At 45.8% G+C, this 71,724-nt stretch overlaps 1 protein-coding gene and 1 pseudogene across 1 annotated transcript; both read right to left on the bottom strand.

Moving 5' to 3' along the window:
- Positions 1-4,526: 4,526 nt before the first annotated feature.
- On the bottom strand, positions 4,527-51,643 carry ONECUT2 (one cut homeobox 2). Its single transcript, XM_032882424.1, has 2 exons — positions 50,365-51,643; positions 4,527-6,829 (listed from the first exon to the last, which is right to left on the bottom strand). The coding sequence occupies exons 1-2, from the start codon at positions 51,590-51,592 to the stop codon at positions 6,543-6,545; spliced, it is 1,515 nt and encodes a 504-aa protein (XP_032738315.1). The 5' UTR covers positions 51,593-51,643; the 3' UTR covers positions 4,527-6,542.
- Positions 23,441-23,535, bottom strand: LOC116882279 (annotated as a pseudogene).
- Positions 51,644-71,724: the final 20,081 nt, after the last annotated feature.

Below are 71,724 nucleotides of genomic sequence, written 5' to 3' on the forward strand. Positions count from 1 at the left end.
CCACACCAGATCCCATTGTCTCAACCCTGGAAACCAGAGCCCACTTTTCTCCTATGAGTTTGCACTTTGCTATTTTTTTTTTCTTTTTTTCCCTTTTTTTTTTTCTTTTTTCTATCTTGTCCTTTTCCAGGTCTTTGGATTTAGCTGTCGTTATGAGAGATCCAGAATAAAGCTATTCAACCGTAGTCCTCAAGCAGATGTGTCATTTTCACACAGATGATTAAACAATATCCAAGGTTTCTTGAAAGTTGAGTTTATCTTGGATGTGCCCAAATGAAAGTAATTTCAAGTGTACACCATGAAGATGCTGGGATACTTTTCTTTCCTGCACTTTAGTCTTCAACGATAAAGTAAAGAAAGCAACGTACATTGTAGAAGTCTCGCATACATATACAGTGTTGAGGGATCACTTGAATTTATTAGTTGCAACAGGGGACAGTATCTATGTATGGCGATGTCTGTTCACAGTCTTGACACCCACAGGAAATGTGGGTTGCTTGTAAGGACGGCTGTGAGAATACCTGTCGAGAGATGTCTCTAAATCCATGTTCATCCACGCTGACAGACTAGAGAAGCTTCCGACAAACTTATCTCCCGAGGTTTACACTCTGTGAAACGTCTGCTGCTGGAGATGGAGCAGAGTGGAAGGCTTCCATGGAACGAACAGACCTGTAGCGATGTATTTTTTTCCTATACACATTTTGTCCGCTAAAAAGGTCTCAGCTGGTTGATCCCAGTCAACCAAACTCAAAAACCTATAAGGACAGCTTGGGCTCTAGCTTTAACATGTCTCAGACTGTCAGAGTCCTTTTGGTATCTGAGAACAATGAGCATTTCTGGTCCCTGTGGGATTCATGCAAACTAGCCCATCGGCCTCAATGATAGGCTTTGTGTTAACCTATCAATGTAAGGCCTTATATTATTTTAATAATTATTTTGGTATTTAATAACAAATTCTGAAATTTCTAAAACAAACCCCCCTCCCCGCCCCCTTGGGAAGAAATAAATCCTGGGCAGAAAATGGGCATCGGGACAGCCATATCTAAAGCCAACGTCATTAATTTATGAGACTTATATAATGAACCATCCCTTCTTCCTTTAGTAAGGATTTTGGGGCCTTATTTGAAAACTAGAATCTCCTGTTGTTTTAGAGGTGACTTGGTCTTAGCTAAATGTACAAAAGTATTAAGCTATCCAGTCTTGCATGTGAATATTCAAAAGTTATGGACGCACCAGCCCTATCCCTTCCTTCTCCATCATTTCCTACTCACTCCTCCTGGTTAGGCTAACGAGTCCAAATCACCCAGCAGCAGCAGCAGCAACAAAAACAACAAAAAATCTCTGATCGGTTAAGAACCATGTTAGTTATTTCCATAGGATTTGTCTTTGGGCTTTGGGGTCAAACCTTAACCACACATATTACCTCTTTTTCTCAACTTCTTAATATAGTCCATTCTTCTTCAACAACACTGGGACTCAGGCTGTTCTTTTTATATTTTTTAAAAATTCCTGCTATACAACCTGTGGAAAATCTGAGTTCACCATAAAGTTATATTGTCAGGACCTTGCGGTAATGGTAATTGGACACTTTAGAAATTCTACCAGCATTTTAAAAGTGGGAACATGTCCCCACCTGTACCAAGTGGTCATGATTTTTTGTTTAATTTGTTCAACTTTAATTTACTGACATTAATAGGCTAGTGCCCAGCACAGGTAAGAAGAAATGACGGATCATCTAAAAAGTACGTATATTTAGCTTTCAAATACACTGAATTATAAAAATGCATATATATATATGTGTGTGTGTGTGTGTGTGTGTGTGTGTGAGAGAGAGATTTACCTTCTTAATTTTGATTTCACTTTAGTTAGAGATGAAAATTAGCTTAAATTTCTTATGCCCACAGTTGCCAGGAGCCTGTAGGCAAAGCTGTGGAGGAGACGCTCTGATCTCTCCAGAGAAAGCGTCCTGCTGAGTCCTTCATTTCTTTCTCTCTCCTGTACCTTTAAGGGGTACAACCTATCATTTTACATTTTGTAAAAGCCTTTACATATCAGAGTGGAGTTTTTATTGTTGTCACTGTTTTCCTTTAAAAATGAAATAGACTGGCTCTTTTAAAAATGTTCCCGGAATGAAAGGATTATGTCCCCAGTACCAAAATCACGTTGAAAACAAAAGTAAAGCGAGCCTATTTCCCTCCAGGAATAGAGAAACATTATTTTCCCACTCAATAGCCTTTAGCTTTCTGCCACCTCGAGAGTGTGAATTTTGGTTCAGAAGTGTCCCGAACTTCATGGTGTCCCCTTCGTTCCTAATGGCTGAGGGTGCACCTGGAATTTTTCTTGGATTGAAGAAACAGATCCTCACCTATAACTAAGTCCAAATGGTTATTTTCTCTGAAATTATTAACTTAAGTAAATTTTAGAAATGCTTGAAGAAACCCACTGGGTCAAATTTCATCACCTTTTAATTGGTAGGGTTTTTTTCTTTTTCAGATTTTTCATAAATTGGAATTCTGTAGGGCTGACCATTTTGATATGTACATATATGAATACACATGTGTACACGCATGTATTCATACATGTCTGTGAATAATTGTCTAAAAGCAAGCACCTCTCTCTGGCATGACATTATCCAGTAAGAGACATTTACATCTGGAGGGAAGTTCTTGTCTTTTGTACATTAGGACGTCCTCCTCGGGTCACCGGGACCACTAAGGGGGCGGATGTGGCTACAAGAGCTTTTATTGGTATTGAAATCTCAGGCCACAAAGGCAGGCTCTTTGGGTTTTGACATCTTCAGGGGTGCCCGAACCCAAGTGGTGAGGTTAGTGTGCCGAAGGATTACTAACCAAACCCGGCAGGTCTGTTCCCTCAATCCAATCTCCAGAATATTGGCCGCAAGTCACAAGGATTTTATGTAGAAATCACCGACTGGGAGCATTCCCCGGCAGAAGTACACTCTTTTCTCCGTCGTTTGACAAAGGAAACATGGGATACGAGAAGAGACAAAAGGATACAGGGCAAAGTCCTGGGACATCCCAAAGTAGGATGGAATACAAGAGCCACAGAGAGTCGCATTCCTTCCCAGCTCTGCGGCTGCTGTCCCTGCAAAGGGAGACCCCCATCTCCCTCGCTGGTGGGGAGCGAGAAGGTGGCACCACGGATGATTGGGTTCTGGGGAGCAGGACGCTGGGCTTCTCCCCAAATCCTGCTTTGCATTTTCCCTCCAGGATGGAGACAAGCCCCCGGTCGGTACCGCTGCCTCACTCCAGTGCCAGCCGTGGTTGCACACAGGCTGGTCAAAACACCAGGGAACGGCCGCCCTGAGGAAACCCGATCAGCCATTCCAACAGGAGCTGGACTTCCCCTACGAGAAGTCCCTTTGGTGGACCTGCTCCCTGAGGAGATCAGCAAACCCTGATGGGACAGGGTGGCTCCTGGAGAGATTTCTGGGCTGGCCTCATCTCCACAGCTAGTGGGACTGGACCCCCCGAGGCTTCCCAGCAGTTACAGAAGACAAGCTCCCCCCTGGCCCACGGGTGGGCCAGGTCTCATGGACAGACCTCACTCGACACCTTGATGGTGGTTGAGGCATTCGTCTAGAGCTGACTCCAAATACAAATAAAGCTCATTTGTGCCACGAGTCCATTTATCAACAGGTTAAACGCTGAAATGCTTGACTTTCAACTTTCCTGGGAATTTTCACAGAAATAGGAGTACCCCAAATCACCCACAGTGGAAAACGGACTCTGGGATGGCATGAGAAACGAGCAAAACTCGGAACTAAGGCCTAATAAATGAAGCAGTTGATCAAACCAGACATGGACTTGGACAGCAAGAATCTGGGGTCATCACCAATGTCAAGTTGAATCTATATATGTATTCATATATTATATATATATCTCTTTCTTTAGAAATGCAACTTTACAGCTGAATTTTAAAAAGCTAATAGAAAAGTAGAAACTGGCAATTATTTTTACGTTCCCCCCCCCCCACCTGCAAATGAAGCCATTAGGATGTAGCAATCACAGGAAAATGAGGCTGTTGATTCCTCTATAAATTCTTTGGTTCTGTGGTTCAGGAGAGCATGTGTCACCAAGACCCCTAACCCTGACCCTCACTCCCCTTCCCTCCCCTGATGCTGAGACTCTGAACATAGAAGGAACCAAGTCTAAGGGATAAGCAAAGAACATTCAAGTGACATCATTCCCCTTGCTCCGAGGAGTAGAGGAAACAGATCAGTATCCCAACATCTGAAACTTGGAGTCCATGGAACCTTCTGGGAGACTCCAGGTTGGGGCAGAAAGCCAGAAAACAAAATTAAAGGGAAACAATAAAATCAAATCAATGGCCCTTGCCTTTTGTTGCTCAGAAACAAAATTGATTACCTTTACACAGATCAATGACGCTATTAGTATTTTAGCCAGACAAGAGGAGATACTGAACTGAAACAAAAGATGTGAGAAATCCTCGTCTTTGGTATTGTAGCTGTTGAGGTTTCTGTTGTTCTGTTCCATGTTCTTTTGAAAAACTGCATAGGCACAAATTAAAGACAATCTTCAACTTTACGATTACCGATGAGTTGTCAAATGAAGCAGGAGCCACCGAGGCTGTTCCTTATATCTATTCCTGCCTCAACCCTTTCTTTAAAATCTGCTTCCAAAAAATGTCCCAAGAGGTCTGTTTACACACAGTGTGTCTCGCTGTTTTTTTGTTTTTTTGTTTTTTGTTTTTTTTCTGGCGTGCTTCCTTCTTGGTGATGGTGATGTTCACTGATTTACGTATTTATTTATCTATTCATTTTAATGGAACAGTTTTGTTTGTTGCAGAAGTAGGTGCAGAAAAAGTTTCTTTGGTTTCGATTAAGTAATTCATAAAAAAGTCAGTCTCAAGTGTCTGTAAAGAATCATTGCAGCGTTTGGCTTGCTTCGAACACCCCATGGGGCCCACCTGGGGCCATTCACTGGTAAATACGCACATCGTGACCTTCGCATCTCCCAGAGTTCTGCGGGCGCTCTTCCACGTGCTGTGGGAAGGTGGCAGCCAGGAACCAGAGCTGGCGTGGCTAAGCCACTCCCTGGGTGGCTGGGCTAGCCGGTCTGCTCAGCCCGATGGTGAGCCAAATGCAAGAGCTGGATGCCATTTGGAGTTGCAGAGGTTTTCTGATTTCTAAAAGTAATCACAGTATTTTTAGGCTAGAAAATGGCAAGTAAGAAATGTCTTTGGTTTGCAGTATTCTGCTTCTTTGGTGTGCTGTGTTTTCTCCAGATTTACTCTGCGGTTTTGCAAGGGTGATTGGACCATGGAAGAGATTTGGGACTAGATGACCCTCATGAGTAACATGTATGGTGGTTTGAATTACTTTTTTTTTTTTTTAATTTCCTAGCTAGAAAACACTGAAAAACGGCCCTACCAATGGGATGGATGAGGAAACAACCGAAATGCGAAAGAGCGAGAATGATTTGTGTTAATGCACAGTGAGAGGAACCAGGTGACTCTACTAACCAAGAAGGACACATCGATGACCTAAAACAATCTAGATCTTTGAAAATGCTGCATTTGCTCCATGTACCGTAACAGTTAAATTGGCCTCCTGAGTGTGCGTCTGCATTGTGTACAAACAGAATTTGTAGCAAACTGCAAAATGTGCTTGAAGCCATATTCCTAACGATTCCCTAATGACTTCACAATCAGCGTCTTGAAAACCCAGATGCGGTGAATCCAGAACCTTCCTTACTTCTCTGTTTATCTATGTTGTGCTTGATATGTTGAGCTCAAGAGAACTGATTTTTTTTTTTTTTTTGATGGATCCAAGACCACATGAGATTTCCAGGAGGTAAGGAAAAGAAAATCGTAAACTGGATCAACTTAAAGCTTTCCAAACCATTCAATGGAATGATGCCTGAGTTGGAAAAACAGGTCCTCGGATTTTTTTTTTTTTAATTTCCGTATTTAAAAGTTGTGCTCAGGAATTATCATTCTGATGTTTTTTATGTTATGGCTGTGAACTTTGGTATACTGTGGCATGATGAGGCTAAGCACTGGGAAAGCAAATGAGGTCATTCTTGTTGCTAGAAGAATCTCTCATGGTAGCATCTTGGGAGCCCAAACTCAGAATCCTTACATGGGCCAAATTCCCACGTGACACGTGGGAACTCGGACTGCAACAGGGCCCCAAGTGGGACTGTTGACACCTGAAGAGATCCTGGGCTTGGCTAACACCATGCTGAAATCAACCAGCTCCAGGAAGGCCCCCCCTTTGGATCTCTGGGATGCTTAGCATGCTCAGAGGACAATGTCCGGTTCAAAGAGATTCATTTTCAGCTTGCACTTGGACTCCGTAGCCATGAAAAACAAAACAAGAAAAGAACACCTGGCCTATGATTACAGCTAGAATAGAAGTTTCTTTTCAAGAGAATTGTGCTTTCAAATCACCAGTGAAGGGCCCCAGCTAAGAATCCGGTGTCTTTTTCCTTTGTGTTTTCTTTTGTGTCGGTTGTCCTCACCTGGAGGGGACCTTTGCCCACCCGAGAGTCCTTCCATCACGCTTTGGTACAAGTGCTGGAGGTGGACGAGGAGCCCCCTGTGCTCAGATCGTCCTGCCACTTCTCCAGGCTGCGGCGGCGGGCGTTCATGAAGAAGTTGCTGACCGTCGTAAGCTCCAGGCCCAGCTGCTGGGAAATGGTGATCTGCATCTCTTTGGACGGGCGTTTGTTCTCCTTGAAGATGGCAAAGAGTGTTCGGCGTTGGAGGTCGGTGAACACCAGGCGGGATTTCTTCTGGGAATTGTTCCTGTCTTTGTTTGGTTCTTGCTCTTTGCGTTTGCACGCTTGAAGGGAAAAGAGAAGAAGGAGGGAGTCAGTACGAGTGTGAGAACCAGCCCCTGAGAAGGTGAGCCATTGAAAACATTGACAGAGTCGTACAAGGGGATGTAAACCGTTAAACTTTATCGTGCGCGTTGCCCAGCTGTCAATAACCAGCCTTCCCCGTTCGCCTCCGGGTGATGGAAGGCACCAGGGAACGGAGGAGGGAGGAAGGGGAGAACGACGGGGCGGCTCTCGGCGGTCTGCTTTTAAACCAGTGGCAGCCCCCTGCCTCCCAGAACACCCTTAAAAAATTCTTCATCTCTGAAATCAGGCACTGCGAAAAGAGTGAGGACTCCAGGTCCCCAGCGGGAGCCTGGGCAGGCAGTTCCTCTTTCATATTCAGCTTCTAGAAGTGTGCACGACTGAGCTGAAAGGACTTTTTGGAGTCAAAACTTCAAAGTCCCTTATTTTTTCAAAATCAAAGCTTCTACGCATGTGATTCCAAAAATTGTTAACAGAACGAAGGTAGAAATGACAGAACGATGGTATCATCCCAACCCAAATCCCCTTCTTCCAGACTTTTGAAAAACTATGGAAAAACGAAACAAAAACAAAACAAGGAGGGAAAGACCCAAAGAAATTGGTTGAGCCCACTTCACTCCGGGTAGTTTGAGGTGAAGCCGGTACAAGAGGACAGGGCTGGGGGCGGCAGAAGCAGCCCGACTAAAGGGGACATTAATTAACCGATGTGTCGCTATCTCTGCCTTAGCCTACAAGTGCCTGGAAGGCAGGGAGCAGGTCTGCGGAATGTTCACAACTGGCCCGTTTGGGAGCCATCGACCTCATGGAATGCCTGGGATGCCGAGGTCACGTGATGCCTGGACTCTTTCAGGGGGTCTGTGTACTTCACCGACCGATCTGGGTCTCAGAAAACAGCCTCAGACAGGCGAAATAACATGGGGCTTGCCCGTCAAGAATGTGAACATGACTTTTTTTAGAAAAGATTTTATTTATTTATTTTATTTATTTGACAAGATTGAGAGAGAGATCACAAGTAGACAGGCAGGCAGAGAGAGAGGGGGAAGCAGGCTCCCTGCTGAGCAGAGAGCCCAATGCGGGGCTCGATCCCAGGACCCTGGGATCATGACCTGAGCTGAAAGCAGAGGCCTAACCCACTGAGCCACGCAGGCGCCCCAAAAATGTGAACATGAGAACACCTGCTCAAGTCGCTGGAAAGAAAGCCCAGCTCACCCAGGGGCGTCGGGCAGCATCGACAGAGCTAACCCGGGAAAGGCAAGGAGGGAACAGAGACGCTCCTTCTTGCATCAAACCCTACTGGACATTCCTTTGTGCTGCACTGATACCCCCCACCCCAGAGTGAGCACTCTGGGTGCTGCCTGGATGTCTTCCCACACCTTGTAGCCCTGGTTTGCCAGTTTGACATCTGAGCCCCGGGTCAGGGCGTGACCTTTGGCAGGGAGTAGCTTGTGTGGGTGGGCGGTGGGGGGAGCTGCTGTTGGAGTAGGTGGGGGGCGTGGGGGTGGGATAGCCTTCCCATGGATGGGTTTACAATTTAACTTGAGGACCAGCATGTAGAGAGAAGATCTTGTGGACGCCAAACATCCCCTCGCCCAACTGGCCCTCCTTCCCAGGGGCGCTCCCTGCCGTAAAGGAGTCACTCCCAATACAGGAAAAGTGAGGACACATTGCTTTGCTAAATGCTTTCTCTCTGATTTTTTCCTTCTTCTTCTTCCTCTTCTTCTTCTTCCTCTTCTTCTTCTTCTTCTTCTTCTTTTTTTTTTAAGATTTTATTTATTTATTTGACAGAGAGAGATCACAAGTAGGCAGAGAGAGTGGGGAAGCAGGCTCCCCGCTGAGCAGAGATGCGGGGCTCGATCCCAGGACCCTAAGACCATGACCCGAGCCGAAGGCAGAGGCTTAACCCACTGAGCCATCTAGGCGCCCCCCCCCTTTTTTTTAAGATTTTATTTATTGATTTGAGAGAGCACAAGCAGGGAGAGAAGCAGAGGGAGAGGGAGAAGCAGGTTCCCCAATGAGCTGGGAACCCAACATGGGGCTCCATCCCAGGACTTGGAGATCACGACCTGAGCCGAAGGCAGATGCTTAACCGACTGAGCCACCCAGACGCCCCTCTTTCTTTCTTTTTAAAAATAAAAGAAAATATAGTACCTTTGAAAATGAAATATACTCCCTTCCCGCACACAGAAACCAATGAAAGCAATTTGTTTCCACATGAAAACTCTTTCTCTTGGAAGGTCGGACTTCCTCAGAGAAGGCGAGCTTCCCGGGCAACGGAAGCAAAAAGGCCAAGATGCTGCGCACCTGTTGTCTCCTCACAGGTGCATCGCACTAAAGGCGACCTCCTCGCTCATCCCTGCCAGGATCTTCCGTTTGGGCTGGATTCTGTATGTTTATCACACCCTTATCTTCAGACTCACGCTCTCTGGTCCAATCTCCAAGCCTCCTCAACACGGCTTCTCAACCTTAAAGACGCCCAGGGGTCACTGGAGACTCTGGGCAGGCGGCCGGGGGCGGGGCCCCAGAAGCTGCATCTCTAATGAGCTCACAGGTGATGCCAGTCCTGCTGGTCCACGTGCCACAGCTGACTCCCAAGCACACACCTGACTTCTAAATTCCCAGAGGAGCACCCTGATGGCAAGGAAAGCTCTGGAGCCAGGGGAGCCTGGATTCACAGCGGGACTCCTCCTCCAGGGCCTTGGGACCCCAGTAAACTGCTTCACCCCTCAGAGCCTGTGTTCCTCATCCAACAGAAGGAACGACGCTGACCGCAGAGGTCCAAGAGGGCGTGACAAGTGCTCCCTCCTCACCGTCCCTCTTACTGCATTTCCCCAGGAATCCTGAGGAAGCCGGCAGAGTTGTTCTCATTTTAAATTATTTTTTTATTTTTTATTTTATTTTTAAAAGATTTTATTTATTTATTTACCAGAGAGAAAGCACAGGCAGGCAGAGTGGCAGGCAGAGGCAGAGGGAGAAACAGGCTCCCTGCAGAGCAAGGAGCTGGATGTGGGGCTCCATCCCGAGACTCTGGGATCATGACCTGAGCTGAAGGCGGCCGCTTCAGTGACTGAGCCACCCAGGCGTCCCGAATTGTTTTCATTTTAAAATGAAATCAGTAGAGACCTAGATTGGGTAAGTCATTGACCTGAGGTCCCATATCAAGTCTGATGCAGACCCAGGGTAAGAATCCAGTCCTTCCCTCTCTCCAACTTTCTTTCCTTCCTTCCTTCTGTTCTCTTTCTTTCTAAGATTTATTTATTTGAGTGAGAGAGCGAGCGAGCATAAGCAGGGGGCAGGGAGCCCGATGGGGGACTTGATCCCAGGACCCCGGTACCATGACCTGAGCCGAAGGCAGACGCTTAACTGACTGAGCCACCCAGGCGCCCCTCTCTCCGTCTTTCTCATCTACAGAAATAGCACCCACGCCGCTGTCACATTAGAGGGGATCTGTTCGCAGGGCAGCCTCTGGGGCTCCGCCCCCAGACATTCTGGTTTTCACCCATGTGGGGCAGGGTTCTGGAATCTGTGCTTTTACAAACCTCCCTGGGCCCTCCTGAGACATGGGAACCAGCATGCCAGGTCACAGACTTCCCACCCCAGTCTCCTGGGACACCTGGTGCCAAGCCTTCCTCGGGAGGATTCTGCATCAAAGGTGGTGCACGGTAATCTCCTGATAACCAGATCTGAGCAAGTATCCTCTACAAACATAGGCTTGCCTCCTGCCTTGTCCTCTCTTTGGTCTTTCCTGAGAAGGCCCGGTATCCCAGGTGGGTGACCTCAGCGGTGAGTATGTGGGGGGGTGTAGAGAGGAAGAGGGGCAGGAACAAGTTGGTTCTGTCAGGCAGATACAGGCTGCGGTCATCCTGGAACCTGCTGTCATCCCTTGACACCTGGCCCCACGGGTGCATTGTCTTTAGCCCTTCAAGGCACCTGCCCATCCCACACCACAACTGGGTCCTCATCCCTGAGTCGTAGAACTCAAGGGCTGTTGGCTGGCCTGGGGCTGTCACTGTTCACGTGGGGGGCTGGAGGCCCAGCAAGGTGAGCCTGAGCGGAAGCCGAAGGGTGGACCCTTGCGGAACCTCCTTCCCATGATATCTTGGAGCGGAATGTGGGGGTAGAGAAGGAGGTTCTCATCTTGGAGTGGGTGAAGGCTCAGGGACTTGCTTAGGGGACACAACTGGCGCTGGCGTGAGGACACAGGCCCAGAGACCCCTTCCCAGCCTCCCTAGTGCTCCAGGAACCCGTGAAGTAAGAGGAAGCCGACAGGGGTCCGACTCCTCGGCACCCCCTGCTCTGGCCCTGAAGCTCCTCACACTGTGGGGTTTTGTCCTATGAATTCAGGCACCTGTTGGACAACCTCTTCTGTCTGGGCTGGATCACGCCCACTTGTTTTTGGAGAATTCAGCCCTGACCGTGTGCTGCAGAATTAGTGCCGGAAGGTCGCTCGGGCTCCTGCATAACGGCCTCAATTGACGGGAAAGGAAAATATCTCATAGAAGTGAGCTCTACTCCCAAGACTTGAAATGAAAGACTTTGTAGTTTTACTTTTCTTGGGCAACTGACAGAGGGCAAGGCCAAAATGGGCGAGGGCCTGGCAGTTCCTACGGACCCAAGTGCAGAGCCCAGTTGTGTTACCCTGTGCCTTCCTTTCCCAAGAGCTCACCGACCCCGACACGGCTACCCAGGACCTTCCCACCTTGGTGATGGATTTGACTTCATGGGCCTCTCCCTCTGTCTAGTACCGTGACTCTTACTGTCCCAAACCGAAGGTAGATGCTCTTTTTCTCAGTGACACCTGTTCCTCTCTCCTCTGGCAGGAAGAATTATGGAAATATCGGCTGTTACCCGTAAGCTTAATATACACACCTGTGTTAATATACACAACCCGTTCTGCCTGCAAAGTCCCACACCGGGCAGGTGCCTCTTTTGAGGACACCTATCCCACCTACCTAGTGGAGAGTGGAATCAGGAGTTTCTTTTCCCTCCCAGACAAGACGCTTTGGGGTTGGAGCTCTGTGACCACCACCTCACAAGGATCCTAGGGGGCGCTCCTGAGTTACGCGCTGGTGGAAGGTGGCACGGGGCAGGCAGGACCTGATTTGGTCTCCAGGGGGTGCAAACGTCCGCCTCCCCTGGCTTGTCCTTTTATCTCTGATCTTTCAAATTGGATGTGTAAACCCCTGTCTCTCAAGTTTCTTCCCAGCGTGTTGCTTCTCTTTTCATGAGTTTTCAGTCCTGTCCCTGTCCTCCAGGCACAAAGCAGCTCTTCCCACCTCTGCCCTAGCCCTCCCTTACCCTCCTCTGCTCCACCCCACTCAGCACCTCCGTGCCCCTCCAGCTTCCTGTGTGGGCCAGCTTGGCCCTGGAGTTCTGCGGAAATGGCCTTGGCCTTGCAACACTCCTCCCTGGAAACCACAAGCACATAGGACAGAGAGGTCTTTGCAGAGGCAGGTGGGAAGGTGAGCTGCTGAGCCCCTGGAGAGGAGCGAGTCCTGGCTCTGACAGCAAAACAGGACGCTTGGGGCTGGGCAAGGGGGCGCCAACTCCAGAGGGGACTCGGCAAGGAGCAGCAGTCTCCGGTGTAGGCAGAGAAGGATCTATCTGCCTCTGGAAGGCCTGCTGCCCCCAGCTCCCCAGACTCCCCTCTGCCTGCTGGCTCATGCTGAGGACGCCTGCTTTAGCTCAATCAGAGGGGGTGGAACCCCTGCCAGACTGACTGCCCTCCTTCCTCTTGGGAAAGGAGTCATTTTAATTCTCTGCAGCAGGGGTGCCTGGGTGGCTCAGTGGGTTAAAGCCTCTGCCTTCGGCTCAGGTCATGATCCCAGGGTCCTGGACCGAGCCTCACATTGGGCTCTCTGCTCAGTGGGGAGCCTGCTTCCCCCTCTCTGTCTCTGCCTGCCTCTCTGCTTATTTGTGATCTCTTCAAATAAATAAATAAAATCTTAAAAAAAAAATAAATTCTCCGTGCAGCTGTCCTGCCCCTTAGTGTAAATGAGGAGAGGCTCCTAGAGCAGGCTTTGCAGGGTGGGGGGAGCAGAGGCTTACAGTAAGCAGGTGCCCCCAAGGGGGCAGAGCTGCCCCACAATGGGAACTGAGGCAGACTAATGGCAAAATTGGCCTCAATTCTTCCCTTCCCAATATTTACACCCCCTGCAATGTGACTCAAATGCCCACCCCCATCCCCCAGCATGAGATGGCGTTTGCTTGTCTTTGCTGGGGATCCGGACTGACCAGATGGTTTGCTTTAGCCGAAAGAATGTGTCCGAAGTGACAGGGTGGCAGTTCTGAGCCCAGGCCTCAAGAAGCCATGTGCTTTGCTCATGCTCTTGGAACTCTGCCTGGTGGCCACGCAACGAGCCCAGACCCACCCGGGTCAGCAGACTGCAGGTGCAGGAGGGAGTGTGGCTTGAGACCACCCCAAATCGGGAGCAGCCGAACCGCCCAGCTGACCCACAGACCGCAGCAAAAATAAACATTGATGGCTTTGTGCTACTGGTTTTGTGGTCTCGCATTATGTAGCCCTGTTGTGGTGATGGATACGGAAGCCAAAACCTTCCCATTCCTGCCCAGGGAAAGTCAAATGTCGGAGAAGAAGTCTCCGCTTGAAATGGAGACCTGGTTCTCGGCTGCATGACCTTGAGTCTCCGTTTCCTCATCTCCCTCATGTCTAAAATGGGGGTAGGAATGCCCACCACTCCGGACATCAGGAGGCCAGCTGTAGCACTTGGAACACAGTAGGTGCTTAGTAAATGTAAATATTCTTTCTCCCTTCATAGAAAAGGAAGAAAAAAGGTGTATAAGAAGGTAAGGTTAGGGGCATCTGGATAGCACGGTCAGTTAAGTGTCTGACTCTTGATTCCGGCTCCGGTCATGATCTCAGGGTCGTGAGCTTGAGCCCTGAGCCAGGCTCTGCGCTCAGTGCAGAATCTGCTTAAGATTCTCTCACCCTCTGCCCCTCCCCACCCATGCTCGCTCTCTCTCAGAAAGGAATAAATCTTTAAAAAATTAGCAGTTAAGTTTAGGAATTTATAATTTCAAATGGTTTTCCAAGACTTACTTAATGGTAGATGTACTGCCCAGAGAGCTAATGGTAAATAAAAGGTTAAAGATATTTGTTTTCTTTGTGAAGTTGTCTCATGGTCAATTCCCAGCCTCACAGGAAAGGTAAGACCATGATGTGTGGGGCGCCTGGGTGGCTCAGTGGGTTAAGCCTCTGCCTTCGGCTCAGGTCATGATCTCGGGGTCCTGGGATCAAGCCCCGCATCAGGCTGTCTGCTCAGCAAGGAGCCTGCTTCCCCATCTCTCTCTGCCTGCCTCTCTGCCTACTTGTGATCTCTGTCAAATAGATAAATAAAATCTTAAAAAAAAAAAAGACCATGATGTGTTTTCATGTATGTGTCAGAGATCCTAATAGGCTTGGGACCACTGCTGTTTCCTAACATCACGAATTTATTTTCAAATACATTTTACATATGATGGGTATTGTTAGCCCCTAATAAATAATGCAGGAGGGTCATGTTCTCCTTGCATTCAGTAAAAACTTTCCCTGAATAGTTCAATGTGATCTTGCCAGGGTGGGGGTGTGGGAGGAAGTCATGGGGGTGTGCACTTGTCAACGGTCACTTGACCTCCAAGTATACGGGTTTGGAAAATCTGCTAAGGAGAATCAATGTCCTCTTTCAGATGGAGAGCCTGAAGCTGCCCACTTAGGAGGGCTTGTGCAAAGTTGGAGAGCGACTCTCTCTAGCAAGGAGGGAACACACGCACCAGGGCTGGAGCTCTGCTGGAAAAATCACCTGGGTTGTACAGGAAAAACCAATGACAAACGTAAGTTCATATACATAGCTCCAACCTTGTTCCAAGAAACCTATGGGTTTTCCTTTTTAAGTTTTTATTTGAACTCCAGTGAGTTAACATACAGTGTGATATTAGTTTCAGGTATACAATATATTGATTCAACACTTCCACATATGACCCCGTGCTCATCACGACCACAGCACCCCTGCATCCCCATAACCTCTATAGCCCATCCTCCTACCCACCTTCCCCTGGTAACCATTTCTGTAGTTAAGAGTCTATTTCTTGGTTTGCCTCTCTCTTTCTTTTTTCCCTTTGCTCCTTTGTTTTGTTTCTTAAATTCCACATATGAGTGAAATGAGATGCATGAAAAGATGCTCAACATCACTGATCCTCATGGAAATGCAAATCAAAACCACGATGAGATACCACCTCACACCTGTCAGGAGGGCTAAGATCGACAACACAAGGAACAACAAGTGTTGGCGAGGATGCGGAGAAAGGGGGACCCTCCTGCACTGTTGGCCAGAAGGCAAACTGGTGCAGCCAGGTGGGGAAACAGTATGGAGGTTCCTCAAAAAGTTGAAAATATTACTACCTTACGAGCTACCAACTGCACTACTAGGTATTTAACCAAAGGATACAAAAATACTGCTTCGAAAGGATGCTCACACCCCGGTGTTTACAGCAGCATTATCCACAACAGACAAATGGAAACAGCCCAAGTGTCTACTGACCGATGAACGGATAAAGAAGATGTGGTGGATATACACAATGGAATATTACTCTGCCATAAAAAAGAATGAAATTTTGCCATTTGCAGTGACATGGATGGCACTAGAGAGTATTATCCTAAGTGAAATAAGTCAGAGAGACCTATGGGGTGCAGGTAAGAAGGAGGTAAACTCCATTTACCTCCTTGCTCTGAGGAGGTCCAGGAGGGTCCCCTGTCTTTGGAACTAAGGATACGCAGATATCCAAGAGCTTTGAAAACAGTAACAGGATCCCCCACATTCAAATAGGGAAGCAAGAATAGAGATGCTACATACTCTGATGGTACATATTTAATGTTCTAAAAGCCATCAATGCTGATAAGTCTTAGCAATGCAGACTTCTCAGACCGCAAAGACTATGAGCTGGCACATTGCTGCAGGGACAGGGAGAAGAGGGGTCTGACACACAAGACTGAGGGCTCCAGCTCTACACATTGGCCCCTGAGGGCCAGGGTGGCACAGACCTGTGAGATGGGAGGGCTTGATGGGGGGGAGGGGCTGCAAGGGACACGAGTTCCTCAAATCACTGAATTATTGGGCGCCGTCTAAAATTTGGAAACTATAAACAGTTTGCACTTAAATGCTTTGCAGTTTTCCCTGCCTCCCTCTGATTCCTGACCTTGGTCTTGATCACTACAGAGCCAGTAAGGTGAACTTGGCCCCTGAGAGCTAAACTCTAACTTCACTCTGGTTTCTGCAAATGTCCCAGGCCTGAATCAGACGAGAAACTTAATGGCTTTATCTCCAGGTTGGGAGCTGGCTTTCCTCACGGATCAGATGCCAGTCCACTCAGACCGTGAAGCCAGGGACATCCAGACTCCCATCCATCTGAGAGGCCAAGAGCAGAGACAGGGAGGACCCGCCGCACAGATGGACTCGGAGTCACTCTTGGCTGTTGCGTTCCAGCCTTCCATCATTCCCTTTGAACTGGGAGTGCAGACAAAACCCTGGCGAGAAAACCCTCTGAACCATTTGGCAGACTTTCCTGGACAGGCCTGGCAGTCCAGGTTGAAGGACTACACAGCAGGAAGAAAGCTGTTCCCTGGCTTCTTAGAGCAAATATGAGCTGGGGATGGGGTAGTGGGGGCTGGGGAAGGGTAGAGAGAGAGAGAGGGAGAAGGGTGAGAAGCATCCACAGAGCATGGGGGCCGTGCCCACGTGAGCACACACAGACACCCCTCATTCAGGAGACCCCTTCGGAAGGGGTTATGTCCAAAATGCAGACATGCCAGCAGTCCCAGGAGGTTTGGGGTCACCCCCGAGTGCCTGAGCCACCCCTGAGGCTTCACTCCAGACATGGGGCAAATTTCTGTCCACCTGGGTATTCCTGCAGTACCCTCTTCCCGTCTGGAAATGTGGATGATACATGATAAATCTCTGGGGTGCCTGGGTGGCTCAGTGGGTTAAGCCTCTGCTTTCGGCTCAGATGTTCTGGGATCGAGCCCCGCATCGGGCTCTCTGCTCGGCGGGGAGCCTGCTTCCCTTTCTCTCGGCGTGTCTCTCTGCCTACTTGTGATCTTTCTCTCTGTCAAATAAATAAAATCTTCAAAAAAAAAAAAGAAAGAAAGGAAAGTCTCTGCTTCTCCTCTATCCTTGCCCCTGCCTTGGCTTGGGTGTTGGGAGGGTTATCATGACAAGTGTTAGAGCAACTCCCTGATGTCCATTTATTGTCAAATGAAAGGCAGTCAGCCAGCCGCCGTTCTTTTCCTGCACCTCAAAGACATTCTCTGAAGGAAACAGGTTTTATTTCCTGTCTTTACTTTTACCTTCAATACAAAGGCACTGGAGGGGACTCAGGAAACGGAGGTCCTTGGTCCTGACGACTTTTGTAGGTAGCACGAGAGCCAGAAAAAGACCTAGGTGGCCCCAGAAGGTGAATCTTGGAAGGAGGGCACCAGCCCTCGGCCCGTCCCGCAGTCCAGCGCTCCCCCAGCTGCTCCTAACAGCAGGTTCTGCGCCCCCAGAGCTCAGGTGTGCGCACCCGACGTGCCTTAAGCTTCTGCTTCCCTTTCAGCAGAAGCCCAGAGTGCAGAAGGGACCAAGTTTCCAATAGCGGATATTTCAGGACAGCTGGGAAAACCACCGAGGGCCAGAACGGCAAGGCTTTAGAGACCACAAGGTCCCATCCTTTATCCTGGATGGGGCAGGGTGAGGCTCTCAGACGGGCCACGCGTAGCCCAAGACTGAGCACAGCTAGTCCTTGCGGAGCCCCGAGAAGCCAGATTCTCTCACTTCTACTCCAGTAGGACTTTCCTTTCCCAGCTGGCTATTAGAATAAGTCTTTTGGGGGCACTTGGACTTTGAAATGATAATTTCTGGTGATTAATTCTGCTGATGACAAAGGAAGAGCTTTCCTTCTGCAGCACGGCTGCATTCCTGCAGGCTATCTAGGAAGACGTGAGTTGCTCAAACGAACACTTCATTCTGGGTAGAAACCTCTGGCTGAAAATGGCTAAGGGAGCCAGTGAAGCGGCTCCCAACTTCCCACTAAAATCATCTCAAACAACCGAGAGCAGGAGGTAAAACTCGCCCAACTGAAAGCCAGGCCTGTAGTCGACCTGTATGAGGCCATCTCTGAGGAACGTTCAACTCAACACGAGGCCAGTGCACCTAGGTTGAAAAACAAGATCTGAATTGGAAAAACAAAACAAAACACAAAAAACCCCAAAACCTGTTTCCCCCGATTGTTCAGAAATTCAAATCAAGCAGCCAGCACTTGTCTCGGTAGGTCTGTCCCGAAACAGCCGAAGTGCTTTCCACTCCCCTCACCTACCCACTGAGAACTGGAACTCTCAGGAGATAATCAGGAGAGACAACCTGGGGGCAGGGGACGGAAGAGAAGCGCCAGCAGTGGTAGGTCACAGCGTGGAAGGCTGAGTTTCCGAAGGCGCTCTAGGCGAGCGAGGACAAGAGGCGCGGTGCGGGATATGGGGGCACGGGGACTGGGGTGCGGGGCGTGGGGCTGGATGCACGGACGGTCTTCAGCAAGCAGAGCTGAATCCAAGGCGGTCCAGCAGAGCCAAACGAGAAGAAGGCGGGGCGGATGTTGGGAGCTGGGTGGGTGTGTCCATTGGCCCTTCCGTGCCGGTCTCAGAGGGTGAGTCCACGGACCTCCAGGAAGGACGTCGTCAGGAAAACACACACCGTTTCTGTTAACCACATCGGGCCTGATGGGGTTTTTCTCATTTGAGAATGAATCAGAGGAAATTGTTCTGATAATATAGAAACTTAAAGAGTATTTTAGAGTATCATGTGGTATCTCAATATGATGTAAAAGGAGATGGTTTCTATGAAACAAACAGAAAACGGTTAAGAAAACAGAACTCTCTAAGTAACAGTATGTAATTAAAAAAAAAAAAACCAAAACAGTATGATGAGGTGAGAAAGATAAAAACGTGCAGGAGAATGAGAAATACACAGCACTAGGGGAAGCACAGAGCAACACTGACGGCGTAGTCGCAATGCTAGAATTTCTGTCAGTCCGTGGTCTTGCCTGCAGGGAGACATTCTCAGGGACATGCTGACTCAGAAAAGTGTGTCTACAGACTTGATGAAAAGAAAAATAACTGAAGACACATTCTAGCTTATTTGGTATACGCTCAGAATTAAAAGCTCAAGAATGTTCTATTGCCCTCAAAAAAGAACTGGCTAACAGCCCCATGTGGCTATGAAGACCCCTGAACTCAACCCAAACATCCAAAGGAATATTCTTACATGAACAAACGTCGCCTCGGGAAAGCCTACAGCAATGAATCTGTCTCCTTTTCCAACAGGATCTCAGTAATGTTTACAAACAAATAATTTCCTTATTAATGTTTTTCATTATTTGAAGTATATAGTTTGAATAAAAAAAAATCCTCTGGAGAAGTAGTTCCCTCTTTCAGAGTGAAACACCAGATTCATAAGTCCAGTTAAAAATGATTTTGTGGGGGGGCGTGCCTGGGTGGCTCAGTGGGTTAAAGCCTCTGCCTTCGGCTCGGGTCATGGTCCCAGGGTCCTGGGATCGAGCCCTGCATCTGGCTCTCTGCTCAGCGGGGAGTCGGCTTCCTCCTCTCTCTCTCTCTCTCTGCCTTCCTCTCTGCCTACTTGTGATCTCTGTCTGTCAAATAAATAAATAAAATCTTAAAAAAAATATTTCATGTATGTCAAATAGACAAAACAGAAAACAACAATGCCTACAATAAGAAGAAAAAAACTAGAAGGAAATGCCTCCAAGTGTTCAGGTGAGGCCTGAAAGCACCACTACTATCCAGTATTGTGCTGAGAATGTGATCAATGCAGTGAGAATAAGAAAAAAACAGATAAGGGAAAATTTAGACAGGAATGAAACTAATTAATGACAGATGTCTACATAATTTGAGTGCTCGTTATTTGATAGACATTATTTGGAAGGTATTAACTCATTTAATTTTTACAATCAACCTATGAGGTACTTTGCAGTGAATGATACTGAGTCACAGAAGATTAAGCAAATTACTGAAGGTTACAGAGTGAGTAAAGGAGCTGGGTGCAAAGTCAGGTGGTCAGATTCCAGACTCCTTGTACCTAACAGCTACCTACACTGCTTCTCCAGGCAGAAACAGAACACTAGTTATAAGTTAATACAATTTTTTTAAAACCCAGAGACCCCAAGAGCCTCAATACTGAAATTACTAGTAAACAGATAAACTATTAAAATTAATATGAAAATTTAGCAAGGTTCATGGACTCAGTATCAGTAGACAAAAATCCTCTATAACACAACAAATAGAAAATGAAAAAGATACCACTTATAATAGGATCAAAACATCAAGTATATAGCACTAAATCTAACAATAGGTGTGCAAAATTTTGACAGAGAAAACTATAAGCTTTGTTGGAGAAATTAAAGAATATCTAAATAATATTATACTCAATATCCCATTGCTCAATATTATAGAGTTTAATTCTCTCCATGGGGAGCTATAGATTCAATCAAATCTCTAAGGAAAGTCTCAGCAGTTGGCTCTCCATTCCTCCTTTTCTCCTTTCTTGACTTTCAGTTTTGGGGATTTGACAAGCTGATTCTGAAATCTTTACGAGAATGCAAAAAATCAAAGGATGGTCAAGCTAGTCTTGCTAAAAAGAAAAAGATAGGAAGACTTGCTGTATCAACCATCAAGACAAGACCTTTAATAAGTCTATCATGGTGTGGTACTGGGATAAGGACAAATAACTAGACCAGTGGAACAGAAGACAAAGCCCACAAACAGATCCATGCACATATAGACACTTGATTTAACAACGAGATTTAATGACACTCGATTTAATGACAAGTGCTGTTTAATGACAATGTCGCTGCAGAATATAAGAAGAGTGTGTTCTTTCCAATAATGGAGCTGGGATAACTGGATAGGCATTCGGGCAGGGCTTAATTCTTAACCCTACCTTCACATAGGGGTTAAGAATAAGTTCTTAACACAGATCACAGACCATGTTAATGGCAAAACAATAAGGCTTATAGTAGGTAATATATAAGGTCCTATCCTCATAATCATGGGACAGATTTCTTAAGACTCAAAAAGTACTAACCAAAAGGGAAAAGATTTACAAATTAGAGCATATTAAAATTAAGAAATCTGCATATCAAAAGACACGAATAAGAGAATGAAAGGGAGAGTAAAAGAGAGCCATGGATATTTGCAGCACATAAGACAGACAAAGGGCCCGAATCCAGAATACATAAAATCTCTTGGAAAGCAATAAGAAAATGTCAGACATCTCAATAGAAAAACAGGCAAAGACTTGAACAGGCACTCACAAAAGAAGAAATCCAAATTTCCAGTAATTATACAAAAAGGCACAATTATTAGTCATCCAAAAATTACAAATGAAAAACAACATTACACATCCATCAAAATGGCTTAAATGTAAACTAAGTGCTGGAAAGGCTATGAGAACTCTCCTGCACTGCTGGTGGGACTGTAAATTGGTACAACGTTTTAGGAAACTATTTGACAGCATCTCATAAGGTTGAACATACACATGTCCTATGACCCAGAAATTCTTCCTCCTACATAGACCGTCTTGTTGTAGATGCTATCATATATTGGCACACTCTCTTGGCTGTCACCATTGTAGAGCATGCCAGCCCAACTCCCAATTGCCAGCACCTTTATCTCTTCGTCTAATGGCTTTCTCTGGTTACTAGACCCCGCTCTGTCCATATACAGGTCATGCCAGAAGGCTGGGGAGTCAATGCCCCCCTCCCAGGAGCTTCTCCCAATCAGTGAATGGTGAGTGCTGCCAGATAGAGACCTCAACACCCTTGTTTTCCAGGTGCAAGAACTCTGAGGCACGTTTTCTATGAACACACAAAGTTACTCAGTAGGTTTAAGCTCCCGCTGCCAGCTGTGGGAATGTGCTTGATAAAACAACACTTAGTGTGTTTCTTCCTTCCTGGTCTTACTTCTCTCCTCTACCAGTGCTTTCTGGGATCACCTTTCAAATAAATGACCTGTCTTAGAATCCTTTTTTCAGAGTCTGCTTCTGGGGGAACCCAGATAAAGAAAACCCTACAGGAAATGTATGCCAGGTACATTAGAGTCCATGTCCAAAAATGTTGAGAGCAGCTGTTTGTAATAAAACTAGAAACAATCCAAGCGCCCATCAACAGTAGAAAGGATATATTATGGCGTATTAATTTAATGGAATACTCTACAGCTTTGAAAAAAATACTACTACATGCAACAATGTGTAACAACACGAAGAGAGTGTTGAAAAAAAGAAGCCAGACAAAAAAGAAACACACACCAAGTGAATTTATTTCCATGAAGTTTTAAAAACCTGGCAAAACTAGTCATTAGGGATACATATTTGTGTTAAGAACTGTAAGACAAAGCCAAGAGATGATTATCTAAAAGGCAGGTTATTACTTAAATTTTATGATTGAGGAATGGGTTTTTGATAAGGAAAGGAAATATGGAGGACTTCTGGGGAGCTGGCAATATTCAATCTGCTTTACAATGATTTACTAAGCAATCTATTTATGTTTCATCACTCCTTGTATACGTGTTTTCTTTTATAATAATACATTTTAAAAAGCAGTAGGTTTTCTGTACACCAGACATAACCTATTAGAAAATGCATCAGAAAGAGAAATTTACAATAATACAAGTACCTGGGAATAACTATTAGCAAAAAAATGGAAAGACCAAAGCTAAAACTTTTCTTAATGAAAATACAAACAAAAATTTGGATAAGTGAACACTATATGCCTTATATATAATTGGAAAGGTCAAAATAATAAATAAATTGAAACTGATTCTATAATTCTTGGGAGAATGAAAGGGCAGGAAAGGCTAGGAAAATGCAGAAACAAAAGATGAAGAGGTAAAACATGCTTTACCAGATCTCAAGACTTTATAAAACAAAAACAATTTATGTAGTGTGATGTTGACATGGGAATTGATAGATCAATAATAGAGAAAAGAGTTCAGAAACAGACCCAAGTATATAGAAGAATTTACTGTATTTCAAAGTCTAAGAAAGGGATGAATTGTTCAGAAACTAGTGATGGATTAAGTGGTTATCCATTCAAGGAAAAAAATAGACACCAACGTCACATCATTTACAAAAAGAAATTTCTAGCAAAGAAAGAGTAAAGCTATCAGCACACTTAATGGTAAGAAACTTGAAGCTTTCCCACTAAGATGAGGTACGAGGGAGGAGACAAGGCAAGTGGCCCCTCTCACCACTCCTTTTCAACACTATACTGGAAGTCCTTGCTAATGCAATAAGGCAAGAAAGGAAGTAAAAGGTATACAGATTATGACGAAGGACATAAAAGTTCATTTATAGGTAACATGTTCATCTCTGCAGAAAATCCAAAAGAATCAAAACAAAAAACAAACTCAAAAAACAAAAACTCCTGGAACTAACAGCAATTAGAACGAGGCTGCAGGATGCAGGTTAATATACAAAAGTCAATTGCTTTCCCATATACCAATAATGAGTAAGTGGGATTTCAAATTAAGAACATAATACCATTTACATCAGCATCCAAAAGAGTTGAAGAGTTGGAAGAAGTTGAAATTTATACCTAGGTATAAATCTAATATATACTACACTTGATCTTAGCCAAAAGGCTGAGAAGTGACAGACAGACAGACACACACACACACACACACACACATAAGATCTATGAGAAAAAGCACAGATTCTGATGAACAAAATCTAAGAACTACATAAATGGACAGGTATTTCATGTTCATGGATAGGAGGACTCAGTACTGTCTAGAGGTCAGTTCTTCCTGACTTGGTCTATAGAGTCGGCGCAATCCCAATCAATCCCAGTAATTTATTTTATGGGTATTGACCAACTGATTCTAAAGTTTATACAGAGAGACAAAGACCCAGAATAGCCCACACCAATTTGAAGAGAACAAAGTTGGAGGGTGGACACTACATGACCTCAAGACTTCTTATAAAGCTACAGTAGTTCAGGGACCCCTGGGTGGCTCAGTGGGTTGAGCCTCTGCCTTCAGCTCAGGTCATGATCCCAGGGTCCTGGGATCTCTGCTCAGCAGGGAGCCTGCTTCCTCCTCTCTCTCTGCCTGCCTCTCTGCCTACTTGTGATCTCTTCCTCTGTCAAATAAATAAATAAAATCTTAAAAAAAAAAAAAAACTACAGTAGTCCAAACAGTGTGGTGTTGGTGAAAGAATGACAAATAGACCAGTAGGACAGAATAGAGTGCCTAAAAATGGACCCCCATAATTACAGTCAACAGATACAACGGAGCAAAGATAGTCTCTTCAACAAATGGGCTGGAACATCTGGATATTCACACGTTAAAAAAACAAAAACAAAAACAAAAAAGAATGCAGGCATAGACGTAACATCCTGCACAAAAACTGACTGAAAATGGATCAGAGACCTACATGTAAAACACAAAGCTATAAAACTAGAAGGTAACTAAGGAGAAAACCGAGATGACCTTGAATGTGGTGGTATCTTTTTAGAAATGACACTGAAGACACAATGTATGAAAGAAATAATGGATAAGCTAGACTTCATGAAAATTAAAAATTTCTGCTCTGCAAAAGCTAACATTAAAAGAATTAGAAGACAAGCCACATCTTGGGAGAAAATATTTGCTAAAGACACATCTCATAAAGAATTGTTATCCAAAATATATAAAGTACTCTTTAAACCCCCACAAAAACAAAAACAAAAACAAAAACACAAACACCCTCAACAAGAAAAGAAACATTCCAATTTAAAAAATGGGCCAATGACCTTAACAGAGACCTCACCAAAGAAGTTACACAGATGGCAAATGGCAAATAAGCATATGAAGAGATGCCCCATATGTCATCAGGGAAATATGTAAATTAAGACAACACTCTGATTACCACCACATACCCATTAGAATAACCAAAATTCTAACGTCAGTCCAGAGCAGGGACGTCAAATGCTGGCAAGGACGTGGAGTATCAGCAACTCTTACACAGTGCTGGAAGGAATGCAAAATAGTAGTTACTTCGGAAGACAGTTGGGCAGTTTCTCACAAAACTGAACATACTCTTACCATATGATCCAGAGATTGGGCTCCCTGGTATTTATCCGAAAGTGTTGACAACCACATCCGCACAAACTCTCGCACACAGATGTTTAGGGCAGTGTTATTCGTAACTGCCAAAACTCAGAAACAACCAAGATGTCCCTCGGCAAGTGAATGGGTGAATGAACTCTGGTCCATCCAGACAGTGGAATATTTATCATTTAGCACTAAAATGAAAGGAACTATCAGGCCATGAGAAGACATGGAGGACTCTTAAGTGCTCATCACTAAGAGAAGGAAGCCAATCTGAAAAGGCTACATATTGTGGGGTTCCAACTATCTGATGTTCTGGAAAAGGGAAAACTATGGAGAGGATACAAAGATCACTGACTGCCTGGGGAAGGGAGGGGAAGAGATGAACAGGCATGGCACAGAGGAGTTTTAAGGCAGTGAAAACACTCTGTATGATGATAATGGATACGTGTCATTAGACATTTGTCCAAACCCACAGAATGTACAACACCAAGAGTGAACACCAAGGGAAACTACGAGCTTGAGTGATTATGATATGTCAATTCAGGTTCCTTCTACTTAAAAAAAAAAAAAAAAAAGAAGTGTACTATTCTGGTGTGGTATGTTGATAGCAGGATCGGCAGTGCACATGTGGAGCAGGAGCTATATGGGAATTCTCTGTAGCTTCCTCTTCATTAAATGCTGTAAACCGAAAACTCTTGTAGAAAAAACAGTCTTAAAAAAATAAAGAGCCAAATGTTTAAAAATTACCTAAGAAGCAAAATGTATGAAATAGAACAACACAAAAAGGTTAATTTGATCACATGAAAGTGAAAAGAAACTTCAAAACAAAAGGAGTTTGGGAGAAAATGTTGGCAGTATATAAAACAAAGGAGTATTAGCATTCAGAATCAAAAGAAGTACAAAAAAAGAAAAAGAAAAAGAAAAGAAAAACAAATCAGCAAATTAAAAAATGGGCAAATCGTGTGAACAGAACATTTTCAGAAAAAGAAATATATATAACCAGTAGGTCTGTGAAAATATTCAGGCTCACCAGAAAGAAATCATGAACATGTAAATTAGAACAACACAAAATGCCATTTTTACCCATCAAGGATGAAAAAAAAAAAAAAAGGAAGGATGGACAATACATGAACTGTTCGCAAGTGTGGGGGAAATAGGTGTTTTCCCGCATTGCTCAATTTGGTCATCTCTATCAAAATTCAAACATGTGCTTCTCTACCACCCAGCACTCCAGCTCTCAGTGTCTGCCCCGGGGAGTACTCGCTCACACACCCAGGGATGTGTGCACAAGGCTGTTCAATCAACACTGCCCGGAAAATCCAGCAAACAGCAAAAATGGACAGTCCAACTGTCCATCTGTATAGGAGTGGCTAAGGAAATGAAAAGAGCCACGCCATGGGGTGCAGTGCAGCAGATCTGGGTTGGGTGGATCTCAGTCACACATAGAAACCAGGTGGTCTGACCACTGAATGAAAGCGGCAAGCTTCGGAATGGCGTGTGCCGTGCCATGGGACTTGTGCTAAAGCAGAACAGTGCGCAAACCGCGGAGATAAACATTTCTGTGGGTACCAGCCTCCATAAATAAACACATTGGAAGCACCTGGATTGGCAGACACCACTGTAGCTATAAGAGTGTCCATAGTGGGCAGTGATAAATAGACCGGAAGGGCCGCTGAGTAGCAAAGTCAGTTGAGTGTCTGACTCTTGGTTTCAGCTCAGGTCATGATCTTAGGGTTATGAGATTGAGCCCCGCGTTGGGCTCCACGCTCAGCTTGGGGTCTGCTTGAGGTTCCCTCCCTCTCTCTCCCTCTGCCGCTATCCCTGCTTGTGCTCTCTCTCTCTCTCTCTCTAAAATAGATGAATTAATTAAAAACAAAAAAAGGAGCACGAGTCTGCTCGAGGTTCACTCTCTCCCTCTGCTACTCCTCCTGCTCACGCATGTTCACACTCTCTCTCTAAAATAATAAATTAATTTTAAAAAGAGACCGGGGGGCTCCTGGGTGGCTCAGTGGGTTAAAGCCTCTGCTTTTGGCTCAGGTCATGATCTCAGGGTCCTCAGATCGAGCCCTGCATTGGGCTCTCTGCTCAGCAGGGAACCTGCTCCCCACCCCCCGCCTGCCTCTCTGCCTACCTGTGATCTCTGTCTGTCAAATAAATAAATAAAATCTTTAAAAAAAAAAAAAAAAAAGAGAGACTGGGATTACAGGAGGTGGGCAAAGGAGACTTCATCCTGATCATGAAGGTTTTGAGTTTTTACACAGAGAATGTTTTGATGCATTACCTAAGTAAGTAAAAAATAAATTTAATAAAAGCAAAATATTAATATGGTTGTCTTTGGGCAGTAGAACATTTTAGGTTTTCTATTTTTCTGCTGTCTAGTTTTTACGATTAAGAAAGCACTACAATATAAATGACCATCTATTTTTTAAAAATTGTGCTAAAATACATATAACAAAATTGACCACCTTAACCACTTTTAAGTGTACAGTTCATTAGTGTCTAATATATTCACATTATTGTGCAAGCAACTGCCAAAACTTTTTCATCTTGTAAGACGGGAAACTCTAGATCTGTTGAACAACAACCTCTCCTTCCTCCTCTCCCCAGCCCCTGGCAACCACCATGTCTCTCACTGTTTTTATGAATTTGATGACTTTAGATACCTCATGTAAATGAAGTCACCAGTATCTGTCTTTTTATGACTGGCTTATTTCACTTAGTATAATGTCCTCAAGGTTCATCCAGAAACTTGTCAGATGTTCCCTCCTTTCTAAGGCTGAATATTACCCCATTTTATGTATATACTACATCTTGTTTATCCATCTATTTTTTTTAAGATTTTATTTATTTATTTGAAAGAGAGGGAGGGAGAGAGAGATCATGGGCAGGGGGAGGGGCAAAGGAGAAGCAGACTCCCCACTGAGCAGACAGCCTGATGTGGGGCTCGATCCCAGGACCCTGGGATTATGACCTGAGCCAAAGGCAGACGCTAAACCAACTGAGCCACCCAGGCGCCCCATCTATTCATCTGCTGATGGACATTTGGTTGTACCCACCTTTGACTACTGTGAATAATGCTGTTATGAACACGGGTGTACAAATCTCTCTTAGAGACCCTGCCTCAACTCTTTCAGGTCTGTAGCCAGAATTGGTATTGCTGCATCATATGGTCATTTTATTTTCAGTTTTTTAAGGAACTGCCATATATATATATTTTTTTTTTTTCATAAAGGCTGCATCATTTTACATTCCCACCAATGGTGCACAAGGTTTCCAATTTCTCCACATCTATTGCTTGTTATTTTCTGGGTTTGTTTTTTTTTTTTTATAGCTGCCATCCTAATGGGTATGAGGTCCGATGAACTTTTAATGAAAACAACTGGCATCAGAACTCTGAGTGGGAAGCAGGCTTCCAGAGTGTAGCCGGTGCTGGGTCACACATCCGCGAGAACAGAAGAGAATTTGCTTGCCTTTGAGAAAGGCGGATTTCTCTGGGCACTATCCTGTCTGTACCTCAGGTTCCAGAAGAGGTTCAAGTGATGCTCACCTCCCACCAAAAAGCTCTGCCCCCACCCCATCCTCGTAAGCCCGTCCCTCCTCCCCCGTGGAAGACCAGTCCTCCCTGCAGACTTCCCTCCCTCCCTGCATCCAAGGGCAGGCACCGGGTGCAGCTGGAACTAGACCCCATCAGAGCCGCTCAAGATGTGTCTGTGGATCAGAACTAATGGCATTAGGCGATCACTCGGGGAATAGAGCTGCAATTACCCCCTCAGATGCGTTCTCCAAGATGACCACATGCAGAACACCGAGAGGGAGAGCAGATGAATCACCAAGTGAATTAACTGGAAGCTGCTCTAATTAGCGTTATAATTTTTCATGAAAACACTAATGAATATGAAATAATGTGGCCATAAAACCACTAGGACAATTAATGCCTGGGAGTAATTTGGGGTCAGGAAAGGATGCTAGAGACTGTTTAAATAGACTTGCGTGTTGAGCATTCAGAGGCCCATGGCTTCGAAATCTTCTATTAGCAAAAAAATTGCTACTTCAGAAAAGACAACGGTGGGGTGGCTGCAAGATTCCTTGCTTTTCTTGTTAAGCCTCCTGGCTTGGGAGTAAAGATGATGATGGGAACCAAAACAGGAGCTCGTCACAGAGTCAGACGAGAGCACAAGTGAATGCACAAAGAATGATTTGGGGACCACGAAAAGGAGGCAGGGCCCAGACACGCCGAAAGAAGAAAAGATGTTAAAAGAGGGAACCATTCTCAGCACTCTTAGCCTCATAATCACCTGGGTGTCTGAGAAAATGACTTTGTGATATGACCCCCGGCCTATGATCACGATGAGGATACAAGATGGCTGAGTCTTGTGGGCTGGGCTGAGATTTCCACATGGAAAGTCGTAATGTTCTATCAGACAGAGTTTGTGCTCAGCGCATGTCATGCCAAAATGGACTTTATCCCAACATAAGGTGTTAAGGATTCAGTGAGGACCTACTACGTGCCGAGCCGACTTCTGTGTGCTGGGCATGAGCTTCACAAAGTGTCCAGAATTGTTGAGCCTTAAAAGGACACAGTGGTGAGGGAGGAGGGGCGGAGAGGAAGAGTCAACAGTGCTGCTCTGTGTCTGATCAGTCTGAACGGAGCGTATCCTGAGACCAGTGCGCCGTCTGGCAATCCCTCTCATCACAGATTCCGCCAGTGAAAATGATGCAGAGGTTATGCCGAGGAACAGATGTGTCTCTGCCAAGCGGGATGGCATCTGCGGTGTGCAGCAAGCAAGAGGTAAGTGTGGCAAGTGCGGCGCTAAGCAGATCTCCCTTAGCCCGCACACCAACCACGTGATGCCCGACAGCAACCTTATCCCCATTACACAGAGAAAGTAACTGAGTCTCCCTAAAGAGAATTACTCACCTGAGGTCACACAGCTAACTAGTAAGTGGTGCAGCTGGGACACAAATTAGATCTGTCTGGCCCCAAAGCTCGTGCTCTCAATGACCACCCCAAGCAACACTCTTAACGTACAAAAATTACGGGAGAGTTGTTGACTCGGGCCAAATCTCCTACGGATATACAGAGAACTTACAGAAGGTGATATTATCCAACGGTAACAATGATACAGCGGAATGCATGCGCATTCAGGTGTTCCGAGCATCTATATGACTATATGACTTTGAAGACTCACAGTAACTTAATGATTGCTGTGGGCTGAATACTTGTGGCCCCCAAATTCACATGTTGAAAGCCTAACCCCCAAGGGTAATGGCATTAGTAGGTGGGGTCTTTGGGAGGTGCTTAAGTCATGAAGATGGGGCCCTTCACCAACAGGCTTAGTATCTTTATGCAAGAGGCTCCAGAGAGATCCCATCTCTTCGTCCACAGGAGGACACAATGACATGTCTGGGATCCAGAGGAGGGTCCTCACCCTACCATGCTGGCACACAGCCCCCCCACCCCCGATCTCAGACTTCCAGACTCTGGAACTGTGAGCAATACATTTCTGCAGCTTCTAAACTACCTGGTTGGTGGTATTTTGTTATAGCAGCAGGAATGGACTAAGACGAGATAAGGATAAACCTGAAGACCTTGACAGGTCCTAGGGAAGTCTGAAATGTTTAAAGGCTAATTAACAGTGCAGCAAAAAGCAGTTCTTTGGGGCTATCTTTTTCCCCAAGATTTTGTTTCTTTGAGAGAGACAGAACAAGCAGTGGAGAGGGATGGTGGTGGGGGTGGCAGGGAGAGAAAGAAAGAGAGAAAGAGAAGCTGGTTGTTTTGACCTGGAGTATGAGCTTATCCACAGGAGTCCCTGGACTCCAGTAATCCATGAAAGAAGTTATGAATTTTGTTCACAATGCTCAGACTTTCCACTGAGCAGAGAGCCTGAAGTGGGGCTCAATCCCAGGACCCTGAAATCATGACCTGAGCCAAAGGCAGATGCTTAACCGACTGAGCTACACAGGCACCCCTCTTTGGGACTATTTTTAAAAATATTAAAGAATTGCCAATGGAGTGTCGGCCCTCCAATTACAGCTTTATCACCGCAGGTTCCCTTGCCATAGAATTTAATGGAGTGGCTGTCTCAGGAAGAGCTAGCATAAAAGAGGAGGAGGGTCTGCTTTTCTCGTCTTCAGCAGCAGAGTGGGTGGAACTGGGAGATAAGGCCTTTCTCCTGTTTCTTGCTTTTAACGATACAAAACATTGAGAATCACACTTCTTCCACTGGGGATGAACCCTCAGACCACTCGCTCTATTTGCTTTCAAACCCAGTCTGGAATTCTACCCTCTTGGCTGTGCAAATACGATTACGTAGGAAGCTGGTTGCCTTGAGCTGGAGTGTGAGCTTTTCCACAGGAGTCCCTGGACTCCAGTAATCCATGAAAGAAGTTATGAATTTTGTTCACCATACTCAGGATCTGAATAAATAAGCCTGCCGAGCCACAGGCATAGAAGTGCAAGGACATTTTGGAATTACAAAGTTCAGTAACCAGGGACAGCTCGTTATAATAACAGGAGACTACGTCTGCCTGATGAGGGTGTCATTTTTTTCCCATCTGTGGGAAGTCTACACACTGGGTATTCATTCATAGGATGCCATTTCATATGTACGCAGAACGAATCTGGCCAAACCAAGTTATCTGCCCAATGGAACTCAAAAATATTTCTCAATTTAATTTTAAACAGACCTTGATGTGAAGGAAATTTAATTAGGTAAGTAATATAGAACACAATGAAATGTCGGTCAAAATTGCTTCCAAAGGTTTAAAATGTTTTCCTTTTCAGACAATGTAGTTAGAACAGCTGAGATATCTATGTTGGTACAATGTCTTGAAAAGTGGGGCTCGGAGATCAATGCAGTCACCTCTCTGAATTAAGTATGCACAAATGAGAGCAACTGAGATCCATATAAATCAGCTCAAGTAGCCCTCTGTGTGCCAGACCATTAGGGGACAGGCAGAGAAGAAGGAAGATGTAAATAAACACATTATCTGGGGTATTCTCACTAATGGAAGGCATCTCTTAACACCCGCATTAAGAATCAAGATAGAACTGTCTGGTGTTTTTAACATTGCTTATGTTTTAAAAAAAATAATGCCCCAGATGTAGAACCTAAGTTTAAAAACAAACAAATAAAGAAAAACAAACCTTTGACATTGTCGGAGTCACAAATGAGCAAATCTTTTGATCTTTTGGATATCGTCTCCCAATCACTTCCATATTTGTTGGCAAACTCTAAGCAAAGTGTTTGCCGTGTTTGGATTTTGTTGGCACAGAATAACAGAGGTCCAAATTGAATGACTTAACTTCTATAGGCATCAGATATTTGGTGGTTATGTCAGTGGGAAAAGAGAGGAAAAATGGGAAATAAAGCCTTATTTAAAAATAAAAGGTGGGGGGAGGTGCCTGGGTGGCTCAGTCGTTGAGCGTCTTCTTTCGGCTTAGGTCATGACGCCAGGGTCCTGGGACTGAGCTTCTCATCAGGCTCCCTGCTCAGTGGGAAGCCTCCTTCTTCCTCTCCCACTCCCCCTGCTTGTGTTCCCTCTTTTGCTGTGTATCTCTCTGTCAAATAAACAAATTAAATGTTTTTGAAAATTAAAAAAAAAATACCTGTAGAGTGCATGTGGGTTCCCTGGAGGGGACCTTCTGTTAGGACACTAGAGCTGCGTGACCCTGGGGATCATATGGCATTCTGTATATATAACTACATATAACTATGTACATACAACTACATGTTAGGCCCTGCACTAGTGCTAAAGGGAAGATGGAGAAAAGCAAAGCTCAGGAGGCCTGTCTGCTATGATCTAGAAGAGCCCATCAGGCATGTCCACAAATAGACATGGTACAAAGATATATGGCTTCCATCAAGTTGGCCATAGGTTTGTTACTTGTATAAAATATAACAAAGTATACTGAAATATTTCCATATTTATTGCCAAATTTCTTATTCTATCTTATCCCTACCATAGGATTGGCTTCTTGCAAAATTAGAAGTGAACTAAAATATATGGTATTACGTAGACTGCAGAATAAAAAGTTCCAGTTCACCCTTCCCTGTACTCACGCTCCATGCCATGTAACCATGCGGCACCCTCCCACTGTCTCTGGGCTCAACCACGTAACATGCTTTCGCCAATGGTATGTTCCAGACTATGTTATTGCTTGCACTTTCCCCTTTGCCACTGCATGCAACGGACACGCTCATACCTACAGTGGCTCCAGAAAAGGATGGGAAGCATGTGGAGCAGAGCCCCCCAAAAACACATGACCAAGCCAACTGAACCAAAGATGCATGAGCAAGCCTAGCAGGGACAAGCCTAGATCAACCGAATCCTGCAAATTTGTGAGAAGAAAAAAAATGTTTATTGTTGAATGTTGAAATTGGGGGATGGTTTGTTTCTTGGCATTGTTATGGCAATAGGTAACTGATACGTAGCATGTAATAGAATTTCAGTAAAATTTGTACTTTACTTTCTTTCTTTCCCCCTCTTCAATATTCAAAGTCACCTCTCCTTTAGGTCACCACTCTAAGTAAAGTGATTCTGTGGGGAAGTCCTGAAGACAGCCCAGCAGCCTGTTACCTGACAACTGCTTTATACAGATCATCTCTAATACTTACAGCTGTTCTCCAAGGTGGACATATTATTCCCATTTGATAAAGGGGGAAACCGAGACTCAGAGCAGTTAGGTTAGAGCTAGTAAATGGCAGAGTTAGAAGCGAAGAGCATTCATTCTACTGTACTAACCCACTGCTACTTCTGTAAGGTCAGCTGGGTGAAGGGGTGGTGACAAAGGAACTTTTGGTACCTCCAAACCCTTCCCAACACCCCAGGAGAGAAGGATCTGGGTTGTGTAGATACAGTTCCCAGGCCCTGCTGTTGACTCCCACTCTTCTTAGCTTGGGGCTCACATGGGGATATGCCTATCCCAGGGAATTTCAGAACTCTAAGGAAGCAGAACACTTGGCCTCCAGAGTTGGTATGGTTATTAGCAGAGAAGTCCACCTACTTCTCCTGTTGATTTTCCTCCCTTTCCCCTCTAATTCAATCAGCTACCTACTCCCCACTCTGCCTTTATTAACTGAATTTGCAGCATCTGCCTATGGAAGCCCAAGTCCAAAACTCTAGGTGGAAAACTGGTCCGGGAGGAGTGAGTTCAACAGTTCTGCATCTGCTGGGTCCAACGTGATTCCTCTGGGTGGATGGCAGAGGAGGAGGCTGAGGTCCCAGGCATAAGAGAGAAAAGGAGAGTGTGTGGTGTTTGTCGTTAGCCCATGGTGTCCCAGCTAGAGAAGAGTGTGGCCCTTACTAGGTGGTCTTTAGACAGGCCCTAGGGCTATCTCCTGCTCTGCTCAACCTGCCTATCTCTGGAAAATTGGTTGGGCTATGCACAGCACCTGAAAGACAGTCACTTAACTCAACTGCTTACAGAGAAGACCTAATTATCATGCAGCCCAAAGTGCATGCAAATTAAAGGCATCAGGAAAGAAAAATCTGGGATGTGTTAATGTTAACACTAAATTGTTTATATATGCTCAGTTTTCTTAGTTACTCATGTAATACAGAGATCAAAAAAACATAACTGTAGAATAGATAAAACATCTCAAGGCAATAAATAAATCCCACCTAAGATGGACAGCAAATTCTCTTAGTTTCAATTTGGAAGTTGAGATAACCATAAAATCTTTTTGTTCAATCCTACATGGATATTACAAAGGTAAACGAGGATTTCTCCACTTAAATCTTAAAAATCCAGTAAAATGAAAGGTTAAAAAAATAGTTAATTTTTCCCATTCTTAACTACTTAGTTCTGTACTGTATAGGCAGAACTGGTATATCCAGAAGTTTTTGAACTGCTGGGTTGCAAAGATCGCAGGTAATTTTGTTTACGGACACATTTGCCAGAAAAAAAGGAAATGAGAAAGGAAAAGCATAAACTTGAGACTATAAATGTTGATCTCTGGCTTTTTTCCTTATAGGTTAAATTTAAGGCAATAATCTAAGAATTCGCAGTATATGGAGTAATGGCCATTGAAATGCAAACTTAGTTTACTGGTAACTAAAATGACTTGAAAGAGTACAGCAGTCCCTCTGATTTGCTGATGTGTTTGCAGGCATCAATGTTCTAAAATATTCAGTTTTGGGGTGCCTGGGTGGCTCAGTGGGTTAAGCCTCTGACTTTGGCTCAGGTCATGATCTCAGGGTCCTGGGATTGAGTCCCGCATCAGGCTCTCTGCTTGGAAGGGAGCCTGCTTCCTCCTCTCTCTCTCTCTCTCTCTGCCTACTTGTGATCTCTCTGTCTGTCAAATAAATAAACAAAATCTTTAAAAAAAATAAAACATTCAGTTTTGTGTGGAAGTAGAAGAGCCCTTGTTATTAACTGGCTATCATGAGTACTGTTTTCTCCATATTAAGGTTATCTCTCATTTCAGATTGACATAGGAATCTATTTTGTGGTATGTAAGCAAGAATTTCTGTCAATGACCAAAACACGTATAGAAAAGAATATCCTTTTTTGAAGAGCAGAGTCTAAAAAAAATGCCAGATATAAGTCAACATGCACCTGTTCCTTGCAAGAGTGATGGAAATTAGGGGAACCCATAAAGACAGGTGAGAGTCCATCAAAGGTCTCACTTGGAAAAAAAAATGCCTAATGGGGTCAGCTGTGAACCAGTAGCTGTGGGATATAATATATAATATTACAATATTACCATATCTCCTCTCCAGAGTTGTAGGGAGATATAGGAGAGGTCTAGAGGTCTAGAGACCACAGCTAAGAAGCAGCTCAGTACTTTGGAATGGAGGATTGCAGCCAGAGTTCAGGAAAGAAAGAGAAAAGAATGGGCTAGAGTAGGATGGGAACATCCACAGAAGGAAGAATTGAGGTGGCCAGGAAGGGATGTGGAGAGAGACAGGAAATAAGGCATTCTGGGTAGGGAGGAAAAGAGTGTGCAAAAAGACATGGTCATGGCAAAAAAGATAACGTATGAGCAGAATAGCAAGGAAGACCACCTAATTGGAGCAGGTTACCTTGGGGGACTAGTGTCAACTGGTAAAATGGGTTCTGATTCTAGTGTCTAGTCATTGTCACTTTACCTCCCTCACCTCATTGATGACAATATGAAGCTTTGGATAAGATTTAACCCCACTTCAAGATTCCCTTTAAAACTCACGCATATCTATAATATCTTAGCTTAGGGGGAAAATGACATTGATGAGAACTTGATATTGTGAAATATGAAATACTGCTCTGAAATGATGCACCAATACAGATGATTCTTTTTCAGATGTCATTGATTTGGGACACTTGGGTGGCTCAGTCAGTTAAGCATCTGCCTGCAGCTCAGGTCATGATCCCAGGGTCCTAGAATTGAGTCCTGCATCGGGCTCTTTGCTCAGCGAGGAGCCTGCTTCTCCCTCTGCCTGCTGCTCCCCCTGCTTGTGCGCTCTCTCTCTCTCTCTCTCTGAAAAATAAATAAATAAAGTCTAAAAAAAATTTTTTTTAAATGCCATCTACTAACTTGAGGGAATAAAGTGGGAAGAAACAGTGTCATACAAAAGAAAACTATTTATTAATTTATTCACAGGTCCTTATTGGCTGCCTATTATATAATATATCCAACTTTTGCTCTTGTGGAACTTAGAATCTTTGGCAGGAACACACTAACAAATTAGTAGGTGATACCTGTTTATGTTCTATGTGCAATGGGAGGGGTTGTCCAAGGGCATCCCAATTTAGGAGACTAGAGAAGACTTTCTAGAGGCAAGGACATCTAAGCCAAAATCTGAAACTGAGCTCAAGTTAGTTGAATAAGGAAAAAAACGTTCTAGGCTAAAGGAATGGCCTGAGGTGTTTGGCAAGCTAGCAGTAGTGCAGCACGGCTGGCGCAAAGTGAAGGGGTAGCAGTATGAGATGATGCTGAACGTGTCAGGAGTCAGTCCATCCGGGGACTGGCACACACGGCTTAGGGACCTGCACCTTCATCCAATGGTCACAGATCGCTAACAAAGAGTTTTAAATAATGGTGTAATGTGATCATATTTGGATTCCAGAAAAATCACTCTGGCTTAAGGTTGGAAAATGGATGGAAGAAATCAAGACTGGAGATAGGGAGACCAGTCAGGAGGCTGTTGAAGTTGGGATGACTCCAACTAAAGAAGCAGCACAGGGAATGGAGAGACACAGACAGATATTTAGGAGGTAAAATCCATATGGCTATTATGGTTGACTCAAGGGGAAAGAGGAAAAGGAAAGAGTCCAAATTGATCTCCCAGCTTATGGTGTGTACAAAGGGGTATTACTGAAAGAGGGAATAAAAGAAAAGACTCACATATGGTTGTAGTGGTGAGGGGGTCAGAGTGAGGCAAGAACATGAGTTCACTTTGAGGTAAACTGAATTTGAGGGTTCAGGCAAAGATGTTCAGATGCAGAAGGAAATAAGGACCTGGAGCTAGGAGAGACATCAGGGCTGGAGAGAGATGGAGAAGACCTCATCTTAGAGAGACATGGTAACCGAATGGATGAGATCTTCCAGGGTGAGTATGGTGAGCATAAAAATGAAATAGCCTTGGTCAGAATGCTGAGCTAGATGGACAGAGCAAGAGAAGCCCAGAAAGGAGACTGACAAGGAGTGGCCAGAAGACTAACAATGAGAAAAAGAGAGTCTAGTATTATTTTAGAAGTCAAGTGAAGAAAGGGTTTAAAGGTGCAGGTGGTCAGCAGTGTGTCAAATGCTGAGGAAAGCCCACGTTTAAAATAAGAACTGAGAAGTGTCCACTGGGTTTGGCTACAAAAACTTCAACAGTGACACCAATAAGAGATGGTTTAGTGAACAGGGCTGGCTAGAAGCAGCCTGCAGAGGGCTGGGCCTGAAGGGGGAAGCAAAGAAAAGGCCCGGAGTTAAGGCAACTCCAGAAGTGAAGAGAGAGGGAAAAGATGAAGTTAGAACAGGTGTTGGGGTGGGGGTGCATTGTTTAAAAAGATAAGAAAAACTGTAGCCCAAAAATGTGGATGGGAAAAAGGTAATAGAGAGGGGAGGTTAAAAGCACAGGGAAGGCTGGGGTCCTGAGAAGGCAGGAGAAACAAGCGCCCAGAATCAGCTTGAGAAATTGGCCTTTATCAGAAAGCAGTCTCTTCCTTTTCAGAAGAATAAAAGAGAAAGGAAGAGAGGCTGCACAATGGGATGAATAAAGCATGCACTTTTGTGCCTTGAACATGAACTGAACTCCGGTATACATTAGGAGACAACTGAATCCAAGATTTAAAAAAAAAAAAAAATCTCTTAGATTTGGGAACCTGTCATACTCTTTCAGAAAAGCAAAAAGTTCTTTACCTCACTCATTTTTTAGTGTTTGGAATAAAAAAAGACTAGAAGTCCCGTTCATAGTGCAGTCTTGTTGAAATATCTTTTGAAATGCACACAGAATTCACAAGAAAAGAGATGTAATTAAGTACAAGCCCTTGCAGTGTACTGCCTTATTTTAATAAGATGCACTGATCCATTTAAAATGGACTAAAACAAGGCTTAGCTCACTGTCAAATCCGTGTTTTACTGGAAAAGGTTTTGATGGTGTAACCCAACAACTGCTAAGAAATGCATGTCTGCAAATTCAAAGATTATACAGCTTTCAGGAACTGCTTTACTCAGTGTTTATCAAATAGATTTAAAACCAGTTCTTAGATCTGATTTAAATATGTTCCTGCTCATTTCTAGGGCAAAATTTTAGCATTTAGACAAAGAAAATTATTTCTTTTTAATATTGGCAGGGAATGCTCTCTCACATTTGTTTTGTTTTGGGCTGTATTTTCCTTCTTTTCATCTAAGAGCCACTAGGAACTTAAGATGAATTGTCACAGGAAGGACAATCTCATCTATCATGTCCTTGACTTTCTTTTAAAGTGGACACACTTGTCTGTTCCTGTGCCCTATCTCCCTGAGAACCACTTCAGCAATAAATTAGGCTTGAACTAAAATTCCTTGAAATAAAGCAAAAGTTTTACATTCTAATTAGCTTTGGGAGGGGCTCCTAGGTGGCTCAGTTGGTTGAGTGTCTGGCTTTTCTTTTCCGCTCAGGTCAGGACCTCAGAGTTGTGGGATCGAGATCTGCATCAAGCTCCATGCTCAGCGTGGAGTCCACTCGAGATTCTCTCCCTTCTCCTCTGCCCCTCCCCTCTTCTAAAATAAATAAATAATTAAAATTCCTTATTAGCTTTGGGAAGTCAAAGGCCATTCTACCAGAAACCCAAAGCGGTATGAGTCGTGCAGACCAAAAGAACCCACCTGTCTCTTTTCTCTGGAATAAAAACACAAAGCAGAGCAACTAACTAAAAACGGTCAGAGTCAGGGGGTCTGTGCCTAATGTTAGCTCTCACCCTGTGTGGCCTGGAGGAAGGCACTCGACCTTCGCCCACAGGAGTGGTGCAGAGGTGCTTAAAGAGAGCCCATCCAAGATGACTCTCAAGAAATCAAACCCAGCTTCAAGATTTATTGGAGGTAGTGATGTCCCTTAGTTGGCTTTCCCTGCAACATTACTGCTGATACAATGTGAGAATATTGTTTAATATAACGAGAACCATGTTTTCAAAAGTTAGCATGCGGGGTGGGTTGGGGTGGAGGAAAGCATCCATTTGTGCACACCTGTGTGCGAGGCAACCAGACTGTAAACCTTGAAAGGAAATCCAAAGCTAAAATATCATATTAAGAGTGGCCATCAGCGTCTGCACGAGGCCGTAACATGGAGTAAAACAGTTCAATCCCTCAGCCCCCCAACAGAGGTAATGCTCTTCCTCTTTGGAAGGAAAGGGTCGTTTAGCATCTTTTGTCCTCTCACTCAGCATAGCCTCCTCTCCCTCTATTATCGTTGACCTCACACAGAGAACGGAAGCCATGAGGCGCCAGAGGAAAATCTGAGGCCCGTTTCTGTCTGGCGCGCTGAGATCTAAAGAGCTGGAGCTACTGATCAGGGTCCTGCCCAGACTTAACCCGAACAGAGAGCCCATCTTTCTTCTCCGGGTTGAGATGGAAACTCGCTCAGAGCCTCGTGCAAGCGCGCAGGCTCTGGGGCGCTGTTCGTGGTGCTGACGCCCGCGCTAAAGCGCGGAGGCGGCAACCCACCCACAGGCGCTAGGCAGCCAGGGGCGCTGGGCCGAGATCGATGTGAGGCGCGTCTGGAAACAGCTGCTTCCCACAGACCTACAGCCCGCTCCACGGTTTGGCTCCACATCTAGCTCACTGGCTCACTTCTTTGCAACTGCAAAGCGGCTGGTTCACTTTTTCTCATCCCGGGGGATTTCACAGGGCCCACCTCCGGCTCGCTAATTTGGCATATCTTTCCTGATGTCCTCCCTCACCAATACTAATTCTCTCCAACCCCCTCTCCTTTGTACAATACATTACTTTTGCAGAGCACCTTACAGCTGGCTCGGCTCTCACTGGCATCACCAGCTGAGCCATTTCTCCCACACACATAACCATTCCTCTTCTCTCCCACAGATATTTTTTGCTTTCTCCATCCCTCCTCTCCCAAGCAGGAGGAGACTATCGCCTCAACATGCAGGGTGGGAAAATCATCTCGCTCACCACAGCAGGCCCACCGGTTTCTCTTTGATGATGAATTAGGAGAGGCAGAGGCTAGAGTCCCAACGGACAAGAAAAAGTCCCTCAAGAAAATGTGCGTAGCGGTCTGGAGACCGGGGATGGGGACACACACTAGAAGTAAAGCAAAGGAAGGGGACACATGCTAGAAGCACCTCGGGGTGGGGGGTGGGGGGTGAGGTTCAAGGCTTGTTGCAGTTAGAAGACTCCCGGCAGGTGGCACTCTAGCCCAAGGTGCTCTCCACAGAAGCTGGGACTGTGCTGGGGCTCCACCTCAAACCTTCTTTCTGCTAAACAACTCCCCCACCACGTCCCAGCCATGTTTGCAGGTCTATCTTCCTCTTGATCCAAGCACTTACCCAGACTATATTCCTGCTAATAAGCACCGTTTGCACAATTCTACTTACTGTAATGCACAACAAACAAAACATAAATAGAAAAGAGAGGGTTAGTGGGAGGATTTTTTTTTTTTCCCCTAGGGTGATTGATGGTGCTCAGATCAGAACTGTTTAATCATCAATAACATGATTCAGCAATTGGGAAATGTAAACAAATTGTGCAACTGCTTGCTGCAGTCGAAGCCCTGAAGGGGCCTACAGCCCTGAGCCAAGTGTGGGGAAGGCAATGCCAGCAGAATGCCCCCTCCCTCCCACCAGGGCAGAGCTGGCTATGCCTACAGCCTGACTGGCGTGACCTTTGGCTTTTGCAGCACACACACGATTGGGCTGGGGTTAATAGCACTTTGCAGGGAGCTCCAATTGAGTAAACAAAAAATGCCTTGCCCTGTTCTAATGGAGCACATTATTAGGAGGCCTAAGCCTTCATCCAGGCCCCTGCAGCTGCTCTGCAGGTCAGTGCTACCAATAAAGCAATTAGCCAATGAGAAAACTCTTCTTCCCCGAGGGGGACTGTGAGGGTTTTGTTGCAGTTGCTGTGCTTTGCTTTGGGTTTTTAAACAGGCAATCCAAGTTGATCTGAGCCTCTTACATCAGACTCCAGGATGAGGACAGTGAAATTGTGTGTTTGCTGAGTGTGATATTTTAAGGGACTGGACCCTTGCTCAACATAGCCTGGAGAGCTCACTGCTTCCTGTTCAATTAACCTGAACCATAGCTGAACTCTGCCCTTTGAACTCACTCAGCAGATAAATACATTAGCTCACCTAAGGAATCATTAATATTTTTCAATCACAGAAAACAAACATGAATGTCTGAACACAACCCAAGAGATAGTCAATTAGGAATAATGCATGTACCATGTTGGAAAAAAAAATCACAAATGGATGTTATTTACAGAACAAAAAAGGGTCAAGGAAGAAATGAAATGGATTGTGCCAATAGTTCTGGAAACAAAGGGGACTTTCATTTTCATATCTGCAAACATGAGGGATACTGGGGAATATTTAGCGATTCCTATTCCATCTACCTGCTCTTTAAATAAATTTTTTAAAAAGGGTGTCCCTTCTGTTGGCCTGGTTTCTACCTACTTCCATCAGAACACAAAACCCCAAGCCCTTTCTCTTCTGGAGTGACTTCAGTGTCCATGCTCAAATACATAACCCAAAATGTTGCATTTCTGGGGAAAGTTCTATTCTATTCCTCATTTGCTACAAATGAGCCAAAACAATTTTTATGGAAGTATTAACTGCTTTTAAGTACCAGTTTGAATGAACCAAGCTAGTGGCTGATTGAAATAATTTTATAGTAGAAAATGATGTTCCTGACTTTGTGACTCTAGCATATAAACAGATCTGTGTTTGTGTGTGTGATGTATGTGTGTAAAAAAGGAGAGAGAGAGAGAGAGAGAGATGCTAAGTGCATCTATTTTGTTCTTAACCCTGCATGTCGTCTTAGAAGAATGAGAAAAAACATCTCCAACCGACTCATTACACATTTCAGTTTGATTCAATTTCACTTCCCACAATTCTGCCTCCTGACCCCTCCCCTCCACCCCCCTCTACTTTTCATTTTTGTTTGGTTTGGAGTGTGGGCTTAATGCCCAGCTATCCTAGATGAGAACACTTAAAGGAATATCACAAGCACGAAGGGTAAATCTATTGAACGAGGGTCTTTAACTATGTGGTTTCCTTAAAGGGAAAGGTTGGATCAATAGGATCAATATGAAAGGTTTCCCTGGCCCTGCATAAAAGGGTAAGGGCTTCTCTTTTCACTGGTTTAACTTTACTCTCTGACAAATGCAAATCAATGGATCTGTGTTTACAACAGATTCCCTAACAGACTCAACTTGGGTAAAGCCCAGAGCCTCGCCCTGGGGGTGGGGAGTCCGGGCTTGCTCCAGGAGGATGCTCTAGGGCAGAGCTTCAAGCTCAAGGCCCTGTGGATAGAGTAAGGAGTGAGCTGCCAATAGCTACCACTCACCGTTAAAGAAGGGGCTCCTGGCCCAATGAGATCCTGATGCTGCTGCCTGTGGAATACCAAATAGGTTCCTCCAAGGATGTCTCAACCCAAGGATAGAGCCCAGATTCCTAGGACCTTGTGAGCCAGTCACTGTTCTTTCCTACCTATGTAGATTTGTGGAGTTAATTACACAGAGGGAGTGGGAATGAAATATCTAAAATCGGAGCAGCCCTTTCTTAGACGGTAACTGGCTCTCTTAGCAATGGCAAGGCAAACCACTAAACGTGTGGGTTCTTTTCCTCTTAATTTTACCTTTCCCTTTAAAAATGTGATGCTTTCCAGAGATTACATGACTTCAAGTCAATACCAGTTACAGAGAAATTATTTTTCTTCCTGCAGGAGAAAGTATATGTATATTTGATTATACGAACCAAAGTCCGATGCTGATTAAATTACACTGGAGGTGTGCTTCCAACCCAAACAAAGTCTGCATTCTACAGAAGAGTAATGGATCTTCCAATGGCGACAAAAGCACCAAGGTGGAACACGGACCCTCCCTTCCCTTGGGGGCAATTTGCGTGCAGACGGCTTTCCATAAAAAATGTCCACAACTTCTAGGAACCCTGCTCCCCAAGGAAGACTATCTATCTGTATATGCATGTCGCCAGCCTGCCTTTGTGTTTTGCCCATCCTGTACCTTGTTGGGCACCAGACGGGCTGAATTACCCAGCAAGTTTCCCTTCCTCCCCTCTCCCTGCACTTAGGAGAGAACCTATGCACATTTTCCAGAGTTGTTGGCTTGAGTGAGACTTGGGAAACAAAAAGCCTTTCCCAAAGGCAATGAAGTGGGGTAGGGGACAGAGTGGGTGAAGAGGGGTGCCGATGGGCCTCCCGCGCCTGAAGGAGGCTCTGCACATGATAGCCTAAATGAGCCCACTAGGCTTCTTCATAAAGTTCTTTCCCCACCAAGAAAAGTACCCCCTGGAGAAAGTGACTTTCCCTAGGCCAAGAAAAAAAGAAAATAATAAAGTGTCTCTGAGATGCCAGGGGTGAGGGTAATCCAGAGAATCTGTAGATAAAGTTTAAGGCCCAGGGTGCCTCCATACTCACCCTTTCCCCCAGGGGCCTTTATCCAGGCAATTATTTCTATTTATTCCCTTCTCATTTCCCTTCCTTTGGCAAGGACCCAGAAATTAAATCTCTCTCCTTCTCCTCTGAGGTTTTCATTCCTCTAGGGATCCCCCAACACGATCCCACTCTTCCTGAAGACAATTTCTGCCAACGTCAGCCACCAGCTATAGTGCGGTGGGGCTCAGTACATCCTTCCTTCAGCCTCTTTCCTCTGCTATTCCTTTAGAAATAGACAGTAACGGCCAGAAAATCAAGAGGTGAAAACAGAAAGAGAGGGAGGCTCTCCTTCCCTCCAGGTTCAGGTTTGGAGCTTGGGACCTGCCCAGTGCCCTGTTAACTCTAGACCTGGCTCTAGAAGGAAGTAAAAACATTTCTTCTCTTGGAACCAAAATCTGGGGAGTCAGTTTCCCCTCTGCCTTACCCTCACCATTCACCAGAATCCCTGTCCTATTTTGGGATTCTAAGATGGGTATGGAGGAGAGTCTAAGCTCACTCACCCCTCCCAGAACCTAGGAACTCTTCCAGTGGGGGCTCTGGGGAGAAGGACCATTGTCTCCCTGACCTGAAGGACACTACCCACTCTTCTTGGTTTCTTTATCTGGTCACCTGACCCAGGTAACTGTAGTTTTCAGTAGGGTGCTTGGCATATTCTGACTAGAAATCAAGCTGTATCAGAGCTCCCTTCTTTAAGAAGTCCACTGGTGGGAAGATGAACCCCATCTCTGTGAATGACAGGAAGAAATTACAGTTCACCCTCTGGCACACCTCAAAGCAGAACCATGAAAGATTTTTCTTCTTCTCTCTTCTTCCTTTTTCTCGTGTCATTTTTGGAGAAGGAAGGAAAACACTCCTTTCCTTCCAGATTGAGACCTCCTCTTGAAGGAAAAGCTTAGTTTTTCCCATTCGTAGGATTTAGAGTTTCCTAAAACCAGAGCAATTTAATTCTCGCCCCACCCCCACTATCCACCCCAGCTCTTTCATTCTTTTCAGTAAAATTCACCTTAGCGTTCCTTCTGGACGAATAAGCCACCATTTGGCAAGGGAAGCCAGTAGGGCATGGTGTGGACATCTCCCCCCGCGGGAAGGAAGGAAGAGCTCAAAAGTTGTCTTCTCCAGTCAATGCACGCGCCTTAGAGAAAACCTTCCATCCCGGGTCTCAGTGGATAAGTTCTCTCCAGCTGGTGGGAAGGGGTGGGGTGGGGTTCCCCAGTTTGATTTTCTTACCTTACTGCCCCCGCCCCTACAGAAAACAAGATTCTGCCATGGTTGACCCAATTAGCCCACAGCAGACTGTTCTGAGAGATGAAGCCCAGGCCTTTGTCACTGGGGCGGTGTTTAATTGCCCACTTAATGCAATAGTGTAGAAAGTCTGTGAATGCGAACACTCTGGTGTGATTCCTTTTAATGAAAACAAGGAAAGATGCGAGGGGATCCGAGGATCCGGAAGCTTCGCGGTTATCATGGCAGCTCGAGAGACGTTTCCAAGTTGCGTTTGATCGTACCCGCAAATCGAGAGGTAGGTCAAATTGCCTGGATGGTTTAGAAGAAGAAAAGACGTTGCCCGGGCCCTGTCTGACCAGACGAGGGCCATGGGGACCGGGAGCGACGGTCCCCCGAGAACAAGAGAGCTGGGAGGACTCCGGCGCCCTCCGGAACCGCCCTTTCGTCGACTCGGTCCGCCGCAGAGCCCTCCGCGGGGAGCGCAGGGCGCAGAGCGCGCGCGCGCGCGGGGACTACGGAGATAGCTGGGAGCTCTACGACGCGAGAAAGCCTCGGGAAGAGGCGGGCTGGGGCCGCTCGGGGAGAAGCCGCGGCCTGACCTGTGGGCCGGCCGGGAGCAGGGAAAGCGGCGCGGCGGGAGCGCGGGGGAGACTGGGCGCTGCGGAGCGGGGGCGCTGGCGAGCGCTCTGCTGGGAAGAGCGCGCCGTCGGGCTTACTGGAAACCCGCCGGATCAGGTTCCAGATCAATGAGATCTGGGTCCACACGTTTACGTTATTGTTGCCAGCATTAATGCTCTTTTAATCTTCTAAACATTATCAGCATCGATCTCCCTCCATATACACATTTGTTTGAGAAAGTGACATAACCACACGGTGGAAAGCCTGGAATAAAATGCACAGCCGCTCGCGTCGAGGGCGCCCAGCGGCCTGGACTGCTTCTCGCGCTCGGCTTCACTACCCTTCCTTGCGTTCTGTCTTCTCCGCCCGCTCCCGCTCACCCTGACGCGTGTTAGGAGGGTGTTCTCCAGGCACCCGGGACTTGACTAAACAAGGACAGTAGCGAGCTTTTCGGTTATTAATCCGACCAGCCAGCAGGCGAAAGTATCTTGTGCTCGGTACGGATGCAGGTTTGTGTTCGGTCTCTCGGGGCTCGGATCCCGCACTAAACTGCGGGGAGAGAGGGCCTGAGCTGGGCCGGGAGCCGGACCAGCAGGAGGGACGGTGGGGTTCCGACAATGAGGTCCCTGCCTCTCCACTTAGAAGAGGCCAGTCGGCCGGCATAGCCCACGACTTTCCTGGCGCCGAAGGAGAGACGACGGCCCGTGGTGCCCCTGGCAGGAGCCGCTGCGCACTGTCCCCGCAGGCTCTGCCGCCGCTGGCCCAGGCAACGTCTTGGCAGGTTGGTGAAAGGCCATCAGCTGTCTGAACAGAGTTGCCTCCAGACTGGCCTCTGGGAGTTGCTGTCTGAAGAGGACCCTGTGTCTGTCCACCGCCGGGACATGTGGCAGGTTCCGAGCAGGCCTCCCCCGCCCTCCCCGGAGCCCGGGTCTTGGGAGGCGCAAACCTTGGCAGGTCGTACCGTCAGAGGCTTGCTGTAGCTGCGGGGCTTTGGAGGTAACCACTCCCGCCACGGAGGCCCTGATTTTCCTCCGTGAGCCGCCAGTCCCAGGTTTTGCCTGGGTTTTTCAGTCCCTCCTTCTTCGTGTCTGTGCTTCGTTCAGAGGCTTCTTGGGCTCTAAGTCAGGAGTGTTAGTGTTCAAACCCGCGGGAGTTTGTCCGAGCCGCTTCGTGCGGGGCGGAATACAAACTGCCCCCAGAGCGTGTCCTGAGAACTGCCGAGGGCACGGCTGTAACCCCTCGCGGCCTTGGCCACCCTTTCCCAACGAAATTGTGCTCTTGGAGTCCGTTTCTCTGAAATCTAGTGCTGGGGCAATCTGAGTTTCCACAGGGTCTTGTCCCTTTGAAATGCCACCCTGAGCTGGGGACCCACCAATGGGCCCAAAGGAGACGTGGGGGAGGCAGGTGGGAGAGGAGAGGAAGGACCTGCTTCTGTGGATCCGAGTTTGCTTCGCCTAAGGGTGAGGTCTGCAACATCTGGTCCAAATCAGACGTCCTGATTCCGAGGTCCCTCCAACTCCGGCCTGCTTGAGCCTCTGGCAAGACCCAGAGGGGGCCAAAATGAGAAAGAGAAAGGGAAACTAAAAGGAGAGGAAGGGAGAGAAAAGAGGCCTGGTTGGGGCAAGCTGGAGGTGTCCAGGCTGCTCTTGGAGGCTTGAGCCTGGCAGGCAGGACCAGGTGCCCTGTGGAGCCGTGGGCTTGTTTAAGCCCCAGAGCCCTGCCTCGTGGGCCCTCAGCGGTGTCCCTGCGGGGATTCCAATCGATACTCCTGGCGGGGAAGGCCTCTGCTTTTCTTCTCCATTTGCTCCTGTCTCCTAGCACTCCTGAGCACATAATACCTACTTACCAGTCCTAGCTTCTGTGTCAGCGTCTGAAGAGACTGATCTACTGACCCCATACTGAAAAGCCTCCTATGTAATAATAACCACTCAACACACTTGTAGTTGCTGATAAAATGGCCAGATAAAAAGGCTAAAGCCCTTGTCCCTTTTCAACTCGGGGTAATAAAACAGACACACATTTGAATGCTTGAGCAAAGCGGGGTCCTCAGCACGAATTTCCCACTCGCTGAAGGAGGCTTTCAATTTCCTGTGGAGGTGGCTTCAGCACTTCTCCTTGGAAGAGCCTCTGTGCTTCCCAGGGCCAGCCTCTGAGGAGTGTCCCCAACCCCGACTTTCCTGGGATGGGTGGTGGGACCGGGGACCCCCACATATGCCACACTTTCTCTTATCCCAGCAATGCTTGGGGCTAAGGTGGGCTAACAGGTCGATCATTACTTGCCATGTCACTTTCAGACACACATAGGCACAAGGCACACGATCTATTTCTTTCTTTCTAGCTCTGTCCTTTGCAGGACAGGCATGAGGGGGCGGCAGCGTTCTGAGATGATCTGGAATGGAAAAGCTGTCATCCTGCCTTTAACTGTACCCTCCACTCCAGTTGCCAAGTTTCTTCTGGCTGCCTGTGCCAGGGAAGCCAGCCGCTGCTGGAGCTCACCTGAGAGGCACTCGTGGAGTTTTGGGGGGCCAAGACAAAGGAGTACCGCACTGTTCAGAAGTGTCAGCAAGCCTCCAGTTTATTTCTGGCAACACCGCTGCCCTCTATTCACTGCTTAATCTTTTCTAGGAACCAGGGGCAAATAAAAAAAACCACGGGAATTATGGTAGAGAACGAAGAGTAAACTAAAGGAGAAAGATTACTAAAAGCACACAAAAGTATTAGGAACCCACAGATTTGGGGAAGCTTTTGGGGGGATAGTTTTACCTTTTCAGATCAATACCGAGGGGGCGATTACTGCTTGGGGATCGGAATTCTCCAACATCGGGGAAAGGCGGAGGCTGTCAGAGTGGAAACGCCCCCTCCCCAAGCCTGGGTGAACACGCCCCCAGCCCCGTCCCGCGTCGGTAGAGTGTACCCCGTAAGCCAGGCTCGGTGGTGCGAGGAAAGCCCCAGGGAGCGGGAGAGGAAGCCTGAGCTCGCCGCTCCGGAAGCGCGTTGTGTGTAGCTGGCTCGGACCATGCCGGCCGCACACAACGCACATCCCACTTTCCGCACCAATGTAAATCACTGCTACTAAGAATTGTCCCCTCGGTGGCTCACGGATCCGGAGAGATGGCCCCAGTCGAAGAGAAACTGCCCATACAGGCTTGCAGTAGGATACTGTGTATCCTCCCCAGTGGGGCGCCTGGACCCTTTGCTCCTCTGGACCCATGGCTAAGTCCTGGAGGCAGCGCAACTGCCACACGCACTGCGCTTGGTCTGCGCGCACAAAAGCGCGCAACTGTATGTCAGTCGCAGCCACGGCTGCCTCTTTCTCTCTTGCTCCCGCCGCCCACACAGGAGGTATCTGTGCTCCTAGAACAATAGAGGGCTGTACCTCGCGGCTTGGCCGCTAGAGGAGGCACAAAGAACCAAGCCGGCTCCAGAACAATGTAACCAACGCGTCGACCGGTCCCCTCCCGCGGGCCGCCTGCCCTCCCCGCCGCCGCGCTACGCGCACAATCAGCGTCCGCTTAATGCAAAGGCGGAGCCTGTAGCCAGTGGCCAAGATGCTTTAACTAACCTGCATCTTAATTTTCAGCACCTCTCCTCACAAATGCCCAGCCTCTCTCCGAGTCCAGCCAAACCTCGGCAAATGCCAGCAAAAGCTGGGTGCCGGGCGAGCGTGGCCGGCGAGTTAGGCAGCTCTCCATTCTTAGTTTTTCCTCCCCCATCCTCCTAGAGGTGAATGTATTAGTCCCAACCTTCGTCCTTGCACCCTCCCCTCTCGGTAGGCAATGACACGGGAACTGGCCCGAGCCGGCTCTTTCGGTCAGAAACTCCCCGAGCCAGCGCCAAGGCCGGAGATGTCTGCAAAGCGCTGTTGTATCCTACCATCCGTTCCCCTGCGCGGTCAAGATTGTGACTCCTGCTAATAACTAAACAAGTTTCCCTGGTGTGATGGGTAGGAGAAGAACGGAGATTTCTTTTTTCCTTTCTGAAGAGCAAAGCGCCTCAACTGCCTCCATTCAGGGAAACCAGGCAGCCTGGAAAACTGAAATGTATTGTCTAAGCTAGAGTTCAAGTGCACAGGGCCAATCCTGAGTCTCTGTGAGTCCTGTAAAGAGAAAGCTCCTAGTAGACACAGCGCACCCCCTCCCTTGTCCCACAACTAGGGAAGGCAAAAAGAGGGGGTAAAATTGGCACATTCAGGGGAGGGTGAATGAAATGTGGTGGTGGAGCGTGGGTCAATGAAAGCTTGGAGTCAAGGAGGGAGGAAGAGAAGTATGAAAATGCGAAGGAAAAAAGGACAGAAAAGGAACAAGGGAGCAGAAGGAGGAAATGACAGAACAAGAAATAAAGTGGAGAGAAAATAGGAAGTGCGTAGCGGAGAGGAGGGAAGAATCGAAGCCAGGCGCGCTGACCTGGGGCCACAAACACCCGGAGAACTCTCCCCAACAGCCGGGGTCCAGGAGACCCTCTGTGCTTACCTGCCAGGCGTAAGGCGGACATGCGCTGGAACTCGGGCTCCTGCAGCCACTTCCACATCCTGCGAAAGGTCTCCCTGCCAGATTTGAGTTTACTCCACGGTTTTGGGTTCCGGAGCAGGTCGGAGAGAGTCCCCTGAGACCGGCACAGCACCCTCTGCGCGAAGATCGCCTGGGGGATGCTGTAGCGCTTCAGCTCCGCGGTGATGCGCTGGGCCACCTCTTTGGTGTTGATCTCCTCCAGCTGGCCCGATGTAGCCACCTGCGAGCCAGAGGAGGACGAGGGTGGCCGCTCGCGGCTGGGCGCCAGCACCGGCCCATGGGACTGAGCATGGCCCGGGTGGTGCAGGCCGTTGAGGTGGGACATCATGGCCGCGGGCGGGGTGCCCAGGCCGCGAGACAGGTGCTGCTCACCGCGGGTCAGCATGGCAGTATGGTGCGCGTCGAAGTTAGGGCTGAGCATTTTGTCGTGGCCCGGCGGCCCGTAGTTGGGCAGGCTCTGCTGCGCGTTGTGGAGGCCGCCCAGCCCGTTGCCCAGTGGCGTGGCGGCCAGCGGGGACAGGCTCTGGCTCATGCCAGGCATCTCCTTGTAGGGGCTGTAGAGGTTGTTCATGGCCGGGAGCCCGCGCTCGTCGCGCATGAGGGTGAAGCTGCCGCTGACGTTGCCCGACAGGCGCTGGTGGTGGTGGTGGTGGTGGTGGTGCGGGTGGTGGTGCGGGTGCGGGTGGTGGAACTTGTCCGACACTGTGGAGATGGGCGGCAGCGGCTGGAGCGGCGTCAGCGTGGTGTAGGTGTTGCTCATGCCCATGCCGGGCGGGGACGAGTCGCAAGACATGCTCATGGCGTGATGGAGCGGGATGGAGAGCTCGGGCCGGTAGTCGCCGCCGTCCAGGATCGAGGCCATGCTAGTGACCATGGCCGAGCGCGACGCCGCCGCCGCTGCCGCTGCCGCCGTGCCCAGCTCCTGGTGCGCCGTTGGCGGCGGCGGCGGGCCCCGCAGCGAGCCAGCAGCGCCGCGGCCCGCGTGGTGGGGGCTGGGGCTGGCCAGCAGCTCCTGCTCATGGCTCGGGCCCCCGCCGCCGCCCCCGCCGCCCCCGCCACCGCCCCCGCCGCTGCCGCCGCCGGCCGGCCCGTGCAAAGTGCCCAGACTTTCCATTGTCAGCTCCGGGTTCATGGCGCAGCCTTCTAGGTCTTTGGTGAGGCATCGATAGGCGGTGTAGGCAGCCTTCATTCAGTCCATCGGGGCCCGGGGGCGGCGGGGGCGGCGGGGGCGGCCGGCGGGCTGGCAAGGCGCGCGTGGCGGAGCTCGGTCGCGGGAGCGGGAGAGGGCGCGAGAGTGCGTGAGTGTGTGGAGGGGAGCGTGCGTGCGGGTGTGCGCCCCGGGCTGCGGGCGGGCAGGCGGGCGCGCCCGGGGTGGGGGTGGGGTGGGGGCGGACGGGGCGTGCGAGCGGGAGAGGGGAGGGGGCGGGGAGGGAGGGAGGGATCACCGGGCCCCACCGCTCGGGCCGGCGCGCTGCCTCGCCATGTCCGAGCCCGCTCCGGCGCCGACGTCTTCTGTTTGGGTGAGCGGGAGCTGTCCAGAAGGGCTCTGCCGCTCGCGGGGGCAGCCAACCTAGCCTCCCGGACCCGGGGCGGGGCAGCGCCCGATGGGCGCTGCAAACAGCCACTCCGAGTGCGCTACTGCCCCGGGGGGCGGGCCTCCTGAGTGAGGCTGCCAATGGCTGAGGAGGGGGCGGGGCCATGTGTTTCAGGTTTGGCTGACGGCTCTGTGCCTTTTTTCCTCCTTTGCCACTAGAATCAAACGTCAAGGAGAGGGAGGGAGGGGAAGAGGGTGCAGTGGGGAGAGAGAGGCGAGAGTGCGAGCGAGGGAGAGAAATTATGTTAAAGATGCCGCTCTGTGTCCCTCTTGAGCAGCTGCGATCTGTAGAAAAGGGCATTGCTTTAGTTCCCTTTGCCTCACCCCACAGCTTTTCTGGAGGCTACCAAGCCGGTCTGTGAAAATACAAACCCAAGTCTCCTAGCGAGCCACTTCCCAAGCGTCTCTATCTGAGAGCCAGTAGTTTACCTTTTTAAAATGCAGGCGCTTAGGTATTCTAATGCAGAGTAAATTCTGGAGACCGAGGCTTGCATAATCTACCGGGCGAAAGGAACCCCAGGACCCTCGCTGCCTTGGAGCTGCGGCCGGTGACGCGAGCCCACAGGCGGCTCGGGCCACCGTAATCCAAGCAAAGTTAACACAATAACATCATTTAATTACCCGGCGAGCCCATAAATCTCCCAGTTATGAGGCTTCAGAAGGGCCCTGTTAGATTGCAAAATAAAACTAGAACTCTAGGAGCTGCGGTTTCAGGGTGACCAAACGCTCCTCCTATTAGCGTCTTGTAAAGAAGTGGTTGTGGGTGGGGGGCGGCAAGACTGTTCCCAAGGCCTGTAGTGAGCAAACTTCTCCTGGGAGCAAGGAGTACGTAAACCTTCCGGGACGACACCCGCGGATTTTTCTTCTATCGTGTGTGCGCGCGCGCGCGCGTACACACACACACACACACACACACACACACACGCACTCGAATCCCGAGAAAGGAAAGCCCCAGGTTGGGGCTGTGGGTAGATGGCACGGACCCTCGGTCGACATCTGTATATCAAAAACTTGTTTCTGAAAAGACCAGAACCCTGGAGAGTTTTAGAAGGCTCTCGAGCCGCAGCTTTAAAAAGTGCACCCAGAATTTCCGTTGTTTGCTCACCCTGGGTCGGGGACTGGAAGTGGAGCGGCGGAGAAAGAAGATGGAGATTTCCGAGGCCTGGGTGGGGGTGGAGGGGTGGCTGAAGACAGGGAGCTACCGGGCATTGAAACCCTTAAAAGTAACAGATTCTTCCAAAGCAGGTTGCGCTCTGTTTGCCTCCGAAGATTCAAGCTAGCTGAGGTTGCGCAGATGTTGCCTTTGTTTAAAGAGACAGTAATTAAGGACAGGGTGGACATAAGTTTGAGAAGCGTGACCTATTTTCTTTTGATCAGCTGTCAAAAGAAGAGCGGGGGGTCTCCTTAAGACAGCCCCCTCCAACCACTTCCAGCTGTTAGAAAAAACTTGGTAAGAAAACAAGGACACACAGCCTGGAATACTGTATTTGCCTTCCTGGTGCTAGAGAAAGGTTTGATTCATTTGGAAAATAGTTCTTAGTTTTGGTGACCTTTTCCTGCTGCCCTCCTTTCCCTTCTAGCTACAGAGCAAAAAAAGAAAAAAGAAAAAGAAAAAAAATCCATCCGCTCCCACACCATTCTGTCACATGAATGTACAGTGACGTTAATGATAGATCAACTTCATTGAGCTCTGGCCAATACATTGCCAATTATTCACTTAAGTAGCTTCTTTGTGATATCAGAGCCTGAGTAAGAAAGTGGATGTTACTCTACTTTGCTAAACATACTTTTCTAGCTGCTAACATTTTTTAATGTCACAAAATTAGGTAAAATAACCGAATTTTCTGTTTCTCTGTCTTTCCTCTCCCCCTCAACCCTCTCTCTCTTTTCACTCCCCACCTTATATATGGCAGCTGGACCGTTGGGATAATTTGAAACAGTTAATGTTTGAAAAACTTACCGAGTTGAACAAAAGTTCACAAGAGCGCAACCTCCTGTTGGACTAGGAGTGCTCACAGACTGAAATAGGGCAAGAGAGCAGCAAGTCTGGGGAATGAGTCTGATATGCCCCAATGCTGAATACAGCCTTCTCTGCCTTGGCTTCAGGCTTAAAGAGTGGCCAGGGACCCCAGGCTGGGACATTGAGTAGGCACTGCCTTCATACAGAAGACTGAGTATATAGATGGCCATTAAAATAATTTTTCAAAATGATAAACTCGTTTACCAGGCTACCAAGATAAATCTGCTCCTGGGAATTGCATTTTGGTGTGCCTGGGAGCAGTCACATGCTGGAGAGTTGAAAGGTGAGTTGCATATTCTTGCTGCCTTCCTTCCTCCCTCTCTCCCTCCTCCCTTTCTCTCACCATCCCTCCCCCTTCCCTCGATCAATATTGGCGATCTCAGGGAAATCATGAAATCGTATTGGCTTCTTTGTGTATAATTTCATTGGGCTATATTAAAGCAGATTTTCCACGTTGTTTTTCTTAATGATGGTTTGAGGTTTTGTATGTCAACCTAAAACCCATTTAAAAGGGAAATTAATGTGCATTTTTAGTCGGCATCCTAATTTTTAGTAAATTAGTCTTGCATGCCTTTTCCCTTTCTAAAAAGGAAAAAATATTTTCTACTTGAAGATAATTTTAAGAATATCAGTATTAATAAGATTTTCAAATATGTTTCAAAATGTCTTTGATGTTCCTTTCTCTAAGAAAATAAAAGGAAAAGGTACTTTCTAACTGCCCCTTATTTACACACGTACTCTAACATTCAGAAGTTGTGTAACTCAGAATTTAAAAAACAATTGCAGCTACACTCTTGTTCCCCTTCCCCTCAGCATTTGATTCACAAATAGATGGTAGCAGGCATGCTATTTCACAACTGTTAGAGTCTGGACAAACAGTTACACCAGCCAATATATTGAGATCAGGAAATCCCTTTCTTAACATACCACGTCCGCAGATCTGATTTTCTTCAAAATCACTTAAGTGGTCAAAAGAAGTCTGTAAATAAAATACAGCTTTGACAACAAATGTAAGGTACTGCATTATAAAAGAAAAAAAAACAGTTGAGTTAGGAATTGTAGGAATAGACTGGAAATTTTTCTGCCAGAGCTTTTCATATGTGTTTTCATATTCAAAAAAATTTTTTAGGCTCTGAGAGGGAGAGAAAGGTGAGCATTCAATTAAAACAGAGACCCTATAAATTATTCACACACACACACAAATACATAGACCACAAGTAAACCCAGTCTGGATAAGGGGCCCAACAGCTTTGTTTCTAAACAACAGTAACCACAGCCCAAATCCCAAGAAGAGGGGGGCTGCTTATTTCTACTCAAATGTTCAAAATCCCGAGGAAGGTTTTGTGTTGGGAGAACACATTTGTGCTACAACTAGGTTTATCAAAGCAATACAAAAAGACATAATGGTGGGTTGATTTGGACTATTTTATTTTTGTCCTTCCCCAAACCATCTGGCGTGTGAGTGTAGGGGTATTGATCAGGATCTGTGAGCTGCAGACCCCATGCCAATCCATAGCGTTTCTGGCAATCAGTGTCGCCCATGAATTGCAGCTGTCTGTGTGGCTCCCGAAAAGAAATCTTCAGAAAAGTCCCCCCCTTATCAAACACTTCATCCGTTCAGGGGTAAGTCAATATCATTTCTTTGTCATTTTGTGGGCGAGGATTATGCAGGAGAAAGTTTTTGTTGTCAGTTGTAGCTGCTGCTGAGCCTTTTTTTTTTTTTTTTTAAAGGAAGGAGAGCAATTTTCTAGCCATTGAATGGTAATGGTTTTCCAGAAAGGCCTCAAGCGTTTATAGGAATCGTACAACAAATGCTGTTTCAATATTGTGGGGGAATTTTAAGGGGGGGGATTCTCATGTTGCTATACACAAATAATAATAGTGATAATAGAGGGTTCCTTTTAACGACGGAGAAATTTCTCCCCCTTTTTTTCGGAGCCTCTAGTGATGAAGACACCGCAAGTCTCTGTGATTACACTTGCAGATGGACGGTGGGTGCTTGTGGAGGAAAGGGAGCCTTCGGAATTGTGGCTCTGTTTGATATCTCCATTAGCTTCAATTTTATTCTGCCTGAAAGCTCAGGCTGGTTGAACACGAGAAGAAAACTAAAACCGAAGCCCGGCACCATTGACCCTCTTCTGCCTCTCAGCTCAGAAATTCTCTGACACTTCGCGGATTCCAGTCGAATCTAGGAAAGTTGTTGTTTAAGTGTTTTAGGTGGTGAGGTCCCATGGGTCCTTTTTCGTGAACTCGCTTCTCCTCCGCGTCAATCTGGTTAAAATCCGAAAAGCCAGTTTAGTTAGGAGCTGTCAGGGACTGCCCTTAACTTTTCGGGTGACACAGTGCGCCAGGACGGAGGATCATTTGGAGTGTGTGTGTTAGTGTTCTTCCCACCTTCCGCTGGTCTCTTAGGAAAAGAATAATGAAGCTGCGAGAGCTCTGTCAGCTGGGGGTGCCTTCTCTCACAGCCCCAAGCACCGCCTGGGTTCGCAGGTGGGGAGTAGGGCTGCGGGGCGAACCCAGCAAAAGCCACCCAAGCCTCAGTAGTGCGGGCGCGGGCAGTGGGCGGGCTTGAGGGCGGGGAGAAGGAGGAGACCCCGAGCCAGAAGAGCGGTCACACCTGCTCCTGGGGCAACGAGTTTGGAGAGGCAGCGGCAGAATCCCCAGCTCCGCAGAGCTAAGTAGCAAGCGGGTCCTCCTGCCTAGTTTTAAAGAAAGCCAGAGACTAGGTCGGCGAACCTTTATCGTTCCCCCTCCATGCCCACAGATGGAAATTGTTGGAGTTACTGTGCCCTCAGGGATGGAGACACACACACACTTCTGTCCCTCTCCATTACCGTTCTGGCTTGGTTCCCCGACCCCCTCGCGGGAGGAGTTTGGGTGGAAAGCAGAGCCTGGGCCTCTGATCCGGACTGGAGGCGACTGTCGCCGTGGTTGAGTGCTGGGATTGCAGACCTTGCCCAGGACATTTTCCTTCTCCCGAATTCGGGGCCCACCACAGAACCTTCTTTGGAGCCACCCTTCTGGTTCTGTTTTCTCGGCTGCTACCACTGTAGAAGCTCGTGGCGGAAATAATTTGACTGTTGGGGAAAATGTAATTCAAAAAAGTGAAGGGGAATTTGAGCATTTGGAACTGCAGAGATCAGAGGGCTTCTTTTTCTGAGGGGAGGGGACGGTGGGAAGCCTGGGGTGGGGGGAGCCTGCAGGACGACCCTCAACCGGAATACAGCTTTTTCTGTAAAAGAACGTTGCACTTTGAGAAAGCAACTTGTTAGCCTGAGAACGGAGAAGAGTTTTATCGCCGCAGACTTTAGTACCTGTTCCCTTATTTCTCTCCACCAAAGCCCTGGAGCACCGGTTTTGAGCCACGTGAATCTGCAGTCGCATTTTCTTTTAAATGGGTTTCCAAAAGTACAATTTTGGATTTCCAAAAATAAATTAATGTATGCTTAAAATAAAGTTTTCCTCTCCTCCAGTTGTCACCCCACAAAAGAAAAACTGGCGTGAGGTCCTTTTGTTCAGGTTAAGTTGTGCGTGAAATCTTTTTTGTTGTCCTTTCAAAGGAAGGCAAAAGTTGCAGTTGATTGTAAAAAGGACAAATTTAACTCTCTGAAAGTAGAACTGTTTTCAAGTTACCCTGAGACACTAAACATGGGCATTGCTTTTTATTTATTACCGTCTTAAAACGATCATTTATTTGCTCTGGACATAACCACTTTTGATTGAGGATTCAATATTGTTTAGGTATTAATACAAATATCCACCACTTTTACTCTCTATGAAAATGGGAGAGTTTAAAGATCTTTTTCTGTAATTTTAATTGTCTCCCTACGATGTAATTAAAAAAAGAGGACAGAGTACCGAAAAAAGAAAAAGAGTTGGCCGGCTTTTTAAACTTAAGAAATATTATTTCCGATTTCTAAAGATAATATTTCTATTTGAAAACTAACAAAAGCAATCGAGGGGTTTAAAATATTTATGCGAGTCAGAAGATTTCTTTATAAAAAAATCACATGGTATATGTTTTTTAGATTCCATGTGTATATCAGCTCCTAAAATAATTAAATAACTAAGTGAGTCTGCGCTGATCTTTGAAGACGACACGATCAAAAGTAATATATCATATGCAGATTATTATAGGAGTATTTTATCTTGGGAAATCGCTTCGGTGCCACTCTTTTAGACTTTTGAACTGTTTCACTTCCAAGCGTGTAGGAAAAAGCAACTCTGTCCGACCACAGGGTTCACGGACGACGATTTCGTAGCTGTGGGGGCCGTGGTGGTTGGGGGAGCCGGACGCGGTCCCCGAGGGCCACTCGCAGCAGCGCCGGGGCCCGGGCTCGGGCCTGGCCAGACACAGGTGGTTTGGCCGCTTCTGGAGAACCCGGGCTCCGAGGGCGTCGGGCCGCAGGGGCTGGGAGAGAGGATGCGGCGGCGCTCCTGACTCGGGAGAGACTCGGGAGACCTGTTGGCCGCGGCGGAGCGGTGCTCGCGCCGGCCGCTCCCGCGGCGCAGAGGCGGGCGTCGAGGCCGCGGGCGCGGGGTGGCGGCGAGGGGCTCCCCGGGCCGGCCGTGCCCTGGCGCGGCTGTCGGCCCAGCCTCGCCAGCCCGGCGGAGCCGGCCGGCCTCCGGCACCGAGGCGAGCCTCTTCCCGGGGAGGGGGCTGCGCGGCCCCGCGGCTCGGGAGGCGGAGGGAGCCGGCCAGGATTGATGTCTAAATCAATGCCGTTTCTAGGCGCTTCTCTCTGCTCCTCTCCATCTTCCTCAAAGGCAAATCGCCTCCTGAGGGTGATTTCCTCTCCCTTCGCGAAGTCGGCGTGAGGGGAGTGGAAAGCGCAGCCCCTCGCGAGACACGGCGGGGCCGGAGGCTCTGGAACAAGCCCCCAGATGGAGCTCCTCGGCGGGGTGCCCTGCTTGTCCCCAGGCCACGCGCGCTTTCTCCCTGCCCCGAGCTCCCGCAGCTTCACGCGCGGCCGCTCTCCCGGCGGCGGCACAAGGCGAGGCCTGTCCCCTGGCTGCCCTCCCCGCTCCCAACGGGGCCCCCAGTTTGATGGGATCTGCTGGGGGAGACCCCTAGTCTCCGACGCCAAGCCGGGCCCTGGCTCAGGCAGGCCTGGCTGCTTCTGATTTAATTATTCACTGATGAATTAGACAGCTGCAATTGTCGTGAAAAATCAGCGGTCACTATTGATTCCCGGAGCGAGTGGGGGTGGGGAGACCGCGGGGTGCGCGCACGGGAGGGGAGTCGGCCGGGCCCTCGGGTGCCCTCGACCGGGCGCCCTGGCCTGGCTCCCCGCCCGGGCCCGGGCCGCGCACGCGGCAGGGTCGGGCCGCCCGGGCCCGGGCTCCTCTCCTCGAGCTAGGCCCGGCGGGGCCGGGGTCGGGGGGCCAGGCTTGGATCCCCTCTCCGGCCTGCTCTCGCCCCCTCGGGAGGAGAAGACACTGGGCCGGGGGTGGAAAGAGGCTCCCCCCGAGGCCTGCCGGGCCACGCCAGCAGGCGCCCCAGGCCTGGCGCAGCTCCCAGGCCCCGCGCCCGCGTTCTGGAGGCGGAAGGGCGGACCGCGGGAGCTTCCGGTCCCCGCGCTCCGGGCGCGGGTTTTGTATGACCGCCGCCGGCTCCAGGCCCGGCCCCGCGAGGCGCACAGGCGCTCAGGGCCGCGGCGTCCCCTGCGCGCCGGACGACCGGCCTGGGACGGCGGGTGCGGGCACATGCCGTCCTCCCGTGCGCAGGGCGACCCGCGTTCGGTCGATAATGGTGAGTTCCCGCCACCCGAGCAACAAGTCTCAGGTGTCCTCGAGGTCGGAGCCAGGAGCCCCGAGGGCAGGGCAGGCGGCTTCCCTCTCCTTTGCTCAGGAACTGGGTCGGGAATGTTCTCGGTGTGCTGGGAGCCGCGAGCCGACGCAACCGTGCGGAGAGTACATGCTGAAGAAGCCATTATGGTTCTGTAGACACAAAAATGTAGAAGGATTTGATGTATTCAGATAGTGTAGGAAGAGCTCCCCTCCCCCTCCATCTAGATCAGAAAAGCACTGGAAGCCAGTTTGGTCCATACAGTTTATGTTCTCCTCTTGGGTCGTCTTAAAGCCGTGTGGTTTACTTTACCATTTGAAATTGCTTTTTATACCACATTTTAGAGGAATCACAAATTATACAGGAAATTTATAGGCTACGTAAAGCAAAAGTAATAAAACGTTTAACACTCCTTATCCCCAATATTTCATTTTTCTCTTTCTCTCTTCTTAAAACTACTTTGAAGAACTATCCACTTTTGTTTGGTGAAATGTGTTCTTCAGACTTTATCCGGGAAAGAGTTGAGCTCAGGCTCCCTGGAGACCGGATATAGAGTCAAAAAGGCACTACATTGCCTGCTTCATAATCCATGGGGCTGAGTATAGGTCACTGAACACAAAATGGCCTTTCCTCTCTTGCTTACTGAGATGGTTTAATGGATTTTGTAATGGTTTCCAACTATCAGCCAGGGGAGACCTGGTTTTGGGGCTTTGTGTTCACATAAACCGAATACAATGCACTATGTTAATAGCACTTTGCCTTATCAACGGAAATTGGTAACAAGGGAGTGGAATTTCTCAGGGCAATTCTGAAACATCACATTTCCATACGCCACGTTTCAAACATCGCTTCTAAGTATAAATGTGCAAAGTCTTCAGAATTTTCCATTTGGTTGATTCCAGGCGTGAAAGATTTCTGAAAGTCCTTTGAATAATCACATACATCTGCTAGAAAACTATGATACTGAATTTGAAAGCAGTTTTCTGTATTAATCCCCTCTCCCCCTTCTTTGAAATCAGGGGATTTTGTGGGGGAAGGGATGAGTTCTGGTTGATTTCAGCTTTCAGTGGAGTAGAGCTGGGGTAAATGGAAACATTTTTAAGAATTCACAAACCCAAGCAGGTTAAATAGAGCCATCTGATTAAAGCAAAGATTTTTGTGTTGTGAAGGGACACAGTTTTTGCCTTTGCAGATGCTTTTCCTTCCAAGTCCCTGAACCGTTTCCACCTACAGTGCCCCTGCCCAATGTCAGCTCATATCTGAAGTTTCAGTTGCCTTTTTTAAGACTTTTTTGAATCTATTTCCAAATCTAATTTCCTTTGAATAAAATTATTTCACTTTTTTCATTTTTAATACTCATACTTGGTTCTTCTCCCTAGCTCTTATTTTAAACTTCTCTTTTAGAGGCTTTACATAATCAAATTACTTATTACTTACATGGTATTACTCATAGTGGTAGCAGATACCAAGAGATATTATGCAGACCTTGAGAAATGAAGTCTAACCCTTGTTTAGTTAAAAAAAAAATTTTTTATTTGATTCTTGCATTAAGAAAAACTTGCCTTGGATAAATGCCATAACTTAAATATTGGAACATAAATGCAGTAGCAACCAGATGCAGAATATTGGGGAGTTCTTGAAAACTGTAAGTGTTATACAGAAAATTACGATGGTGGTTAATTGCTTTATTAATTTAATTGTTCATTTTAGAAATATTTACTGAAAGCCTACTATGTGCCTATTAGAGGTTTTGGTTATAAGCAGAAGCCGCCTTGAACCAATTTAAGTAGAAAAGAACTTTCATGACAAAAACCAGGTAGCTCACAGAAGTAGTAGGAATGTTGCTTGGAAAGCAGTGACCAGGGGAGACTGGCAGACAGTGTTGTCTCTGTCACTGCTGTCAAGAGTAACTTCTTTGCTATCCCTGTGTTTTTATGTTGCCTCCACAAGAACCAGTTGGGGGCTGTCAGAAGGTGAGAAGATGGTCACTCATTCTACCTATACTGCCTACTGTAGGGAATTACTTTAAAATAAGAAGGGTATTTGGATCATGGGCAGCAAAAACCAGAAAACAAGCAGAAAGAACCCAGAAATATGTTACCACATAGATGTTGGGGATAGAGTAATGAACAAGTTAGATGTGGACCCTGCTCTCATGAATCCTCTACTTTAGTGGAATATTTTATATTTTCAAATATTTATATTTATAATATTTAGTATTAAATAATAAAACATTTAAAATATTTAGACTTTAAAAACATCTTATAGTTGCATACAGCTTTATGTTTCTTGCATAAAGGAGGAAAAAAAACCCAACTATTCAGATCTCATCTCGAAGTAATAGATTCAACTTCCTTCTATTTTTACTTATTTGTTTGTTTTCTTCTGTTGTCTTTTGGATATGGTTCGATGTTGGTCAGGGTAAGTCAGAAAATACTGATGTAGGAAGTGCTGTATGTAGTCCTCTACCCTCAGTCTCAAGGTCAAGGATGTGGTGGAAACAAACTCTGGATCCAGAGGAAGAGCCCTGCGTTCCAGTCGCAATCCGATTATTGTCTCCTGTGTGACTTTGAGCTCCTTTCTGTAGACGGTCTCTTCAAGTCTGATTTGGTAGGGATCCCCTTTTATCAAAATAGGGTCTTTATGATGATTGGGTTAATTTTCTGAGGGTTTCTTTTAGATAGTCTAAATCCGAATCCAAATAGTTATGGGGCTTATAGCCTTAAAAAGCTACTTCTTTCTTTCTTTCTTTTTGAAGATTGTATTTGTTTATCTGAGAGGGAGAAAAGAGAGAGAGTGCGCGTGGTAGACACTTAACTGACTGAGCCACCCAGGTGCCCCTTAAAAAGCTATTTCTGTTGGGATAAATTTGTAATGATTAACTTCATATTCCAAAAAGCTATGAAGCTTTTCATTTTCAAACTGAATTTTCTTTTATTTCTAATTCCACGTGATCTAGTTCAGTGAATGGGCTTGTTGCTTTCAGTTTTGAATTACTTTCTGGGTTTTTGGTTTATATTTCTAACGAATTTTCAGCCCAAGAAAGGCAGAAGGAATAGAAGACAGGATGAGAGAACAGAAGCTGTCATGATTCAAAGTAATTGGGGAATCTAGAATTGCTTCAGAGTTGTTTCATTTTTTGGATATTTACTACAAGTTTTTGAACAGGTATTGCGTTTGAAGAGAATTTTAAGTTTTATGTGAAAAAAAATTACTTGATGTGACAAAATCCTTATTTAAACCCTATTTCAAGGTGAAAAGATGGACATATTTACTATATCATCAAAATGTCCTGACTGGAAAGATGTGGGAATAGTTTCAAGGGTCATGTTTAACATTAGGTTTGTTACACAATATAAGCAAACAGAGGCAACCCTGGATATTTTGTGTTTGTGGTATTCTCAAAAAAACTGGGTGTCAATCACATGAACCCATATTAAGCCAGGGTCACTTGCCTTGTACATGAGCCTTATGTGTGATCTGTGATCCATTTTATTTTATTTTATTTTTTAACTTAAAAAATCTTAAAAGATTTATTTATTTTAAAAAGAGAGAGAGAGAGAGAGAGAGAGTAAGCAAGTGACTAGTGGGAAGAGGGACAGAGGGAGAGAATCTTCAAGACAATTCCCCGCTGAGCATGGAGCCCCACCTAGGCTCAAACTCATGACCCTGAGATCATTACCTGAGCCAAAATCAAGAGTCAGCTGTTTAGCAGACTGAGCCAGCCAGGTGCCCCTGTACTTTTTTATTTCTTAGAGTAATCTCTACACCCAACGTGGGACTTGATCTCACAACCCCAAGATCAAGAGTTGCATGCCTGCACCATGGACCAAGTTAGGCAGGCCTCTCCTGTATGACTGATTTTAAAAGTGAGTAATTCCTTGGGAAACCAGTCATTTAAAGACATATATACTTAAGATATTGATTTCTGCATGTTGGGGTTGGGTGGGTGGAGTCAAGGTGGCAGCAGGAAGAGTTACATCTATAGGAATTGTAGATCCATAATGGGGCAAGATTGTTTCCTTTGCTAATTCCCCCATTCCTTGTGACATTTCAAAATCCTACTCATCCTTTAATGCTGGGTTTGTAAACTTTCTGGGCGAGATCATTAGTAGGAAATGGCTTTTATGTTGCAACTCTAGTACAGATATATGCACTTTCAGGAATGAGATACATCTTTTTTTTTTTTTTTAAGATTTTATTTATTTGAGAGAGAAAAAAAGAGAGAGAGAGAGAGAGGGCAGGCATGAGCCCACACACAAGGCTGAGAGGAGCAGAGGGAGAGGGAGAAGCAGACTTCCCGCCGAGCAGGGAGCCTTGGAGGCTGTGCCCCAGGACCCTGAGGTCATGACCTGTGCCAAAGGCAGATGCCCAACCCACTGAGCCACCCAGGTGCCCCTGAGATACATCCTTTTAAATTTTAGTTACTAAAATGTAGAGCTTGGTGTGATGGTTCTGAGCTGTGTTGTTTTCTTCTCTGTATAGCATCTGTTTTTCTTACTGCTCATTCAATACCTGTCAACTAGAGCTTGGTATTATTATTTGTGTATGGAGTTCATTGGCTATTTTAGATGGTAAGCACTTGAGGATGCCATCCAGGAGGGAAGTCTCCAGTGGCATGTCATAAGGCTCTTGATCCTATCTTGTTCAATATTTTTATTAAAGTCTTTACTGGAGGTTAAGGACTGCTCATCAGATTTGTAGGTGACACAGAGCTAGAAGCCATAGCTAATGTACAGAAAGGTGAAATCAAGGTTCAAAGTGAAATGTAAATGTTGGAATGAAAACCAACGTGATGTAATTTAACCAGTAGAAAACCCCTTTACTGAGACAGAAAAATTTAAATCAAGGGAGATGTAGAGATGAATATACTATAAATGCAAAACAATCCAAAAGAATCATGCTGCATACCAAAAAAAAAAAAAAAACCTAATGTAATTTTAGGTTGCATTCAGGAACATGATATTTGGCTTACAAGGAAGATAACAGGTTCCCTGTGTTCTGGGCTAGAGATTGATGTAGCTCTGGCTACCTTGTTTTATTATACACATTGATAAGTTAGAGATTGGTATGGGCTCTCAGGATGTAAGGGAAGAGGAAACTATATGTGGAAGAGTTAGAGCAAATGTTTAGCCTAGAGAAGAGGCGGATGATGTGGTATGTGGTCACCACTTCAAATATTTGTCTAGCTGTCACGTGACACAGGGGCTAACTAGAGTAGTTGTTGTTCCTGCTCCCCAGGGCAGAGTTAGGACTAAGGGGTAAAAGGGACAGAAGATCTGACTTTGATCCTCATACTTAAGGTTTTCCAAAAGTGCAGCAAGTTGCCACATGAAGGAGTGAATTCTTCACCCATAGGAGTATTTTGCCAGGGCTGAGTGACCGTCTGGATAGGAATCTATTCGCAGGGATCAGCTGCATTAGGTGGCAGTTTGAAATAGATGATCTCTCTGGCTGAATTCCAGAATTTGCTGAATTGAATACTAAAAAAATATTTTGAAAGTGATTTTAGATAGATGATTTAAAGAGAGTAATATTAATATTCAAACTTATAAGAACTTTGCATGTACACAGTGAGTATTTTTTATCTCAAGGCACTATAGACCCATTCCCCTTTTTATGAAACATACAACTTTATTTTTATTTATTTATTTATTTATTTTTTTTAAAGATTTTATTTATGTATTTGACAGACAGAGATCACAAGTAGGCAGAGAGGCAGACAGAGAGAGAGGGGGAAGCAGGCTCCCTGCTGAGCAGAGAGCCCGATGCGGGGCTCGATCCCAGGACCCTGAGATCATGACCTGAGCGGAAGGCAGAGGCTTTAACCCACTGAGCCACCCAGGCGCCCCACAACTTTATTTTTATCTGCATTTTTAAAATCCTAAAAAAGCTCTGAAAACCAGAAGTTTTTTGAATCTTATGTTGAAATAAACTTAACTGAACTGATGTGAGACTTTCCTGTTTATTCCCCTTAGACTGGACATTCATATACACTTCTGCAAAAATAATTATTGTGTTTGATTGCAGGGGGCTGTCCCAGACCCTGCTGGGGGTTCTATAATACACGATTTTTACCATGAACACCTTTCAAATAAATGAAGCATTTTCAATTTTAAATCTATCTCCAAAGGATTTGGTTAAGGGATTGTTACTATTAGCTATCCTACAACCAGGTAGGTCTTGTTTTCTCAGGGTAACTTGAATCCATTGGCCAGAAATCTACATAAGCTATGTTACTTCTCCATGCTAGAATGATTCTCAATAACTATTATCTGGTCCCTAAAACTTGTCACAGGAGGAATTTGCTCTATAAGCCAAATTTATACCATATAATGAAACAATTAAGTTGCTCTGCCATTTCCATATTTATTTTATGAAGAGGTCAGTGGCAGAAATTTTCAGTGTCAAGGGTCTGCTCTCAAAGCACATTTGATATGACTTTAGGCTGGCTCTGGGTGACAACATCACACTTTTCTGGTCTAGGTGGAGGATATAGTAGGATCAGCTAATTAATGGCTTTCATTTTGCAAATCTTTTCTATAGCGATTACTCATTCTGTAGACATTTATGGAACACCTACTCCAGCCAAACCCTAAGCTCGTCAACAGTGTTACAAAGATGAATGAGATGAAGATAGTAGCCTTAATATGCTCAAAATTGGTTTTGAGGATCAAAACCAATGTGTAAGATAAGCAGGGCAGATATCACTGTTCTCATTTTAAAGATGGAAAAAAAAATGGGAGGCTCAGGGAAGTTGAGTGACTTGCTTAGGATCACACATTTAGTAAGTGGTAGAATAGGACTTGAATCTAAGTCTTTAATCCAGTCTACTTATTATTATTATTATTATTATTATTACTGGTCATATAGCACTTTTATTTATTTATTTTTATTGTTTTATTTTTTAATTAACATAGAATGTATTATTTGTTTCAGGGGTACAGTTCTGTGATTCATCAGCACTCACCACAACACATACCCTTCCCAATGCCACCCCATCCCTCCCAAGCCCTTGCATTCCAGCAACCCTCAGTTTGTTTCCTTTGATTAAGAGTCTCTTATGGTTTGTCTCCCTCTCTGGTTTCATCCCGTTTCATTTTTTCCTCTCTTCTCCTATGATTCTCTGTCTTGTTTCTCAAATTCCACATATCAGAGGGAGAGGATATGATAATTTTTTTTCTCTGATTAACTCATTTTGCTTAGGATAATACCCTTTAGTTCCATTCATGTCATTGCAAATGACAAGATTTCATTTTTTTGATGGCTGCATAGTATTCCATTGTGTGTGTGTGTGTGTGTGTGTGTGTATACACATTGTGTGTGTGTATATATGTGTGTGTGTATATGTATACATATATGTATATATGTGTGAAATGTGAGATATATATATATATATATTTTTTTTTTTTTTCTTTATCCGTTCATCTGTTGATGGACATCTAGGCTCTTTCCATAGTTTGGCTATTGTGGACATCGCTGCTATAAACACAGGGTGCATGTACCCCTTTGGATCACTACATTTGTATCTTTAGGGTAAATACCCAATAGTGTGATTGCTGGGTCATAGGGTAGTTCTGAACTTTTTGAGGAAACTCCAGTCTATTTATTTTTCCATATATATTGAGAACCTGTTGTTTGTATACAAAATGTATCTTCTTACTTAACCCTTATCATAGACATTTACTTTTATTTGGCTGCTCAGAATTTGTAGCTACCTTTTGTTTGGAAAATGCTGTGTGAAATGAGTTTTTATGGAAGATGGGTCTCCACCTCTTCCTATGAAACCCAGAATGCCAACTTTCCCCTTCATCATCCTGCCGTAGTTGGGACTCAGGAACATCAACTAAGCTCAGCCAATTAAATACACTTCTTTGGAGGGAAGACACCAAAGAACGAAAGCATGGGGACAGCTAGAATTCATGCTGTTGATGCTGGTGCAACAGTAGCTCTTTATCAGTCAGGCTGGTTCTTTGGCTCTGACTCCTTATACTTAAACTTCATTGATTTTAGACCATTTTCTGGATTTGGTTCTCATACCCTTTGTTCTAGTCTATGAGCCATCTGATTTCCTTTCACTAAATTTGTGTGCAGTTTTAGTCCAAGTCAATTTCTGTTGTTTTCAACCAAGAATTTTGACTAAATGAGATCTATCTTCTAGATGAGGTGATGAAATTGGTCCTATTTTGGATGTATTTGGAAAAGAAACTTGACAGAATTTGTTGAGGGATTGGATATGGAATGTGAGAGAAAGGAAGCAAGGATGACTTCATCATTTCTGGTATGATTAATTGAAGGAATCAGCTTGCTATCAGTTCCAGTTTTTTATTAACTACAACCCACCCCTAAACTAGTGGACTAAATCAACAATGGCTTCTGTTGTGTTTTAAAAATGTTACCAGCTTGGGCTTTTTACAGGATAACGGTTGAAAAGGAGATCTTCCCGAGGGTGAACATTTCAGGAGAACCAGGAAGAAACTGCATGACTTCTTATGACTGAGCCTCAGAACTCAAATATTGTCACTTCCCCCATATTCTATGGCTAGAATTATGCACAGGCTGGTCCACATTCAAAGAGGTGGGGGCATTGAGGTATCAAAGAACTTGGAGGCTTGATTTAAAACTATCATGCCATTTATTAGAGAGTTCTTAGAAAGTTTTCTTTCTTTCTCTTAGAAGCCCCTGGAGGAAGGCAGGGAGAGGAACAAGTTGAGACGGGGGATCACATGTTTGAATGTGTTTGGTGTAGATGTCTGTCAAGTGTTCGAGAGAAGATATTAGGTTGGCGTTTGGATATGAGTCAGGAGTTCAGGTAAGAAATTGAGGCTAAAATTATATATTTAAGAGTTGTATGTGTATGAATGGTATGTAAAGCTATGGGACTAGTTGAGAGAGATCATATAGAGATGTAGTTTTGTAATGGTTTGAAATCAGGGAGTATGTTATCTCCAGCTTTGTTGTTCTTGCTCAGAATTGCTTTGGCCATTCGGGGTCTTTTGTTGTTCTGAATGAATTTTAGGATTCTTTTTTCTATTACAATAAAAAATGCCACTGGGATTATTATGGAAACCGTTGAATCTTTTTGGAAAGTATCAAGTATCATTTTGGGAAGTATGGATATTTTAATAATATCAGTTCTTCTATTTCCTGAACATGGAATGTCCTTCTATTTATCTGTGACTTTTAAAAGTCACATCTTGTCATTGTTTTGTAGTTTTTAGTGTATAAGACTTTTACCTCTTCTGTTAAGCTTATTCCTAAGTATTTTATTTTTTTCAATGCTATTGCAAATGGAATTATTTTCTTATTTTCCTTTTTAGATAGGTTGTTAGTGTATAGAAACATAAGTAATTTTTGTATGTTGATTTTGTATTTTGTTACTTTACTGAATTTGCTTAATCTAACAGTTTTTGTAGAGTCTTTAGGGTTTTCTACGTACAAGATCATGTTGTCTGCAGGCAGATAGTTTTACTTCTTCCTTTCTAATTTGGGTGGCTTTTATTTCTTTTTCTTGCCTAATCACTCTGGCTAAGACACCTGGTACTATATTGAATAGGAGAAGTGAGAGTGGGCATTCTGGATCTTAGAGGGAAAGATTTCAACTTTTCCTTGTTGAATATGATGCTACCTGTGAGCTTTTCGTAAATGGACTTTATTGTATTGAGGTAAGCTACTTCTATACGTACTTTGTTAGGAGTTTTTATTATGAAAGTGTGTCGAATATTGTCAAGTGCTTTTTCTGCATCCATTGCAATGACTGTGTGATTTTTAGCTTTTGTTCTATTAGGGTGGTATATCACATTGATTGATTTGCATGTGTTGAACCATCCTTGAATATCAGAGATAAATTCTACTTGGTCATGATATATGATTCTTTCCATATGCTTTTGCATTCAGTGTACTAGTATTTTTTTGAGAAATTTGCATCATTGATTTATCAGGAATATTGACTTATAGTTTTCTTTCCTCATATAATCTTTTTTTAGCCTTGGTGTAAGTTTGAAGCTATCTTCATAGAATGAATTTGGAAGTGTTTCTTCTAATTTTGGAAGACTTTAAGAAAGATTGGTTCTTTACCAAACATTCTTTAAATGTTTGCTAAAATTCACCCATGAAACCATCTGGTTGTGGGGTTTTCTGTGTTGGAGGTTTTTTGATTACTTTTTTAATTTCTTCGTTTGTTTTTGGTATGTTCAGACTTTATATTTTTTCCTTTATTCAGTCTTGGTAGGTTGTATGTATTTAGGAATTTCTCCATTTCCTTTAGATTGTCCAATTTGTTGGCATATACTTGTTCGTAATAGTACCTTATGACCTTTTTATTTCCGTGGGATCAGTTACAATGTCTCCTCTTTCATTTCTGATTTTGAGTCTTCTCTTCCTCTTTCTCTCTCTCTTTTTAAAAAGGTTTTATTTACTTATTTAAGAGAGAGAGAACACAAGAAGGGGGAGCAGCAAAGGGAAGGAGAAGCAGGCTCCCCACTGAGCAAGGAGCCTGATATATGGGACTCAATCTCAGGACCCTGGGATCATGACCTGAGCCAAAGGGAGATGCTTAACTGACTGAGCCACTCAGACTCCCCTCTTCCTGTGTTTTTTTTTTTTTTTTTAAGTCTAACTGGGGTTTTGTTGATTTTTTCTTTTCAAAAAATCAACTCTCAGTCTCATCAATTTTATTTATTTATGTATCTATCTATCTATTTATAAGATTCTTATTTATCTGAGAAAGAGAAGGAGAAAGAGAGAGAGAGAGATCATGAACAGGGGGAGCGGCAGAGGGAGAAGTAGTTGAGCAGGGAGCCACTAGTGGGGGGAGCTCAATCCCAGGACCCTGGTATCATGACCTGAGTTGAAGGCAGATGCTTGACTGACTGAAGCATCCAGGTGCCTCTCATCAATTTTTAAAAATGTTTTTCTATTTTCCATTTCATTTATTTCTGCCCTACTATTTATTATTTCCTTCTTTCTGCTAATTTGGTGGCTTTGTTTGTTCTTTTTCTGGTTCTTCAAGTTGTAAAGGTAGGTTGTTTATTTGAAATCTTTCTTCTTTGTTAATTTAGGTGTTTATTGCTATGAACATCCCTCTTAGTACTGCTTTTGTTTCATCTTATAAGTTTTGGTATGTTATATTTTCATTTTCATTGAGATATTTTGAGCTGTTTTCTAATTTCCTTTTTAATTTCTTCTTAGGCCCAGTAGTTATTTGAGTGTGTTGTTTAATTTCCATGTGCTTGTGAATTTTCCTGTGTTCTTTTGTTGACATCTAGTTTCAATCCATAGTAACTGGAAAAGATACCTTGAATTTGCTCCATTTTCTTAAATTTGTTAAGATTTATTTTATGACCTAGCATGTGATCTATCCTGGAGAATGTTCCATATGCACTTGAATGAATGTTCTGTTGCTGTGAGGTGGAATGTTCTTTATATGTCTGTTAGGCCCATTTGATATGCAGTGTTGTTCAGTTCTATTGTTTCTTCACTAATTTTCTGTCTGGATGGTCTATCTATTTTAGAGAGTAGGTATAGAAGTCTTCTATTATTGTAATGTGCCTTTCTCTGTCCAGATCTGCCAATGTTTCCTTTATATGTTTATATATAGGTGGTTTGATATGTGTGTGTGTGTGTGTGTATACACATATATATGTAAATATATATTTATAATTATATCTGCCTATTGAATTGGTCCTTTTATCATTATTTAATTGTTTTTATAGTATTATGTAATAGCCTTCCTGTTGTATTCACCCTTTTATCTTACATAAGGCTTTTGTCTCTTGTGGCAGTTTTTGACTTAAAGTCTATTTTGTCTGATATAAATATAACCACCCTGCTCTCTTTTCATTTCATTTTGCATGGAGTATCTTTCTCCATTCTTTTAATTTTCAGCCTATGTATGTTCTTCAGTCTAAAGTGAGT

Source organism: Lontra canadensis, unplaced genomic scaffold (assembly GCF_010015895.1).
Source record: "Lontra canadensis isolate GAN:19392208 unplaced genomic scaffold, GSC_riverotter_1.0 scaffold82, whole genome shotgun sequence".
NCBI lineage: Eukaryota > Metazoa > Chordata > Mammalia > Carnivora > Mustelidae > Lontra > Lontra canadensis.

Coding starts and splice junctions, on each gene's coding strand:
- ONECUT2 (XM_032882424.1), bottom strand. CDS start 51,592: ATGAAGGCTGCCTACACCGCCTATCGATGCCTCACCAAAGACCTAGAA. Junction 6,830..50,364: donor GTCCGCCTTACGCCTGGCAG/GTAAGCACAGAG, acceptor TTTCCCTTCAAG/CGTGCAAACGCAAAGAGCAA.